Genomic DNA, 72,089 nt, shown 5'->3' with positions numbered 1-72,089 from the left:
TAATGTAAACAAAACACGTGTACGTAAGTCAACTCATCGAATCGTCATTGTGGTCACGGCTTCAATGTTTCAACAAAAGCATTTGGTAACATTTATAAATAAATGAGAATGCATACCACGGATTTATACTCTTGTACAATCAATCTGATCTGATAACCCACAAGTTGTGTGATATATCACGTTAACCGTGCTCCCTTGTATCACCGTGTTTCACTTCGAGAATGGTGTGAAGGGGCAAAGGCTTTGGGACAAAACGTCACTTCGTTATGTATAAACGTTTCTGGAGTACCACTATTCAACTTATATTGCCATCAGCATTTAAATATGAATCTATGATATATGGTCTCCCAACTGATGCCATTCTTTTTATTTCTTGGGACTATGGTAATTCCGGTGCTTATTGTAATGTACCTTCCGTACGGACGAGACCCGAGTACATTGACACTGATATTCAAATTCGATTTTATCATTGAAGATCGCATTTTATTTCCTACATGTTATACATTACCTTTTAGCAATATAATTGAAGTTTCTGCAAATGTTATTTATTTTTTGGAGAGTTAGATTAAATTTAAATTAGAATGGCGAAACAAAATTTACAGCCAAAACAAAGTCTGTAGCAACTATGCATGATCCTCGTACAAAGTGAAATACCTCGTCGTCCATCTATTTAGATATCAGTACTTCACAGACGGCCGCATAGCATTTCCGTAACAGGTAAACGATACGTAATTTATTTAAATTATTTCTGCATTATAGTGATGCATCAGACAAATTGTGTGGTAGTTATAGAACAACGTGTGTCACAATGGGTATTGTTGATATATTTAGGATTTCTTATCAAAATATTCATTTACCAAAGAATAATCTGCTTCTAATTTTTATCAAATTGATAATCCTACCTCATATTTACAGTTTTGAAACAAATTTGAATTTTGTTTTCACAAAATAAATACAACTTGTTGTACACATTACACAGTACGCACACTAATGCGCATGTCAATGACATACTTTTTCCTAGTTTAGCGTTAATGTGTTGTCAGTAAATGCGCTGAGCCAAGATTTCTCGGTATTTAAACTATGATGCCAAAGTTGTCACTAATGTATATAAACGAGACACAAGTTCCCAGTACTGGTTATTGTTACACGGCTAATGCTACGGATTGACTATATTGCGCATGTCTTTGACGCATGATTTCCACGTAACTAACTGATATTCCGAGTACGACGGACTCGCCTATTGTGTTGACACCACTCAACGACTGTCACTCAAACAACCGCACCGACACCCTAAACACAACCTACAGATATTTATATTGATACTAAGGTAAGACAAGTTATTGAATATTCTTTGATTTTATAAAATCGTATATATGACTATAGACTATTTTACTTGTAAGGTTTGGACTTCCGGGTTCAAATATTGCACAGCGTATCTATGAAAAAACACTTTGTTACATGCGAGTTAGAATTGTTCAGTCAGCAGTGAGTGCATTTTGCAGCACTCGGTGTGATTCATGTCGAAAAGATTGTGAAATCAGAAGTTAGGTGACAGTTGCGTTCGATATCACTCATACAGCGGGATAGCCAGACCGACGCTGAGAACTAACACTTGTTAGCGATATTCGTCACGCCTTCAATTCGTAGACTAGTTATGCTGTGAAATGTGGGGTGCACGTGGATTTAAAATGAACACAATTGTTACGAACACTGTAATAATTGTAACTTGTACTAATATTCGAAGTGACGTGTCATCAACATAAAGAGAAATCGAGTTACAGGTTAGGGGTTGACCATTTTTTTGGAACACTAGCGGAGGGGTAGCAGAAACAAGAAAAAAATGCACAGGAAAATTTTAACTATTTACCATGCCTACAACGTTCTTGCCATTTCAGAACCATGAAAGTTCATTTTGCTGTTTTCATGTAAATTGCAATTGCTATGTTGTTACAATTCTCATGGAAGTTAACCCATGGATCCTATATACCAAGTACTAAAGCAATTGACCACGCCTAAATTTAGGGCAAAAATATTTCTCTCAGTGTGAAAAAAAATGAATTATTAAAAATAGCAGAAAAACGAAATTTAAAAAAAATTGCATGGTTATTCTACTATTTTCTCAGAGATTTTAATAAACTTGATTAAATTGAGTATTAAATTATAATTATTTTTAATTATTATGATAGACTATGGACGCTAAAATTGGTACGTGTTGGCGCTGTGGTAATGCGGAAAGAGTCACGTGCACTCGTTGTCACATGGCGAAGTATTGCAGTAAGGCCTGTTTGTATGATGATAAGTTTAGACACAAGGTGAGTATGACTTCCAGCAATCCGTTAAACCATAGTTTAAATCAAAAATGAAATGTAATAATTGCAGAATTCGAGTACTGACACTATAGGAGATGCGAAATCATAGGGGACGGTCATTGACAGTGCCATGATTACAGTGTGTCTAAACGACGTTGGGAACAGCACGTCAAATTAGTGATATAACATACATAATAATAAACCACTAGAGAAGTCAATGCACAATTCACTACGTTCAATTACCCACCATAGACTCCGGTCAGTCAAAATGACTATTTTGAACTGTAGGCATTAATCAGCGATTCTGCCGGTGACGGAGAGATAGAATCCAGGTCAGGGGAAGCCCCATGACCTCAAGATTCTTTTACCCTTACGTCACGAACCCACGTGACCGAGGCCACCAGGCAGCGCCACAGGTAGCCGTCCATCACTCTTATTTTCTCTCCGCCTCGAGTGGAGATGAAATTTAGCGAGCTCTGCTGGATCGCCTGCCTTTTTCCTGTCCGGATTTATGGCTTGGGTTGTTGCCGCTGCTCGGCATCCGACATTGTCGCTGGTAGGATAAGTTTTCCTTGTCATTTTTACCCTCGTGTCGTTTTCCCCTTTGTGTGTAGTATTTTTCACAGCAAAAAAATCAAAATCCGGCGCCACTACGTAACCAGTTGGTTTTCATGGCGGCACCTTTTACAACTGTAATTCGTTTCCCTCATGCATGTGGTCTTTTATTTTCAATGTATTTAGCAATATATAGATGTAATGACAACACCAGGGCTCGCTGCCGTTTTCTTTCCGGTCTCCTCGTGTTTCGAGTCGACCGTGCAGTGGTTATATTCAGAATTTACCAGCATAGAACCCGCATCCGAGATACTTTGTCGTAGCTACGTGCGGGTTTCGGGGTTTTTGCGTAAAAGCATTTTTTTTTTCACTGGGGTTCTGAGGCCTGAGATTTTCTTTCAGAGCGTCCAGTAAACAGATCGGTTAATGTGAGTTGCGAGTTTGGCATGAGTGGAAAGTCCTTACGCTCGGCTACCGGTACTTCATGTACCGGGACGTCGAGTAAAAGGCCCGACGGCGGAGGTATCGATATTTTCCTCGGTCTCCCCCGCTGATCGGAGAGCATCCTCACAGTCTGTTTTTTCAGGCAGTGTTTTACCCGATTTTACCGGCTGCAGTGAGGCTGTGCCCCTGGAGACTTTCCTCCTATGGGGCCCGCTGCGGGTCTCTTTGTGGACTCTTCCTCGCACAGCGCCGGGTTTGCCTCAGAGTTGAGGGCTTTGGTCGAAGGACTGTCGGGGCAATTGCGTCCCTGGCAGGCCAGGTAGATCAGACGCAATCGGAGCGAGCTGTGTCCCCTTGGTGGGCAAGCAGGAAGAGACACGAAAGCATGTTTGCATTCAAACATGTCTCTTCCGAGGAACCCCCGTTCCCAGGCTCAGCTCTCCCACTATTTTGGAGGGTGGCCGAGGCTCAGGCTAGTTGCACCGGTCCTTCTCTGGATCCTCGGGGACTGAAGGCCAACAGGGTGCTGGCAGCCAAGTCTCCGATCTCGGGGCAGGGCTTTCAGGGCAGGGCACACGTTGACCCCCCCTACTTTCAGCCAGCTAGGGTTCGTCACGCGGTAACGGTACAACGGTAATGATTTTTTCCTTGTGGCCGGTCCCTGCTGTGGGTTTTGACTCCTTTCTTCCGACCCACGGGCGTCCCCAGAGGGAACCGACCCTGTCATGAGATGCACAGTCGAACACGCTCCCTCTCACATATTTAAAGTGAAAGGAGATGCAGTTCGCTCGCGTCGGATACAGCCGGTACTCCGGGCGGTTCCTCAGAGTCTTCCATCTATATGACTCGGTGAGCCACGCTTTTGGGGTGAGGCGGAGTATCATCGATCCCAGTGATACGATGTATATACCCCCACCCTTTATCCTAGAGCGACCACCTAAGGTTGCTTCAACGCTTATTGGATCACAGGCGTCGGGATCCAAAGCTACCTCGTCGGCAAGTCTCTCCCTGTTGGCCTGAGTGCGGAGTGGGGCGCAGAGCATGCAAACAGTGTTGATGGGCGGCATTGGTCAGCCGCGGAGGATGTAATGCTTAAGGCCCCCGGGTGGGGATAACATTAGGCATCACTTCCCACTGGACCAAACGCTACTTGGTCGGTGTGGTTTCGGGATCAGACCCCATAGCGTGGGATGAGACCAAAACACCCCCAACCGGATTCCAAGGCTCCTTCCCCAGACCCCGGTACCACGAACTTGGCAAACCTGGCAAAGGGGGATAGCCGCGTTCCATGGGTGTCTTTGCCAATTGAAGACGACCCATCCAGCCCTGAGGGCAGAGTTGCTTGAGCACATTATTATGCATGACCAGCACTCTGGAGACCTTGGAGGCAGAACGCACCAGCCTGGCTCTCTTGGCCAGGGCCACTACCGTGCTACGGGACGCGGCCTTAGACGCACATGTTTTTGCCGACAAGCTGAGCCGGGGTACGTCCCCCACCTCAGTGACGTAGACTGGACATCCTCCACCCTCTTTGTTCAGAGAATGGTGGGTACAGTCTCGGAGCTTCGGAGTGCAATGAACCAGAGGGTTCAGATCGAATCCGCTAGCCAGTTGGTCCTGCCATGGGCAAACGGAGGGCACCTCAAGCACAGAAAACACAACGCCCTAGGGCGTTGTCCGCTAGCCAGAGTCAGCCAGGAGGCAAGCGCTTATACCCTTCCATGGGAGGGGGTAGTGGCGCACCCCCAGGGAGGTAAGAGCCAGGTGGTGGCTCCTCACCCTCCCTGGGCGGACGTCTACCTGGCAGCAGGGGAGGAATGTTTGACATTCACCTGCAATGGGGAGGGCAGGCACGTGTTCGGTGAATGTCCAGGTCACAACTTAGTGACTACTTCAGGCCTTGGGGAACTCACCTCATGGGGGAAGGGAGCACCTCCCCCCCTCGCAACTGCCGAACACATGGCCACATATCCCTGTCGTACACAGATTGCGCCGGTGTAGTCCGGTTTGGAGACGGTGGATGACCGATCTCTGGACATTTCCAGGTGGTGACATCCGTTTACGAGATACCGCTGAAATCTCCATTTCCCCCTATCAGTGTCCCCCTATTGGGCACTGCCAGGGTACTCCCGCAAGGTGGAAGCAATCAGACAGGAAGTAGCAGTTTGTTGGGGAAAGACGCCATACACAGGGTACATCAGCCGGAACTAAGGCCAGGCTTCTACCCAAATGTGTTCATAGTACCAAATCTACAAGTGGCAGGCGTCCAGTTTTGGACCTCGGCAGACTGAATCAGTACGTGCTCCTCGATCGGTTTCACATGGAGACACCATTCAGGGTTCTTCTCTCCATCCATCGTTTTGACGGGCTAGCTCCGCTGGACTTAAGCGGGGCCTACCTGCACGTACTGTTGCACCCAGTGAGTTGCCATCTCCTTTGAATCGCCCAGCTGGGCCAAGTATTCGAATTTCGGGAGCCCCCCCCCCCCCATTCGGATTAGGCACAGCGCCCTACATGTTCACCAGAGTGATGAAACGGGTAGTGCTGCTGCTTCACCAGATGTCGGTATACCTCAATCTGTACCTAGACTTCCGGTTACCAACAACCCGGGCAAGGGGTAATAGCCAAACGCGTCAGGCTAACATGGGATTTACTCCACCAGTTGGGCTCATTAGTAAATCGACAAGTCCCACCTCGACCCAACGTACAGTTGGTGTCCCTGGGCATGGAGTTTTGACACAGAGGTAAGCTTGGCTGAGCTATTTCAAGCGTATTGCTTAGCGCTAAGCAGACTAGCCACATGTCTAGTCAGCGTTCCCTCGGTGTCCCTCCGTGAACTAATACGGATCATCGAAATGATGACCTCTGTTCGAAGGGTCATTCCCCAGGCCGCACTACGCAGCTGCCCGGTATAACGCTTGTTATAATGCCGAGCTCTCCTATGGGAATGGGTTTCGATCTCAGACCAAGTGAAGGAAGCCCTGCCCTGGTGGTCGTCACTGGCCAACTTCGGACAGGGGAGCCCCTTGGGCCCACTCGCCGCAGGTATGACTGGTAACAGATACCTCCCCCTAGGGTTGGGGAGCGCATCTATTGGGCCAACAAGCCCAAGGATATGGCCCCCGCATTAGTTTCGGGACTACCATATCAACCGGCTCGAACCGAGAGCAGTGTACTTAGCACTACCACGCTTTCTACCCGTAGTTCGAGACCACAGAGTTCTGCTGCGCACAGGCAACGCAGCGGTGGTCTCCTTCAAGAAGGAGGGGGATGCATTCCCCATCGTTGTCAGTCCTAGCGGAGCAAAATCTTCCTTTGGTGCCTGGAATACAATGTGGAGCTAGCCGCACACCACCTTCCAGGGGTGAGGAACAGTCTGGCAACGCCCTTTCAGGGCGGCTCCGTCTCCAGAACACGGAGTAGCTGATACTCCAGTGGGTAGCCTCTAGGCTGTTTCGGCCGTGGGACTTCCAAGGTTGGACCGTTTTGCCGCACCCCGGAACGCAAAGCTCCAAAGCGTCAGCAGTGCTTCCAAACTTACCGGACCTGCCATCCCAACCAGACGGCGCACTACCAACGAGCCCAGCAGGTATCACTTACACGCGTAGAGGCTCTCAGTAGACCCGCACATACGAAAGCCTGAGCGGGCTGCCAACGTCCTGGCCAGGGCGAACAGGGATTCCACCTACGCGACCTACATTTCTAGCATACAGCATACACTGATTGGCGTAGGGGAAGGGAGATTGATCCATACCATCCCTATATTGCCCAGGTAACAGGCTCCTTCATCCACCTGTTTGATGAAGTGGGTTTGTCCTACGCAGCGAGCGTTGGCTACAGGTCAGTCTTGTCCCCCACCACTCAGAACGTACGGGAACAAGACTAGCCGATTGTCCTATTATTAGGAGACTATTTACTGCTTTCCAGACGCCAAGACCCCATACAACGGAGCCGCCCAACTGGGACTCGTCGGCTGTGTTGTCTGCTCTAAGCAGACCGCCCTTGGAGGCTCTCCAATCAGCACCACTCAAATTTTTGATGTGGAAAATACTCCTCCTACTGGCCCTTGCCTCAGGTAGGCGCCGGTCAGAACTAGGCGCGCACTGTCCTTCGTGGACGGTTGTGCCACTTTTATGGACAATCAAGTTGTACTAAAGACACGAATCGGGTTTCTCGCCAAGAACCAAATCCCTGGACACGATCCTCAACCGATCGTCATCCCCCGGCTGGCAAATATTGTCAGTCCAGAGGATCAGGAGGAATTGCTTCTCTGCCCGGTCCGAGCGCTGAGTTGCCACGAGAACCGTACCAGGTTTTCTAGACGGGGAACCAAACACATGTTTTTGTGTTACGGCCCTGGCAAACAGGATAAGCCTCTATTGAGCAGGGTCTCTTCAGGTTAGGCCCCGTCGTAGCAGGTCAGGCCTTGTTTGCTGACCCAGCCCAAACGACCACAGGGGCCTCTGCCCATAGGCGATAAGTCAGTCTCGGCATTTTTGCGGGAAGATTGTCTGTTCCACTAGTACTTCCTGGAAGCTCCCAGGTTTCGCTTCGGTCGACCTACGCCCTCATGCGAACTGTTTCGGTCCTACTTCAAGCTTGTCACCCCCGAATTCGGCTGGGGTCTAGGTTTCTCGGGCACACCAAACCCTGTCACCACAGCAGCATTGGCTTCTTGCTTCTGGGACAGCACAGGCAAGGTAAGACACCACCCTTCTTGGGTCTTAACTTAGGTTTTTGGGTGTGTTTTCATCCCGGACTGGGGAAAAACTTTCATCTTTCTCCTTTTTTTTCTGTTTGTTCGGAAAAACCCGCCACCTACAGTTCAAAATAGTAATTTTGACTGACCAGAGTCTATGGTGGGTAATTGAACGTAGTGAATTTAGGCGAGGGTTCTCCGAACCCGCCTTCTCACATAGTTCATACCCACCATAGACTCCGGGTCCCCCCAACCTCCCCACTCTTTCCGTTGCGTTGGTCTAAGTCCTCGAGGCGGAGAGAAAGGAACCAGACTGATGGACGGCTACCTGTGGCGCTGCAAGGTGGCCTCGGTCACGTGGGTTTGTGACGTAAAGGGTAAAAGAATCTTGAGGTCATGGGGCTTCCCCTGACCTGGATTCTATCTCTCCGTCACCAGCAGAATCGCTGATTAATGCCTACAGTTCAAAATAGTCATTTTGACTGACCGGAGTCTATGGTGGGTATGAACTACGTGAATAGGCGGGTTCGGAGAAACCTCGCCTAAGTATGCGACTACAAGAAGTTTGACCTTGACCTTACAATCTTGCCATGATATATAATGAAAAATTTGTCCCTTCCAAATACATGACTAAAATAAACAAACCTTGTTTAATTATTGACCATATATAATCTGATCTTGAATTGACCTTCAAACAATTTTGACATTTTGGAGCCTATGTTGGCACATCTGAATATATTAGCTGAATATTTTGCAATGTAAAGCACAATCTGTGTTTAACCTTGAAGTTAGTGATAGTTTGTGAGTATCTGAGGTTTGATCATGACCTTATCTTTTAATTGTGTGATAATAAATGCGTTAATAAAGTTGGATTGAACATTCCCCTAAAAGATAAATTCATATGGTTTGGAAAATACAGTCAATTAAATATTTGAATAAATTTTCATAAATTATGCACATTTGGAGCCAATTAGTATTGCTTACCCACAATTCCAGTTATCATATTATCGTCCTACTGTAATTTATATATGTCACTTAATGCCTTAATAAATTTGTCTGGTCGGCCTATTGATAATTGTTTTCACTTATTTTGCCTCTGTTGACGAAGTTCTGTAATCTGCAAAATTTGTGTGCACAAATATTTTAAGCAAGGAAAATCGTCTCACCACTCCTTTTTCAGGGGTTTCAAATTTACCAGAAATGTTTTTGCGAGGTCCATTAGATATATTGAATAATGCAATGCCATTGACATTATCCAAAAAACATATGCATGAACACTAAAATCACAGACCTTATTCTTTAGCCAATCGAATATTGGACAATTCCTCTCTGTTTGGGCATTGTCGGTTATTGTCGGTAATATACCATACAATAATACATAAATGTATTTAATGACTTGTGTGGACTGAATTTACTTATAACTTTATATCACAGGTCGAATGTGATGGTGCATTGAAAATTCGGAAATGCGACTCTTGTCAGAAGTCCTCCTCTGAAGTTAAGCAATGCTCTTCATGTCTACAAAAATGGTACTGTGGAAGTGAATGCCAAAAAATGGCATGGCCGTCACATCGAGATGAATGTCGCATTGCACAGAATGATATTATCAACATAGCAGAAATGCTGAAACGGGCACATTGGCGAAGAAATGTCTCAGATGGACCACCATCCCCTGTGGGGTTGTTCTATTGGGGAAACACACCAGCTGTGGATTTGTTGAATCTGAAGCACAACGAATGGAGAGGCGATGACCGACAAGACCGGTTTAACCTTCTACTCTGTGCTGTTGGGGACCTTAGATATGTATTGAAGACGTCAGTCTCTCTTCCTGATGAATTTAGTGGCCAGGTAGACTTTTACCTGAGCGATATCAATCCACATATACAAGCCCGGAATGTATTAATTCTCTATCTGTTGTTCACCTGTGACAACGTCATTAGCATGGCAGACATGATAGTCCAAATATGGTACTCAGTGTGTCTTACACAATCATGCTGGAAGATGCTGGAATCACGCTTAGAAGAGTTGGTTAACAGTGATGCAGAAAGGATATCCAGAATAACTGATGGGAAGCTAGTCTTTTCTAATGCAAATATGGACGCCTTGAAGGAAGTCTGGCAAGCATGGTTGACCGTCAGTAGAACTGGGGGGCCGAAATTACACATTGCAAAGCAGAGGGAGATGTTGCTACTGAAAGAACAGGGTGGGTGGATGAATTACATCAATGGAGTGCCAATGCACCATCGTCTCTCTCTAGATGAATGGTGGAAAAGTGGAATTCTACTGTCATGCACAAATCCACAACTAGTGAAGGCCAAGATACAAAATGTTACATTTCTGCGATACAACAAACATGGACACATGAATGCATCAAAACCTGCTAGACTCAGTGCTGGCTCTGCTGACTTACCTTCTCATTGGCCAGCTGCCTTAAGGCGTGAACCAATGGTATATGCAATACGGACAGATGGATTTCCATTTCTCAGCTGGGATTACGTTGATGCCAGGTCCTACTGTGATGTTCCTTCACTAATTACTATGTATAACAACTACATATCACACGTTATCGAAGAGTTTGGTATCAAACTGAAGAAGGGGTTGTTGTCTTTCCACGTCTTCCTAGGCGATTGTTTTGAACTCAATAATGAGATTCAACCTAACATCAAATTTGATCGCATATCTACATCTAACATAGCTGACTACTATGGACTCCCTGTAGTTCTCGACTTCACTAAAGGCTTACTCAACACGAACAATCCAAATTCTCTAATTATTACAGAATTGATGAACTGGACTATAATCAATAACTCCTCTACTAACAATGCAGATATTTCAGGTATTATCCAGGACACAGGCGTGCCCGAACAGGACAGAGGTTTTTATCTAGCACAGAGAACTTTCGACTGTTATGAAGACAATAATGATATATTTATAAAGTACTTAAGAGCTGATTTCATGATTCACAAAGTCAACAAGTCAAATGACCAAGTTGCAAAGCGCAAAGCAATCTCCAAGTATCATTCAGATGTTATGAAATATGGTGAGTTGAAGCTTCACGATTTCCTTCTCAACTTGAACAGAGTAATTCCTCACCGCTGGGACCTCACTAGGCGCCGGGTTACTCAGTTGTCAGGAAATGAGAGGAATCTTGAATGGACCCTACATACCAATACTCCAGAATGAAAAATATATGTTTCACTAGTGAAAAATTTAAACTGGAGGTTTTTTTCAATAATAAATAGTTCAACATGAGAATATCATTTTAGAGATTTTAAAATATATCGAACCTTCACAGTTCATTAGTAGCAGTAATCGAATTCATTTTATTACAATGTTTTCGGCAACAAAATTCTTCATTTCAAAAACTGCAGCTTTAAAATTAATACAAATAAGTACAAATATCTAATTACTTGTGTAATCCGCTCAGTCGATGGTTAGTAAGTTTTAATTTGATCAACCTTTTTTGTTGTTTTAAAGTAAAGTTGCGTTATTCATTCAAACAATTCATTTCACTTTTGATATCATCTGGACAAAACTTGAACATTATTTTTTATAAGACACAAGCTTTTCAGGATATAATTTTTGAAAAACGGATGATATGATAAAGACAATTATATAATTATGCTTAATTATATTTTGAATTGGAGAGCATCCTTTATTCTATATATCCGGTAGTGGTAGAATGTATTATATGTAATGTATTTGATTGTTCCTATGGGTGGCATTAATTGTAGGAAATTATGCAGATTGCTGCTTGCATCTTATTTTGTACCTCCCAGTAGTGAAACGTATTATCAATCTTTATTCTATTTGATATTAGGGACAAAGAGTGGAAAGAATTGTATACTCCTATTCACAGTTACAATATAATCAAAGCTTCAGGAATCCCAATGGAAACTAAATCATATTATTTTGTATACAGATTATATGCTTTTCCGTGTGAGACCTCCCCAAGTCTATGAACGTGTTGTAACAATGCCGACGAAACAGTGTTATACATTTGTGTGCAATGTGATTATATAAAATCGCTGTAGAATATTATATTTAGAAAATTGGGAACTTCCTTAATATTCCCGAAAATATTTCAGTAAAACAGGTAATTTTAGGTACTATATTACCTTTTCTAAATTGCTAAACCATATCATACTATGAGGTTATTACGAGAATACCTCAATGTATGCATGAAGACAGTACAGCGTAGCGGAGGTCAATGCACGGCATACTGTCTGAGTGCATACTTTGAGGTATTCTCGTAATAACCTTGTTATTATACATCTTTTCCTTCCAAGGATACATCATGGGAATGGGAAAAAAATAGAATCAGCGAACTTCATTGTGTGGAGTCTGGTCAAACCCCGTTGGCAGCCATGTTTGTTTTTATTATTTGAGGACGCTTACGCGTAATCATTTCATATTTGGAATTTGCATTTCCTTATATAATAGGATGAAAATACCCCATAAAATGACGCAAAATTACGGCACGCAGTAACTGATGGCGTTACGGTGACAGATGTATAATAATAATTATTATTATTATTAAACAAACGATATATGAGAGCAAGTTAAAGTGTAACCTGCCTACATTTAATATGATGAAGGCAAATGTTTTTGGCACAAACAAAATATTAATTGAAAAATTAATACTAAACAAGAATCCTGAGAATGCATCCTATGCAAAAAAGTGGGAGATTTTTCATTGTTAACATTGTACCTGTAATTTTAATTGAATACACATAATATAATGTGATCTTATTTTATTTGAAGTAAACCACGTCTTTGAATAAATGTATTTGATTGTATGTAGAGAAACCAACATAATTAATGTGCCGTATTATTAACTCAAGTTTACTTTGTTAGCGTTGAACACATGTACATTTAATTTAACACATACACATACGTAATGTAACATGATCTTCCACATAATTATGAGTTCATATTTCGGTTTAGGGTGATTATTCGATTCATAAATTGTTACCAGAAGTCGCATCACAGAGATGGGTCTTTTCATAGTTTTAACACCATACAAATGGAAATAGTTGGAGAACTCTGACATTCTCGTAAATACATAGTAATAACATATTGGCGTTTTGGTTTTTTTTTTGTTACTTGGATTTATATGATACTTAGGTCATACGTATATTTGTATAAGAAGAACAATCGAAAAAAAGTAATATGCGTCCTTAAGTACGACACTTTCTGAAACAATATAGTAAGAACTTGTCGGTGCCTACTGACCATGCCTAGTACAATACAACGTACTAGTAATTGTTGCTTAAAGGCGTTTATATGAATGAGGATGAATACCGGATAGAAACCTTTCTGAATTTCGGAAGAATGCAAAATGACATTACATACAAAACCGAGACGAATTGTTGATTTCGGGTGACCATTCTTGCAAACTAACTCTGGGAGTGAAAATTTCGAAATGCATGTGCGGATTCCCTACTCGCTGTTCCAGTCATAAAAAAAACACATCTCTTATTTAAAGCGGGAGGGTCGTCACCTGCACAAGCGCGGGAATTGAGTCCCAAGCGACGATAACAACACATGCTAAAAACGCAAAGGTTCATGGGTAGACGCTTGTTGGTAAACAATGACACGCTATGGCCATCTGACGCATGCGCATGTGACGACTCCCCCGCTTTAAACACATATAACTAACCACTGGCAACACAAGTGTTCCTACCAATACAATTCACTTTACGTGTTTTCATAACATTATTGTGATTACGTTTTAGCCAATAACAAATACGGCACTTATAGTATAAACGGCACAAAGTCACTTGAATTCACCAAGCACAGCCTCCCTATTAATTACATTGCTGCTAACACCTAGTGGAAATAAAAAAACGAACTCTCGATTCCTTCACAGTGTCGGTAACCCTATATGCTGATTGCAATGTCGTAAAAACTGCCTGGAATGTACTAGTAGTTAAAATTACTTGGAAAGTTGAAAATGTATAAGTTGGTTAGAAAGACGTCATTGTTGACTGAACATAGATTATGTAAGAGATTTTCATATGAATAACCCATACAACGTGGAAACTTTAATCACATGACAAGTCGCACGCCACCAACGTCCTGATTTGTGAAATCAAAATAAATGTAGTACATATTTTTTTATTTTTAAGTAAGTCTCCAGTGATAGTTGGCTAGAAAGTCGTAAAGTGTGCCTGCAATGTCACAAATGTTAGTTAGAAAAGTTGGTTGGAATGAATCGAATGTTTCTCTGTTAAATCATCAAAGGTTAAGCAGTAAATTGTTAAAGTTGATTGAAAAAGTTCATCAAAGCGTACAAAACCCGGTTGGAAAATTGAAAAATATAGTGGTAATGTCCAAAAATAGCCGTGAAAATAAAATAAATAGGTTGGAGGAAAATGAACGACAAAAGTTCAACCTCGGAGCTTTCACAGGTGTAGACCTGACAGACACGCACATACACGTCTTACCATCGTTGTAACAACACACATGGGATTAACTTTTAATATAGTTCAACTAACTTTTAATATAGTTGTGTTATGATTGGTTTAAAACGTGACTCTATGTGGGTTGCGTTTTAATTGGAGGTTAATCAAACCCAATTACAATGAAATTCAACATAGAATTGCATTTTAATTCAAGTTCAATTAACATGAACATGTTTGCGAAGCTTAGGATCAGTAAAATAGTGATGGTCGTCACTTGGTAGGCGTAAAGTTAAATGAAAATCGTCAAAACGTTGACACCACAAACGCGCTGGAATTCAATGTCGGTCATTTCCATCAAGACTGTTTTTATTATTTATTCTATGATTTGTTCATGTCAGATCATGAATATTCATAAGGTGGTCGTTATACAGATTTTGCGTATACAGCCCACCTGCCTCAATTTCAGTATACAAAATTGTATAAAAAAAAATTAATCCAATTTCCGAAAAGCCAACGTTGACTTTTGATAGCTCCCGGCAACTAAATAATATGAGGTTATTACGAGGATAACTCAAAGTATGCACAAAGACAGTACAGCTGGAGTATGTGATGCGATGGTGTACTGTCCTTATTATTATACATCTTTTCCTTCCAAGGATACATCTAGTGAATTGTCATGAATTTGTTTTTGCGTATCTGTTAACCGACTTAATTAGTTGATTACGAGCGAATTGCTGTGTTATGTCTGTCATCGTTCAGGCCTATTTGAAGTTTTGGACGGAACTTGGCTCAGTGATTTGGAACTAATTACCAGATAACCGCCGCTTTTTAGACTACTCATTCTGACAGTTTATATTCATAGTTATTAATGTAGTGAACGATTAATCAAAAGATATGACGTATTCAGTACTTAGTGTGATAGGCTTTATGATTGAAGGTTACGCCCTAGTGTCTTTTTACTCTTTTGTAATTGGTTAGAGTTTTGAAAATGAATAAAGAGAGTTTGAGTTGGTTTTGGGGAGCACAGCACGATAGACGCAGTAGAGAGAGTGCAGTCTGAGAGTCGAGAGTCCAGTCCAGGGGCGAGCCTTGAGGCAGTCCAGTCTTGGGCGAGTCTTGGTTCAGCCTTCAAGTTGTGAGAGTCTTGGGGACTTTTCCCCAGGGCGCTGTGTCTTATAGAGTGCTCGATTGACCGACTAAGACGAGAGCTGAAACGTATTTCGTTGTGTGTGCCTTATTTGACTGTAAAGTATAAGTGACATTCCCGATCCCGTACCTCAAGGGGACGCGATAGAGAGACGAGACGAGATTCCCCCCTGACACGTGTGGAGACCCCGAGAGAAGAGATTTTCCCCCTGATAGAATGCCGAAATCCAAAACGTTTAGAACAGAATCAGCAAACTTCTTTGTGTGGAAACCGGCCAAACCCTGGTGGCAGCCATGTTTGTTTTTATTATTAGAGGACGCTTTCGCGCGTAATCATTCCATATTTGGAATTCGCATTTCCTAATATGGTAGGATGAAAATACCCCGTAAAATACTGCAAAATTACGGCACGCTGTAACTTACGGTGAAAGATGTATAATAATAAATTATTAGTTTGTTATCATTGCTAATTAATGTATATTCTACGTTGTATTCATTTCTATGTTGATTATTGATAGCTCCGGACAATTGAATAACTCATGCTATTGTATTATTATGATTCATGTATTGACTATTTTCTGCTTCAACAAACTAAATAATACGTTCTCATGTCGATACTCATTCATACATACTAAATGCAAATATTTTAGCACCCATTGCTGTATTAAGTGTAATAACTCCCACCAAACCATTGATAATAACAAACACCCTAAATGTTAACGCGTTCTTCATCTAAAATAGTCACACCGGGTAATGGTTTTATTTTATTTAAACTCTGGATAGTTATGTTATTTAAGTGTACTTTACAATACAGCCTAATGCCGACGAATCATTGGAAATGAAGCAAACAACCTGACCGGATTGGAATGAAACATAGCTATTATACAGTGAACACGCCGCGCACCTAATCTCGCATCCTCTCGCACATATTATCAATTGTTCACTGAGCCAAGGCATTTTTCCAGACTCTCTCAAAACTGCTAAAATTACCCCAATTTATAAAAAAGGACCTACTACAGATACCAACAATTACAGACCCATATCTATTCTGCCTACATTTAGTAAAATTGTTGAATCAATTGTTAATAAACAGCTGATTAATTTCATAGAGAAAAAAAGTATACTTATCAAAACACAATTTGGTTTTCGTAAAAAACACAGCGCAACACTTGCCCTAGCCGACCTGATCTCAGACATAGCCGAGAAACTGGGCAAAGGTTATATTACTTTTGGAATTTTTATCGACCTGAAAAAAGCCTTTGATACTATAGATCACAATATTCTGTTCCACAAATTACAATATTATGGGATCAGAGGGCTCCCGCTACTCTGGTTTAAAAACTACCTTTCTGTCCGTTATCAATCAGTGAAAATTAACAATATTACATCTACATATAAACCAATAAAGTGTGGTGTTCCACAAGGATCGATTCTTGGCCCACTTGTATTCCTAATTTACATAAATGATATCAATAACTCAACTAATGCTTTTGACTTTCGCCTATTTGCAGACGATACTAACCTCTTTCAGTATATTAAAAGTAACACAATCAAACTTGCACATACTAACAACGATTTTCAAAGAGTCTGTGAATGGTGCAGTGCCAACAAACTTACAGTCAATGTAGAAAAAACCAAATGCATGACTATTAAAACGCCTCATAAACACCTGGGCATTGAGGGCAGCTTGGATATAAATGGGCTTGGATATATCTCGGCGTGTCCATTGACCAGCACCTCAACTGGAAACCTCACATTGAAAAAGTAAAAAAAAAATAATTGCCCCCAAAGTTGGTATTATCTCCCAGATCAGACATTATGTGCCCAAATCAGTTTTACTTTTGTTATACAATTCCCTGATTCTCCCGCATATTAGTTATTGTTTAGAAGTATGGGGAAACGCCTATCATACACTATTAGAGCCTATCCTTCTTTTGCAAAAGAAAGTTGTACGGCTTATCTCATTTGCTGTTTACAATGCACATACTGCCCCTCTATTTAAAAAACTGGGCATACTTGATATTCACAGGTTGTGTAAATTTAAGATATGTCTGTTCATTTATGATCTGAAAAGCAACCGTTATGCCCATACTATCAATGACTATCTCTCCCCTCTACCTCATTTATATCCAACACGACTTGCGTCAGGTAATAACTACTATGTCCCCAGGATGAATCTTTCACTTTCCCAACATACTTTAAAATATACAGCCGTAAAACATTGGAATTCTCTACCTGAGCCAATCAAACAAATTACTAATAGAATAACTTTCAAAAGTTCCCTAAAACAACATATACTGAACACCGTACTTTAATATTTAAATACTAGCTTTATCATATGTATGATACAAATATTATTTGCAGCTAAACTTTATTTGTACTTGCCCACGATTGTTCCACTAATAATATGATGTGCAGAGTAGCGCATTAACAGCTCCATTTTTTTTTCTTTCTTTTTTTCTCTCATTTTTTTTTATTATTATTATTTTACTTATTTATTTCTGGAGATTTTGTTTTTTGTTTGTATATATATATATATATATATATATATATATATATATATGCGGAAAAATGATCGGCCTGTACAGAGATGATGGCTTAGCCGCTGTAGACAACACACCCAAAGAAACTGAAAGAATAAAAAAGCCATCTGTCGTATTTTCAAATTACACGGTCTGAAAGTCACAATCGAAGCTAATAAAAATATTGTCAACTTCCTGGACGTCACATTCAACCTCACTGACAGCTCTTACAATCCATATATTAAACCCAACAGCCACCCACCATACGTACATCACAAAGAATATACCGGCAGGAATCAACAAACGATTGTCATATCTTTCATCAGACGAAAAACACTTTGATCTAGCCGCGCCACCTTACCAGACAGCTCTAAATCAAAGTGGATATGATTATCACCTCAAATTCGAACCCCCCACGGACAGAAGAACAAACAGACCTCGTAACAACATCCTCTGGTTTAACCCTCCCTTCAGTAAAAATGTCACTAACAGCGTCGGGAGAAGATTCCTCACCCTGGTTGATAAGTGTTTCCAACAGGGAAACAAACTCAGGAAAATTTTCAGCCGTAACACCATCAAATTGAGCTACAGTTGTACGAATAACGTGAAGCAAATAATCTGCAATCAAAACAAACAACAGCTTACAGCGGCCAACACCAATACACCCAGTACCGAGATCAACAGATTATGTAACTGCCGTAAGAAATCTGAATGCCCCTTAGACGGAAATTGTTTACAATCGGCCTTGGTTTACCAAGCTAATATCAGACGGCAAGACAACAACAAGTGTGAAACATATGTGGGACTAACAGGAAATGAATTTAAAACCCGGTACAGAAACCACACAGCATCGCTACGCAACCAATCATTGAGAAACGCAACAGAGCTCAGTAAATACGCTTGGTCATTAAAAGACAATAACATCGATTACGACATCAAATGGAGAGTGTTATCGCGTGCTGCACCATACAATACTTCAAGCAAACGTTGCAACTTATGTATTAGAGAGAAATATATTATAATTTTCCAACCACATTACTGTAGTTTAAATAAAAGAAATGAGCTTTTTTCTTCCTGTAGACACATAGCCAAATCGTTGCTATGCAACAACTAGTTTTAATATCGTAAACACACTCCATTGTTATGCAAATGTGTAGCGCTTATAACGTAGTCTGTTTCGGTGGTTTATTTAATAAAGTCTTAACTCCTGATGAGTGAGATACTCCATGTACCTTACGAAACAGTACTGTAGAGTGAACTTTACTCATGTAGTCGTGTCTTAATTTCTCTGTCCACGTATGTAAATCTGCTCTACAAACTCATCGTTTAGTATCGAGCACTCTCACCTGGAATAATCGACTACCTTCCTATATATATATATATATATATAGCCTGCATAGAAATGTATATTGGTTAGAATTGGGCCACAGACTAGATTAGTTCGGATGAACTACCTCTGTGGTCCACACCAAGAAATTATTATTATTATTACTATTATAAGATTATTAGAATTGTTATTATTATTGGTGAAATAACAAAATAAATAAGAAAAAAATAAAAATAAATAACACCGGATTTTGATTTTGGTACACATTATGTATAATAAATATGTATATAATTGTTAACAGTCACAATTTAATCATAATTCGAATCTATATGTTTGTGACGTGCCTGTAATTGATATTGTAAATACATAAGAACACAATATATGGCTCACTCTAATCACATCCCTCGATTGGGTCGCATATTAAGACCGACTAACGAAATCTGAGCTTTTCGAATTTATTTATTTCATTCTGTCTAAATAAACACAGGAGCTTCGGGGTTGTCACATGATACAGTACCCGGACAAAATAAAAATATTTATTTGGAATTCACTGACGCATAGTAACTGACATAAGTCGGCTGAGGGGGGTCATTCTTTTAAAAAAAATGTACCATAGCCCATTCTTCGAGCAGGTGTGCGATCTTTCACTGTTAATGCCCACTGGTTATGGAGTGATGACGTCAGAAAGGGCTAGTGAAATGCAATCACATGTTAGCATTGTCGCATGTGGGAAAGAGTTTAGGCGTTATGTTTGAAAATTGACACTCAATTCCCAATCTGTGCCCATGCCGTAATAGACACATATTAGTAATCTCAAAAAAGCGGTGACAAAACATGCGTGATTTGAATGACCCATTCAGATAGTTACATTGCCTTAAACTATAACTGTAAACAGACAATAACACTTGAAGATTAAGGATCAATTGTTGTGAGATACAGTTCTAGTGTTGGATTTTAATCTGTTTTGCAGTTAACAAAAAAAAAAATAACCAAGTAGTCATACTTCTTCGAGCCGACGCCCAGTCAGCATCATGGTGTACAAGGCCCTTATTTTTGGAGTGTTTTTCAACGCTGTTCATATGACGTGGAGTGTATGTGGTAAGTAATTCTGGTTTCAAAATTGGCAGTTGTTTGTGATCAGTGTGTTAGTACAATATTACGCGCCTGTTGCCATTACGACTACGACTGGATATTTATATTTGGTAAATGAACCGCTAATATTATGGTCTGAACCATCGACACACGAAGATGATGGTGGCCATATTTTGAAACCCAATTACTATTATGACCTGAACCAAAAAAAAAACAAACAAATACGCTTAACATTTGGGTTTGTACATATTCGTCATAATGGTAATGTAATGTCCAATTATTATAGATATTAAAATCAATGTGAATTCTGTCGCTTTTTACCGAATCTAGACGACCACTGGACATTGGTTTTTAAGGGAGTGAGTGGAATCGGCGGCGATATGCACAGTCTATGGCTTGGCGAAAGTACCCTGAACGAGGATAACCCGGATGCGAAACTGTTGGACGATTCATATCCACAACATTTTAAGAGTAGTTTAGTTGAAAGATGGGGTGAGCTGAACATTCAGCAGGTATGTCAAACTGATTACCTGTCACGAATAGTAATGACCAAATCGAAAAAGTGTATATGACCATGATGATAACACGTCAAGTACTGTGAATTAATGTTGCAAAGAAGTCGCATCTATGTTCTGTGACAGAATCATAATTCTGATATATTTATAAAAAAAATGTATGCAGTTGATGCATCCCTTACATCGTTCGTACTCCGCATATACCCCACCCCAGCAAACATATTAGGGTATATTATTCAAATATACAATATAATTCCACAGATAAACTCATATTACATATATTCACTCCCTGCATGTATTTGTAGGTAAAGGTTTCATTGTACACAGCTGGTGAGGAGGTGACATATTTTATTTTCGATGGTACCGGAAGTGACAAACACAACTGGTTTTCTCAAGAACGATTAGTGGATAGTCCATACAGTGATCTGACAAGTACTACAGTTACTAACTACTTTTCCATTGAAGGGTAGGATATGTTTACTTTATATATTACTGTATTATATACATATAAATTGGTAAATCATTATGAGTATTGTATCCTGTGTATGTGGATATACTGCAACAATCGTTATAATATCATTGTTATTTTTCAGATGTAGTTATTAGGACTCGCCAAACTGTTCTGTTGAAACTGATTCTTTAAAATAGGACAGTGAGGTGATTCTGTTCGACTCGCAATATTTGGTGTAATTATTAGGCGTCGTTGTTACAGTGTATTCTTTCTTCATGCTGTTGTTGTTGTTGTTGTTAAATAAATCCTTCTCGCTGTGTTATATAAACCAGACTCGCGTTTTTTATTCATCGTCTTTACTGCCTAATCTAATATACCTTTACTTTATTCCAGTCACACTGAAGTCGGCCGCACGTTTTTCATAAACGGGCAGTATGGGGGATGCCACCTCGACTATGGTTGGTTAGTTGTACGTACAGCAGAAGAGGCTTGTGATTGGGATGAGACCGGGCAACCAGAGTCGGGGTTTCCAACTTTTCTGTACTCTGAGCTAAAACCATTCGGAAATACGTGGAACGATGGTGAGTTATTAGTGAATTATTTTTGTGTGGCATACCTGGCGGGGTTTAACATGTTGAGAGTTTCTTTTTGAAAAAAAATGATGGAAAATTGTATGAATGGAACTAAATTAAGCAATCATGCACTGCCGTTTTATAACAAGTATCAGACATATTGGTTTTAGTAAAACTACCAACTGTGGGAACTTTGAATTGTGTTTGTGTGGGAATTGATGCCCATGTTGCCTAGTAACGGCAAGTTACTTTGAACTGCATTTACAAAACGCTTGGAGCGGGCTCACGCTATTGTGGTTACGCATACACGATAATGTCAAAACAACACTCATGTTTAGCACTTGAGGGACGGTTGAATAAATTCACACCAAGACATGTGTACGTGGATTTGGAACCTATTTCAACCTTATTTTCCACGAGATAATGAATTCGAGTCATGCATATCTGATCAAAATGAGCGTTGGAAAGTTAAGACAGTATAACCATACGACTTTATCATTTGTACTGTCCGCCACTTTTAACTGATGAAATTCCACCCTTTTCTTTATGTTGCGTAGTTTGAGAAAGTGGTTGAATATTATCGAACAATACATTGTTTATAGCCGCTGGAGGGTTACTCCAAAGTGTACAAAGGGGAATATATTCCACTTTACGATTCATTTGTATATCCCGGAGAGTCTAGAAACTGATGCATACGCACGTGTACATAGTTACCGTGTATATACATACGAGTCTTTGAATATATAAATTTGGAAGGGTGGAAGGAAGTGGTGTTAACACTGGCGTTGTGTTCGGGAAACTTTGCCTCGCTTGGCTGATAACACTTACACGCATGTAGAGATACCAGATTCGGCCCACATTAGTTCGTTACAGATAGTCCGGCTTCATTCATGCAAACCGTCAGCTGAGGTCACACATTGCTGCTCACTTCTCTACTCCGTGTTTTATAAAGTCTTACAAAGCTCTCTCATAAGACTCTAAGGCGTGACACAGGAAACATGCGATCTACCAATCGCTGCAGTCGTTGGCACGATCACGTGATTACCAGGGATGTGTTTCACGGTTAAAGTTTTGCGAAGTTGCCACTACTAAAAAAACAATTAGTACACAAACTTTATACAATTCCGGTAATAAAAATTATAATGTCTACCCTTAACATGCAAGTTGTTGATTCTAAACATTACTGCAACGAGGTGTGTACCTGATGTAATCGATAACAGAAGGATGGAAGGAATAAATGCATGAGATCGCTAAATATTAATGAAATGAATTTTTGTAGTACAGTTATCATCTGCATACTAATGACGTGTTTCCTTATATTGTCTCCAAGATTCTCCTGGTCTTGCGGATATATTCGCGATATTTATAAAGTCGCCAGGTAAGTAAATTACATTTGGAAGTTTATTTGTTTGGAAATTGGTATCTGCAGTTCAACTAGAGTTGACAATTCCTCATGGAATGTATCCTTACAATAGTTGGAGGTTGCGTTATCTACTGATACCGTTGAGTTCACAATGCCTTACACAATATATGTCAGCCTCTCAGTGTAGTATGTGTATTATTCTGTAGATATAGAGCACCCATGTGATCCAGCCACATACACGGAAATTGACAACCCATTTCGCAGTGTATCTTTCCTATCCAGTCATTTTGAATCTGAGGATGAGTATGTATGCGATGCTGAGTTGAATAAAGGGTGGTATAAATTTAGTAGTGTGGCCGGCAATGATATACCAACTTCGTGTGTGCCAACTGGACACTGTGGGACGCAGTTTCCAGCATGGATCAATGATGTCATACCTGATGTTAATGACTGTAAAGATGTGACACTGTGCATAAATGAAGGTGGGTATATTATAATAGTAATTCTTAGCTAATTCACACTTATATTCTATCTACAGTTATACAACGACGAACGTTATTGCGTGCCCATCGCGCATCCGGAAATACTTGTAACGTTACCTTTGACTTTATTTGTGTTTGATATTTGCCGCAATGTCATCTACGGGCTACAAGTCTCACGTGCTTCGTAGGCAACGAACAATGCAACATCTATGACGCGCTTGCCTATCAAACGCGACTCCCCCTAGTCATTATGTACAAGAAATCGCCACGCTATGTTGTCCTCTGTAATTATAAGTTGTGGTGATTATCTGACGACTTGTATTATTCCCATTGTAGATAGAATGACTTTTAAGATTGATCCACAGATGACAAACCACTGTGTATAATTCATTTGTGGCAATCACATGAAAGTAATAGTGTTTTTTGTGGTTATTTAATTTAAAAACACTAGAGAATGGGGATGGGTAACTGAGGTCTGTACATTACTAGGCTTATAGCTGCGTATGTTAACACAGCCGTATAATACTATAGTATCACTGTACTGTTGTGTGTACTTGATTTTTGCTTTGAAAATGAACGAATACATTGAGATACAATTATCGTTCACTTCACCCAAAGAAATTGCTCTATCACCGCTTAGCTTTCTTAACATTTTGCATAGATAAGAACGTCGTATGCCTTCGGTGTTTAGAACAATTTAATAATTGTTTCCATAGTGATGGCAAAATGACGTCCGCCAAAATATTACAATAACATTTTCAACTTGCATTGCGATCAGCAAAAAATATTATTTAGTTTACACTGTGATTAAAAGCGATGTTATAAAGTTTGCGGTTAAGCAAAGATGTAATACTTGGTTCTTATTCTAGGCGCAGACAACTGTTGTGATCGCGCAATAAGTATTGACGTGATGAACTGTGGTGATTTCAACGTCTACTATCTCGAACCGTTAGATGGTTGTCCAGCGGCATATTGTGCAGGTACAAGTCCAAGTTGTAAAACACTATGGTCACAATTTTAATATGAAACATATGACCGTCACGCCGACGTGCTTCTATATCATGATAGTACCAGTTTACTAGGAATACTATCTAGATTTTCCGTCAAAAATCACAATAAAATGCGTGAGCCTCACTTGGCAATGTCAGTCTACTATTATAAGAGTTTCCCACCCCGGTTCACAATGGATAGTTACTATGAGGCAATGTGTGAAGCAGAGAATATACCATGGTTATTTTTTTCGAAAACAGCATTATTGTTTGTTTATTTTCAACGAAAAAAGTAGTTACAGGTCAACATTCTGCATCAATGCAGTATTGTCATGAAATGAACATGCTATTAATCTTACAACAGCTTCAAGTACCCGCCGATGATTCTCCCTCACTAAATGCATTATTTTTGTTACGCCACATATTATAGGAGATCTGGAGCCATGCCCACCGGGTCAACGGTCATCGAATGGACTCCAGCCTGGCTGCTCGAGTAAGTGACTACTTTGATTTGCCACATAAATTATGTAAGCCAGTATTGCTAGTTCGTTGATGGTAACGTAGTAATACAGAGGCGGCGGCACCAAATTTTGCATGAGGGGCGAGATCTGCTCACCAGCCTTGCGCCGAATGCGCGACCTTACTAGGGGGTCCGGGGGCATGCTGCTGCTTAAAAATTTTGAAATCTAAACTCTCTGAAACGCTATTTCCTGCATCTTGAGGGGCAAATTTTGCTGACACAAAGGGTTTCAGCTTGATTTTGGTGAGGCGACCCCCAACATTCTTTACGAGGGCGATCGCCCCCTCTCCCCTCCGTGCCGCCGAAACTGCAATAATCGCAGTCGTTGAACGCAGCTTGCCACGAATGCCAATAATACGAACTCGTTTGATGTCTTTTCCGTTATGTTCAATAGACAACTACCCGAGAATGGAAGGAGATCCGACAATCGAAGCATTTTATGATGAGATCAATAACTACGCGTATTTAGTATGCTCTATAAATTACGAGAGAGATTCATCGATACTATACACTGTACAGTGGCTTGTAAACAATGAAGTCGTCAAGGAAACCATATTGTCAGATGGTCATACAGATGATATCATTGATGAAAATTCATATACACTTGGTTCTCATGTGAGTAATGATTAACAGAAATGATAAGTTCTTAAGATGAGGGGGGAGGGGAATATTTTGATGGTGCAAGTCATCGTGATGATTGTTGTAATAAGTAGTAAGGACGGTGATTATCATGAACTTGTGTTTTTGGTTCCAGGTCAAATGTCGTGTCAGCTGCAAGTACAGAGGTTCTGACATTGATAGCCCCACAAAAGAAAGTCACGAACAAACCATTGAAATAGCGGTAAGCTTTCGCTGGTGACTGCGTATACGAACCTTGAATGAACTACTATTATCTCATTCGGTGTTGGAAAAAAAATGCAAATGTTGCGTTGTTTATGGGATTGCATTTTCTATCGCATTTTTCGTCGTTGTTAAATATTGTCCTTTAAAATTGAATTTAGAAAACCATAGCAGCAAAGAATGGATAAATTATAAACTATAACACATGACTTCATCATACAAACGTGAATTTTCTGGTGGCGGGAATTTCAGTTTTCATAAGACTTCGCGGTCATCGTCATAGCAAACATCTCGTAGTCGGCCCGAGAGAGCTGAGTATTCAGAAATGACCGAGGAAAATACTGCCAACCTCCATGACCATCGTCTTTATGACCTTATTTCTCTTCAATGGTTACAACATTTACAGTTTGAGTTATGGAATTCCCCTCGAGCGAACAGAATCGGAGAGGAGTCCAAAGTGCACGTCACAAAAACCCAGTTCGCTAAAGCAAATAACAAGAATTGAATTTCTGGTATTTTGTCATAAACCTTATACTATCCGCCATATTCACAGTCCTTACAACCTAATGTCACCTATATGCCACCATGGTTTACCGGGCTCTTTGTAAATTGACGTTTTCCTTCATTCAAAAAGTGTTTTACGCTCTGTCTTTCCCCAACAGGTTGTTCCGCGAAGTATCACTGTCAGTGAAGCCCAACAACTCCCAAGCCACGTGTTCGTGCGAGCATCAGTGCCGATGTCGTGTACAATAAGAGTGAAGGCACAAAGAGGTTGGCGACTTGTTTAACGTACACTATAACTACGAACAGTCTGGTCCGTATTTGATTCAATTTACGGTCAATTTAGTTCTAATTTTTTGTACAAAATATTGCCCCGTTCTAATTTTGTCTCGCCTATCGTATTATGATTTTGTCATTTCAGTAATTCAAGGTCGATCTGAAGTGGTTTTCAGTTCATGTCTGCTACACATCGAATACGACACTTTTGACCGTTTATTAAACGTCAAAATAGACGCAGTGCGTGATTTCCAACAAGACGGCGACCAGTATTTAACGGTGTATTTTGAGCCCACTGGTGACTGTTCCGTGAATGTTGAACCCGGATATAGAGAAACCACCTCAGTAAACATTGTCTTGTTAATTTGTATTTGCATACACGTGTTTGTTATTTGGAAGGGGATAATGCGCTATTACATGGAAATGTTGTAAATAGTATATATTACGGCACTTCAAGCCAAATTCAAATTTGTCAATACTGTGCCTGTTACTGCGCATGCACATATATGCGATGCATACGTAATGAAAAACTATTATCACTCTGGAAACTCCATTTTTTAATGTCATTTTTTGGTAATGTTTTCACAATATTGGGATTCATAACAATAATATTGTTGTTGGTGTGCTGATGGCATGAACTCATATTAACGAAAGTGTGACAAACAGTATCGTGGTTGTCGCGTTTTTTATCAGTGATAATCTCTATATATTTATGTTTAGGTCGAAGTACATGATAAAGACACCGCTCGTTGTACAAGTAATGGTGATCCACATTTCGTGACGTATGATGGAACGTAAGTAGTAATTCGTGTTTCGTGACTATTATGCAAATGTTCGAATGTCTTATCTATGAATGACGCCATTTTTCTTTACTGGAATCTGAAATATTTCGTGCTTTCCTGCCCAATCAATAGTGTGTTTGTATGTGAGGTCATGGTCAAAATGAATAATTGACTAGTCACGCTTAGAATAGTTGTGTTTTCTTCATGAATTTCTGTTAAAAAACGTAAATCGTGGAAACAGATCACAAGCCGGTCTGAGTATAATTCTCTCCTCCACAATATTGATTGACACTCAAATTCAGCGAGACTTATTCAGAATTCAATTATACTTACTATACAGAAAATATGACTGTTATATGGCTGGAGATTTTGTATTGCATAGAAGTACTAGCCGGAATTTTGAGGTGAGTGGATTTTTATTGGAGAGTACGCAATTATGTCATAGTTTGCATTCTCCTAATGTGCAGCAGGAATGTATGTCGTGTAAGCGCATCAAAAAAAACTGCACATTGTTTGTTCTGCAAGAATGGTTGACGGGTGCAACCGAGAGATGATGAGCTGCTATGTAGATATTCATATAGTCAGATAACCGTATTTACAATTCAAAAACGCGTGCATAAATACAGACAAATAGAAAAAAAGTTAAAATACTTATTATGCATACAATCACCCCGTCGCCAACCGAATCATTGCGCCACTTCAACACTCCACATATCGAAAAAGGAGGTACCTCCTGATTATCCCCAGTAGAATTATAGCTTCTCCACATTTATCAACCACATCTTATGATGTGTTGCATATTAAAACATATCTGTGTATGCGTTACATTTTAGGTTCATACACGGACCTGGCAATGCTGGGCCGTTTACTGCAACTGTGGAGTTGCTATACGGGAAGACAATGAAGTCGTAAGGATTTCTATGTGTGACGGAGTTTGGGGTGAAACGGCTCCTCAATTGGAGAGAATTATAGGTGACTCCCCAAGAATGCAAATATTACGAGACGAGAGTGGTAAACGTTTTACAGTAAGTGATGAAGTGACAACTCATTCATGGAGACTCTCATTTTATCTTCGTATGTCGGGACCTTATTTTTGAATGCGTGTAAATGTCGGCGGAGTAACTGGATATGACCGTCAGCGCACGACATGACTTGTCGACATCACATTAAAGTAATGTGTATGATGAAGGTAAAACTGACCAACGTACATATGTGGTAGTATCTTTCAAGGATGGGAAAAGCTGCCAGTACAGTATTGTAAATTGACCGCATTCATTTCTGACGAATTTGCGAAGTATATCGAATATTTTCTCTCCATGGCGAAACACAATTGGAAGGACATTAATATTCATGATTAATATTCTGTCCTCTGCTGCTTGTCACATGTGAATCACAGTTATCATAATTTTATTGGCATATTCATAAATGAAAAATAATGAATGAATTATGTTAATGGCGTAAGTGAAACAATAACACTAATAAACGATTAGTGTTCAGAAAAAAAAATCAGCGTGTATATTTGGTAATGGTTTCGTGACTTGCAACTACTAGCTTCAACTGTGTATGGAAACTCTCCTCGGCCGCAAGATCACAACTTCAATACATACATATCCAAATACTTTGCTAAACAGTATTCGACGATGTTTGTGTTTTCGCTAAACTCAGAGTACTGAAACATCGTGTCACTTGACCTCGACCATGATCTTCTCTAGTAAAGTGTGAATCAACCAACAGTTTACGGTGCCTCAATGCAATATGCATTAATGAATATTTATTAGCCTTGGATTTCAGTCAGAATAAACCTGTTGGATTTCGTATTGATTGTCATTTTAAGTGTTATTGATATTTATAGCATAATTAAATCAGCCCAACTAAATTCTAAATATTTGCTAACTTGGTGTTAATGTTTGACGTTATGTAGGTACAGACGCCGTCTGGTAGTACGGTCACCATCGACGTCGAATCATGGGGTATGAATGTGCAGATTGTTGTTCCAAGTGACGATATAGAAAATACGCTAGGACTGTGCGGAATATTTGATGTTGACCGGAGCAATGATTATACAATGGTTAATGGCGAACGCCTCGACTATACCGTTGTTGGAAGACGACCCGATGAATTTTGTTCCAGTTGGAAGTGAGCTCCTTTGTGTGAATATTATTTACTACTTTTAAAGCGGGAGAGTCGTCACCTGCGCATGCGTAAGATGGCCATTGCGTGTCATTGTCTACCCATGAGCCTTTGTGTTTTTAGCGTGTGTTGTTATCGTCGCTTGGGACTTAATTCCCGCGCGTGCTCAGGTGACGACCCCCCCCCCCCGCTTTAACGTTTGATTTCACTGACAGCCAGAGTGCAATATAACAAGAAAACAACTGACGATGTGAAGCTGACAATTCATTTCGCACAAGATCAAATCAGCCGTTTCAAAGCCGATCATATGATCGCTGCTGGTAAAAAAGTGCAAGATTACAGCGAGAAATTGATACTTTCTAGAACTTTTTGGTGAAAATTGTTTATTACATCTCTTTATTTGAGAGGAAAACATATCTCGCCTTTTTTTGACAAGAATACAAATTCCCGCAAATGTGAAGTTGTGAAAATTCTCGCGAGAAAGAATCAGTTATTACTTTAACTTAGTACATTTTTCCAATAGTGTATGGATATGTCCCTTTATATATCCTGTTGGTATATCACGGGCATTTGTTATTATTTGTTACCAACTATATAGCAGAATTAAAGAAAACTTAGAAAGAACTCCCGTGTGCTGAAGGTTTTGGGGGCATGAAATACAAATACTATAATATTAAAAACACATTTTCAATACACATAAAGCAAATATTTGGTTTATTGCATGCAAAATCATTGAAATATGTCTTATTTTCACCATAGACCTGTGACAGTCCTTGTCATGTATATTTACAGTAACCACATGTGCCTTATAATAGAGCAAATACAGTATTGAACAATAAAACTGCAACCGATAATTAGGATTGGCTCCAAGTAACTATGGTTTAACAATTATAAATATTTAATGAAATAATGACTATATATGATAGTCATATATCTTCTCAGACAACACAATTATAGCACCGGCTGCATGTCCCAATTTGCAACAGTACTTGTTACATTACAGTTATACATATTAAGAAACACATATGAAACTAATAATAGGTAATTAGTTGATGCATGGATTTCAACCCTGGGGTAATCAGATTTGTGGATTATTTAGAAGCTCCTATGTACCTAGTTTCATTAAAATTTGATCAGTGGTACTCAAGATATCTGTGGAGCATCTATAAATTGGTTAATTTATGCAAATTAGGTAATTAGTAAGTACAAAATTTACCCCTAAACTGAGCATGTATATGGCTTATCCCTAAGTATCTACATGTGTATATACCAAGTTTTATTGAAATCTGATTAATGGTTCTTGACAAAAAGTGAAAATGCTTAATATTTAATTAATATGCTCAGATTTCAACCGAAACCCAATAAGGTCTGCACATTGTCCCAGAGCAACTATGTACCAAGTTTCATTGAAATCTTTCAATAGTACTTGAGATATAAGTGTTAATTATGCAAATTAGATAATTAATATAAATGGAATTCAACCAAAAACTAGTCAGGTCTGAACATTATCCCAGAGCATCTATGTAAAAAGTAAATTAATATATGTTGATTAGTACATGAAAAACAATTGAAAATGCCATACGTCGGTTAATTAATATGCAAATTAGTTAATTAATATGCATGGATTACATCCAACAACTTGTCCGGTCTGAACATTATCCCAGAGCAAGTTTCATTAATATCTGCTCAATAGTACATGAGAAACAAGTAAAAATGCTTGAAAATCAGTTAATTAATATGCAATTAGTAATTAATATGCAAAGACTTCAACCAAAAACTAATCAGGTCTGAGTATTAACCCAGAGCATCTAAGTACCAAGTTTCAATAAAATCTGATAATTGGTTCTTGAGATATCAGTGGAACAGTCACACACAGATGCACTTACCACAAAGACTCCCATTGTGTGCTTTGGGAGTCAAAAATGTAATGGGTCAAAAGAATGATGTAATCATGACGTCACCTCAAATATGTTTTATTTATAAGTATGTTTATAAATCTACTAGATTGAACCAAGGGGAGAGTTTATTCGAAAGCCTGCCAGATATTGTTGAATCAGACGATAGCCAGGAATCTATTAATGACGATGATGGTGATACTATGTGTGAATGTTTTGATGACGTGGTGTTGGAAGAATGTGGCGAAGGGACAGGTGTTCAACCACCGCCGGACGTATTCTCTCGTATGGATGTAACTACTGTCAACGTAGGTAGGCGATCGGCTATTACCGCTGAAAATCATGAAAACCAGCCAGTGAGGTAATTTCCATAATTTGAATATGACTCTTGAGCAACATTGTTCTGGTGTGATGTGGCTTTTTCGAACAAAGAGGATGAAAAAAAAAACATAGACCATGCCACGTGTGATATTATCTGGGCTGATTATTTATACTTGGTCACGTCGCTGTCTTGGGGTACATTTTATCATAAACTTCCTTATCTCTGTTTGAAAGGAGGAAAAAACGAGAGGTCATTACACCCGAAGCAACAATACAAGTATCAGTCAGCTGGCCAACTCGCAGTGGTATAACTCGCGATGAGGCCGAGAGTCGGTGTCGATCCGCAGTGTTGAGCTCTCCGGTGGCTGAATATTGTACGTCGGTACATAACGTGGACTTGTTTATCGGTGTGGATGGATGTGTTGAAGACATATCGGTAATTGATAAATTTATTGTCACACTCTAAACACTGATGGCGCTCTTACTTCCCTTTCAGTGAAACGGAAACGAGAACGTTGGATTTCCATTCACACCTCTTTTACTTCACAGCGACACGGTGTTCTATATACGAAGTATGTATTTTTCTGAATGAACAACATAACTTTATGTATAACAACAAGTTTTGAGGGTAGCTTCTGGCAAAGCAATGTGGAAAAGTCGATACTGCACACATTGTTAATACGTAATACACATGTTTTTTTCTCGCCAGTTGATTGATGGTTTTGACCTTGTATATATTGCGGTACGGGAGATGGAATATCACTGTGAATTTGAAGTTCTAAAGAACGTAACCTTGTATGAGAATGGTACGGTAGACTTATTACGTAACATTCAATAACGGCAGATAACGACACACGCCTTCAAGTTTGATTGACGCGATTGGGGCTATGTGCGCTAAATGCTGTGGTGAAGGCGTTAACATTTGCTGATCGCACAAAGACCGGCGATAATCTTTATCTTCTTTTTTTTTGCCAGGGTTTATGCATTCTGCATTCTAATGCTCTTCATCTAGTGTAGATAGCACGCGACATTTAACTGTCGTAGTAGCCACCTACACAGATTTCCATAATTCGCGACTTTAACGCAATGCCATTTACAAATTGTCAAAAACGAAAGACTGCAGATCAAAAAAAATGGCAAGCCAAGCATAGCATTCCCTTTACCCATTTACCTCACAGAGATACTTCGCCGCTGGAGGGCGCGATTTACATGAGTGGAGTATTCACTATGATGTGCACAGTGTTAGCAGTTACACGTCATTTTCGGTGTTTACGATTATTTCATTTCAGTGAATGGAACTTATGTGCCGCCATCTGTTTTGTATAATTCACTTTGCTATACACGATGTAGTGAACAGGGCAGATGCGAGAATGGATCATGCCATTGTATTGAAGGTAAGTTGCGTTTTATTTTCACAACTACGGCACCAGCGCTCGTAATTCTGTACACCGGCGAGTGAACACCTCATATAAGCCGGGGAAACTCGTCGTCGAAAGAGGTTGTGTTTTACAGGGACGTCTGCTGAAGTTTTACATTCTTTCGCCGTTTATACGAGAAAATAGTTGTCGCACCGCGTCCTGTTCGATATGGGACTCATAGCGACGTATACAACGCATGTAAAATACATTGTTTATTTACATGAAATTCGAACACGCGCTGCGCTACGACCACCGCGTTTTAACCAACTTGATGATTTCAAATGCTTTATGTAATTAGTTTCATCTTATCGCTATTCACGCACCTACTTACAGGATATGGCGGCGCTGACTGCTCTGTTGATCTGTCTCAACCTCCAAATGTGTTATTGGTAGAAGGCGACCGATATCATGGGCTGTGTGACGCACGCACCGAAGACTGTCAATTTCCTTCCCTAGTTGGGAATAATTTACTTGATTCCAATGATTCGTCATGCCATTACGCAATTACAGAGGTAAATGTGTAAGCAATTGGTTGGTTTATCATCACGGTATTCCTGAATTGTCGCGTTTTCATATCAGACAAATTTTATCAGTGATTCTGCCATGTGATTCCGAACCGTTTCTCAGTTATTCACTTCTGACGTCATTTTACCACATTTTAATTATAATTACCGCTAGACGCTACGCAATCTTCGTGTTTCTGGATGTACCATGCAAAATTTTAGCAATATTTTATGTTTAAATTAGTATTCATTTGACTGTTAGTCAACAGTGAACACCATTTTTGAAAAAGGATCCAAATATTAAGTCGGACTTTAAAACTAAAAGAAGATAACAGAAATACGTTAGTTATGATATATATTATTACGTGATGGCCTTACGCAATGTGTTACAGACATTCAGACATGCTTCTGTATAGCGACCATTAGTTTCTGAACTGTGTACAGCAGTCGGCTAAAACATTGTTGATCGCATTGCAGCATATCGATGGCGATTGGTCGGAAACTGCAGTTGGTAACTTACATGAAACCGAGACATTTTTTATGAGTTTCCGCGAAGTATATTGTCAATTTCCAGAATCTATTATAACCACTGCACACTCGGAAGAAAAGGGTACAACGTTCGCTACTGTGATTGTATACGTGAGCAACGACAGGGGAGCTACATTGAGTAATGGAATGGTATTGACAATGTATGATTCGATATGTATCGAATGTAATGACAATAGAATGTGTCGCCTTAAGGTAAGTTATATCATAATGGGGTCAAAGGTTAAATTATCACGGAGCTCTATTTATCCTCGCTCATTAATCATATGTCATTTTGGGATATTCATTTTAGCACGTGTATAACGTTTAGTCAAACCACATACTTTACCAAGATTGCTTCCAAGCATAACTGTGTGATTTTGACCCCTTCTCTTGTTCGACCAATGACAAGGTGGTTCTACCTCGTGCTGGCGCCTCGGTGATGTCACACACATGTGGTCAGTACACGACAACATGGCTTAATATAAGCAGTGTTTGGTTTACAAATCTCGTGGCTCTCTCGCGCTCTACGATATCTCTGCGGCCATGTGCGCCTATTGGATCATGTCGTCATTAGAAATCTAAGTACATGCCATCCTTTTTTTGTCAGAACAATGCGTGTGAAATTAATGGACATTGTTATTCATCTGGTGAGTACCATCCAAGTGACTCTACGATGCAGTGCATTCCTGACATATCTCAGGACACCTGGACTGATACGGATAGTAAGTAGATTATCAGAAACATATCCACAATATATGGCCATTTACACCTACATACACGTGTATGGCGTAATTTATGACAACAGATTCTATGATGTCATACTTTACCCATAGTCCTTTGCTTGAGAATCAAGATGGCTGACCACATAATACTGATGAAAAAGTTGAATATCTACAGAATGAAAAGTGATATAAAAAACTGTAAATCGCATTCTCCTACATTTGTGGGGCTTTTTCTTGCGGGGTCATGTTGTTGTTGGCTTGATGTTTCCTTTAAACTGGTGTAAATTCTTGTATATATTTTGTTTAGCTACTTTCAAATGTACACTACTATTACTTACGTTATGTTGCAAGTATTAAATGCTACAGCAGACAATGTCACGTGTTGTCAACAACATTTTTCTGATTTTTGTTTTGTTTTATCCAAAAGATACTTCGCTTGCCATTGGTTTGTCTATAGGCGGCTTCGTTATGGTGGTGGGAGCCACGGTTATTGCTGTATGGCGTTATAAGAAATCTAAGAATATGGTAATATAACGTATCTCCTGTGCTATTTCCTGTTCACTGTTTTAGGCGAGGTGGTTCGCTTGAAAAACAAAACAAAATCATATTAGTTACATACATACTCAAGACACTGCTACAAGATGTGCGTGTCCTTGTGTGAATTAAACAAGTTCAGAAAAGATGATAAACCAAATACGAGATGTTTGTTCTCTTCTTATTTGTTTTGTGTTGACAGACGCATTTCCAGAATACACTTCAGAAATACACATACCCATGAAGGAAGATGTATTGAATCTTATACGAACTCATCTACATACTTGGTAACTATTTTTTACTTCTTACTTGCAGGTTCAAGATACAGAATGAAATGAACTTCTTGCCCGCTGCCTCACAGTAGAAAAATCAATCAAACCATTAATTAGCATTACCTTAAAAAAAACTGTAATATAATTGTATATTTAGTTAGGACAAATTTGATCTGTCTGTTTATTATAACTGTGTCTTTCAAATATCTGACAATTTCAAAGATGAAGATCAAACGCAATTCTGTCATCTTCCGAACGCTCTCATAGTTTAGCATTGTTGCTCACTGATGTTTGAAAGTACCTTACATATCTTATATGATAATTTCCCAACTCATGCACTCATGCAATCGTATTCCACAGTTCTTAATAATATCAGTTAATAGTTGGAAATTAAAAATCTGACACATGCATAAATTACCGCAAGCTAACGTGAAATACCTGTCGCTGATTGTTCTTAAACTTGCAAGGTATTATATATGACGTAATCCTGTTCGGTATGGTCATGGTATATTTCTTGAATCACTTTCTAAAGATACACATATTTAGATACTAGTAATATTAACCTTGTTATTACACGAGATGTAGTTCACATATGCTCAGCATTCACAGATGATAATTACTCTCCGAGATTTAAAACATTTGTAGGCTAACACATTTCACATATCTGCTTCGCATCATGTAAACGCAAAAACTATGGCCGTTCTATAAACACCGTTTTCGAATCCCGATTATTCTTACGTACATGCGATGCGGAGAAATTTTTGAAATAATAGCTGCCAATCTCGAAATACGCCATTATCTCAATATATTTAGTGTATAACCTTATTATTTTACGCCTTCTATGGACTAAAACGGTGGAAAATCAGTCTGAATTTGTGTCTGTACAGTCTTGGGTTCTTGCGCCTGACAACACCGACACTCTGCTGTTGAACATTTTCACTGATTAATGTACGATTATATATCGTCAGTGATTCTCAACGAGTTTCGTCAAAGTGGCAGCATCATTTGTTCGTTACTACATGTTGTAATACTTTCTGAAGATATTCGTAACGTGACTTCACGAATACATTTGCTAGACAGTTTTTATAGTGAATGCATAAAAGAGCGGTTACGTATACGGTCTTATGGTTCGATCGTAAAAAATTGATAGCTCAGAATTTGTGTCAGTGGAGTTCACGCATGTCGTGTGTTCGATTATGAAAATTTAGAATATACTGACAGCGCCTAATGGCAAACGTTTTCTGAATGCAAAAACAGTATTACAGCCGACCTTTTGTTTTCAGTTTTCTTAAAAGTTAATGTACAATAATAAGACTATTAACAAAATACCGGAGTTTAGGTTCTCGTAAATCGTACGCTTCGGCATATATGCTTCGCAGCTATTTGCCTTATATTTTCATTGATCAGGTGGAGAGGCCAAGGGTCAAATAGAGTGCAATACTAGTAACTCGAATACAATTAAAAAAAATATTGTAGCGCTCATGGCTATAGGTTACAGAGGCGTATAACAATGGTGGTTATGCAGATATCAGATGAAATGTATAACATTACAGAACTCGTGCCATGAAAGCCCCTGTCTTTATTTAAAGAACAAACGCACGCCTTCACAGTATTTTCATTTCGGTTCCTAATTTTGTCAGTTGTTTTGCGTCATTCTGATTCTAAATGCGAGATCGTCAGAGTTTAACAACCGCCTGGGGTCACGTGACTACGTGACTGCCTTCTTCAACAGAAACGATCTTATTTAATGCAATTTCTATATCAAATTGTTCTCGTTGTAAATGCTATACATACAGTTCAAACTAAAAAGGCTAAACAACACCATCTTTACAAATTCACTGCCGTGCGCTGAGCTACATACAGTGACGTGAACTTGTGAAAGCAATGTCAAAAGAAACTACGTTGTAATTTGTAGTTACTGCGTTTTACATAAAAAAAATAGTTGCGAAACAGATATGTGCATATATAAACAGATATGTGGATATATAAACAGATATGTGAATATATAAACAGATATGTGAATATCAAATTGGTGACTCTGCAATATGAAATGTATTACACACACTAGTTTAATACAATTGATATTATTGAGTTACTTATCAAATACTGGTACAACGTAGACTAGTTGGTAAAAGTCATATTTCTTACTTAGTGATAGTAGATTAAGATTGATTTTTATTTTTTGTTATATTAACCGCCGTTAGATACTAGTAATAAAATTCAAAGGGCGGTGGTCGTCGCGCTGCGCATGTGCGACATTTGTGTTGGTAAACATTGATTTTCCCATAATCCAATGCGCTCTTCTAATGGAAATCACAAGTATGAGGTTTTACCTGGGCGCGACTTGCACTAATTACCGCCGGTGACTCCTTCGACACCTTCCAATCACCTAAAAAATACCTAACTAAAGCTTGGTAACGTCTCAGTCTGTGTTTGTTGATCTGCGCAACAGCCAAAGTCCGAGTCGCCATTTTCTTTATATGAGGCCCATATATCTCGCGCATGCGTGGCGCAACGACCGTGACTACCACCCTTTAACGATGCCCGTTTCGTGGTGAATAACTGACCTTTTTTAGGCATATATTTGCATTAGGGTTCATGTTGCATTGTGGGTATCAGTATTCATATATATTATCTATATACTATATTATAATTAACAAGAGTTTCCTGGAAAAAATAAAATGTGTTCTTGTTATGTAATAAGTGTTATTATCTAGTGTGTTTTAGTAAAAGTGTAAAGCATATTATGCAGTTCGTGTCTTATTTATACAGTTACTTGTATGATTATCATGGTGAGTTTCAATAACTTCGAAATATTGGACTAGACATCGTCTATGATCGTGAGACTGAAGTGCTGTGGACATGTTCCCAGGTAATGTCTTGACGTCATGGAAACAGCCAATCTGTGTTGACACAGAAGTCTGTACTGTGGTGCTGCGTAGTTATATAGCGATTCACCAGGCAAATCTTAAGTGTACTCTGAATGACTAAATTCCTGGCTACAATAATGGTGGCACGTATTCGTTATGAGCGACAATACAGCAATCACATATATCGGATTGTTGATTTTAACTGATATATCGCCAAAAAAAACAGAAACTATAATATGCCGCTACATAAACCATTATTATCATATCATATATTCCTATACCAATACTGAGTGTTTTTTTGCCCAGCTATATGGCCAGAAGTTCACAATTACATAAGATGGCGTCACGCATGATGACGCAGATTGATGGATGGTATTGTCTCTTAAATTCGGAGGGTTGTCATGTGTATATGTCCTCCAAACCGGTTATAAGTCCCAATCTGTAGATGTACTTTTTTGTGGTTCATTTCTACAGTTCGAATTTTGTTTACATGTGAGTTACTAGTATTCACATGGCCCTCCCTAATCTACGTTATAAAATGAATTATTTATACAATTTGAAATAGTTTAGGTGTATTCAGCAGCAAACCATTGTCGTCGTATGTGTTTACTGATTTTACGTAGCAATATTCGGTGATTATTGTGTATCAAATTTTGTCTTTTCTGATAAAGAAAAATCAATCTCGCAATGTGTTCACACGGCGCGGGGCGATAACACAATTGTAGAGCATTGCAATGAAATAAAATCCTCCAAAGTTTGTAACAGATTTATTCGAGATTGGAACTCGCAGGTATCCACATTGTCAAGCCCAATACGAAATGAACGACTGTTCATAATTTTTATTTATATTCACAGAGTGCAACGATGATTGGGATAGACATATAAATAATAGTCAATATTGAGCAACAATAAATCACCCATCGCTCGTGGCGCCCTACTAAACTCGTATGTGATCTACAATCCACGGCATATGTCGGTTGTTCTGTTATGATTAAAATTGTGTACTTATGCGATATTATAATGTTCGGTGATAACTTGATAGGCTCAACATCATGGTAGTGAGTCACCATGCTTTAGTACCATTAACAACTGGTTTTAGGGGCGTCGTCAAAAGATCGATGTCGGATAAAAAACTTAATTCCTTTAGTTTTTTTTCAAATCCCCCTACCCCCCACTGAAACTTAATTGATACATATGGTCATGGCGTCAGACTACATTCACCACTAAATACAAATTGATAATCGGACAGTGGTATTGCATAACAGTTGGTTGTCGGGTGGGTGTAAAAAGATTTTACATTTGACGCACAGATTTACACTCGAACCAAACCATTTTTCTGTTGTTTTTTTTCTTTTTCGGTTATTTCTGTCCATGATTGGATAGAAAAAAACGAACTACAAATACTTCAAGATTTTTTTGACTTCATTAAAAAATAAAATCGTTTTTGTAGGATGGAAACTTTTTGAGGTCAAAACCCCCCACCCCAAAACTAAAGGAAATAAATTTTTTATCCGACATCGATCTTTTGACGTCGTCCCTTACTGAATTGGACTATGGAGATAAAAGTAAGTATTTGAATTCCCAACTTGACATTTTAAGAATAAATATGCGTTTGTGAGCGATGCGGAATGCGGTCGATTGAGGGAATTCTCTCGTGTAGTAGTGTTTCTGGTTGTTGGTATATATATATTACGTATTTGCTGCACTCATCACTTTCATCCCATTATTTCTTTCTTTTATGCCCTGGATTTCACTTATGAAAACAGAATTTAATGACGTTTTATGGCATGGGTGGAAATTTTGGATGTTTTAGTCCTCCCGACGTTCGGTTTGATCCCGATGTTAAATACACCCCCCTACTCTGTTTGAATAAGTGATATCCCAATATTCATATGTGATAACCTTAATTATACTAAGTTTACAAATAAACGAAGACTATACTGAACTCGTAACCTTTATTTTCGAGAAAAACTAGAAAATATCTGTATACCAATTTCTGGGAATATACCCCCTTATATGTGATTTCGCTGACTGAAACAAAACTATGAAGCGGGGTGTACCAATTTGCTGCGATCAAGGTCGCTGTAGACATACCGCGGCAGATGAACTTATTTTGTGATATAATTGCATGAATAACTTTAATATATAATGAGAACGTAGTAAGAAGCATTTGCAACAGCAGTGTTTATGTATATGTATTAGTGACCAAATAAGGGTTGACGCATGCGGCGGGTACGTTCAAAAGATGGCAGGTTTCAAGCTGTGTCCTGTTCGATATGGGACACAACGCGTGTGAAATACATTGTTTGTTCACATGAAATTCGAACAAGCCTGTGCACTGAACAAGATGTGCCCTGGCAGTGTTCAGTACAGTGTGCCATCTACGGCGAAGATTGAGATCAACAACGCCTTTGTTTACATTTGTCACAGCGTACTAGTATTTTTTAAGTTTCTAAAAATAACGCAGGCTTGTAGGTGGATTATTCTATTTGGCTTGAAAAAAGAAGGTCTTAAAAAAGTTACTGGTGTCTTGCAGAAACGTAAAATGTAGTACATCATACCACCGAACAATTGAAAATGATGTATCTGAAGCGTCCCGGGCGCATGCACATGGCTGTAACCTGCACTTGCTTAAATAAGCACCCGAGAGAAGGTCTGAGAGAGTGACGTGTATCACCCGAGACTACACATTAATACATATCTGAACAAAACTATGTACTGGTATGTGTATGTTTTGGTGTGCTCCGTTTCACGTGTGTTCTTGTCGGCACTTGCAGACCATAAAACATACATATGCTAATGAAACCCTGAAAACATTATCATGATGTGGTACTGCCGAAATATTTATCTACGTTATTTGTTTGGATACAAAGATTTCTGCCTGTAGTGTGTACACATAAAAAGCCTCAAAGATCCCGGGAAATGCGGCAGATGAGGTATTATCCTAAACTAATATGGATACACTTGAGAATATGTAAATAATAAAAACTCCATCAGAATAGTATGAGGTACTGGCTTACGTAGAACATGACCAAAGAAAAGGAATGCCAAATCAACATCAGACAAGCTCAACCAATTTCAATTTTACGGTCAACCCCCCTGTGCGTGACATCTTATGTTAACGGACATGACGTGTGTTATACTACACACAGACACACTGACACACAGACAATGCAACCATGCAGAACGACAGAAAAAAAACTTGGAAATCGAGAAAACAACAAGTACAGACACATTATGGATGGATTTTGCATCATTTTTAAATTATGAATTATTTTTAGTGTCAATTCAATATTCACCCCGCCCTCTATATTCTGTCAGGCAACAACTATCACGGTCTAGTAGAATGTATAATGGTTCGATATCGTGTTCGCAAAACACACAGTTAATTATTCTATTTATTGTGTCTGAACAGTAGGGTGTGTATATAGAACTGACTAGATTCAATTGTACTATTTCTATAGCTGCCAATCTTCCATTGTCGCCCATTCATAATGAACTATTATTCCACTATTTCAGTAATTGCCTTGAAGTAATAAAGCAACCTATTCTACTCACGACGCAGGCCACATAGCTGGTTCTTTTCGGCGTGAAACGTTTGGTTTTGCACATTTCTATGGACAATCACAGTCTGCGATACTTCGATATAATTACACATAAGCTGTTTAATATGCCTTAGTGACTGGAATGCGTGCATGTGATATTATTATTACGTAAAACTTCACAGTCAATCAGGAGCGCATGGTGGGGCTCGGGGAAAGGGTGGCTCGTTTAGAAAACATGTTTTATAGCTGTTTGGGTTATTATTGTTATGCATTATGCATGCCGGGACATAAAAAGAACATTATCAGGTTAATGTAGAATATTTGCAACCCCTTGCGATATCGAGAACACAGTTCAATTTGCTAGTTTTTACAATGGCCAAAGACTATTTTCGACAAACGCAGGAGGGCAATATTACAACTTACGCAAATTAAATCTCCCGAACCAAACTGTTCAGAATACTCCGGCAGTATATCGTTAAGTTGTCAAAGATTAAGCTAAGAAAATGTTCCTCATAGCTATCATCATGATGTTATGAGACCTTGAACTTTTGGAGTCTCTTGTTTGAAATCCGTGACGGTGACCCCTAATATTTTTAAGGTGCACTAGTATTTCAAAGGTTCACTCTATCCTAGCTACCAACTCATAAAAACAACAAAATATTTAAAAAGTCATAACCGTGCTTCAGTCTATATGTATTTCAACAAACAAACAACACCCACAATTGATAAACAGTCTCAAACCTAAGTAGTTCACTTGTATGGGCAGCCAATCACACAATATATTCATTGAAATAAACCCCTTGTTGTTGGAGTAAAATGAATAAATTACCCCTACCCTAAACTAAATAATATAGTGTATTTATCACACTATATTGTTTATTCTAAGCGAACACAGTTTAACACTTTGTTGACGTGCACCGTGACTTATGTTGTACATGATGCGAATACCTTCTCATTTCGCTTAGAGACATCGGTCAATATTAAGTGTGAAACATGCCATAAGAACACAATATCGATAAAATCGACACAATGAGCAACAAAACTCAATATGTATCAACTATGATGATAGTTATCATATCACAATGATTAACAACAATTATATAAACGAATATTGAACGGAGGCGAATTGATTTGTGAGATATTCAGTGTTTTTCATACTATTCATCAGGGATGAGTGAACTTTATATAGCTCTGTGTCTGTTTTTATCTGTTATGAATACTTCTATTATGGATGCACTATGCGGTGAAGACACACCCTAAGGTGCACTCATGCTTTTTTCAATAATGTCCCTTACCATTGAAATGCACTATTATATCGGTGATTGTTTTGCGGACAACTCCCTGGCATAGCTTTCTCATCGTTGACCCGTGCATATTATGTTTGCTGCATATCTCAACGCTCCCGATGGTAGCAGACATCTTGTACCAAATGCGTCCCGTCTAAATGTGGGATTACTGATGCAACATGAAGGGAACCGCATGGTTACTGATCTACTGCGTTGTTGACGTTGGCTTGGGTGTGTATGGACAGAGTTTGACCACTAAGACACCGACAGTGCTTGTTACACAAGGTATGCTCATGTACAATATTAAAATGGAAATCAAATATTCTTATTTGTCAACAGTTGTTACTTAGACCTTATACGCTATATTCAATATAAATTAATAGCAAACCGCAGATGATTGACGAAGTTTTACAACCCTATTTACATAATTATAAAAAATATGAATGCAAAGTGCTGTACCAAAATATTATTTCATACTCTATTTCGTTCCTTTTTTATGTCTTCGTATTTAAATTATTCATGCCAAAACAAAATCGAGATATTGTCACCAACTATACGATATGGCGACATTTGCCACTATGATGCCCGTACTTCGTTACTAAGGGCGTTTTACACTACATCAATTATCTTGGTTTGTTGATGGGTGGGCCGGTCTTAGTCATAATTGTCAGTGAATTTCAAAAATCGTTGTATATAGACAGTCGCGACAATTACATTTAATATGAAAGCAGTAGTTTTTAGTTGTTCCACTGCACTCCAGACAAAGTTTCCCACACAGCGCAATCCCATTGCGGCGCATCGTCGTCACGGTGATATGGTATCTATTCCTGTGCTATGATGTTTACATGCTTTTTAATATTCGGCGAGGAAACTATAAATAAATAACTCCATAATTCAATACTTTATATATTGTTTATACTACAACATTGTAATTACCAACCGACAAATGGAAATAACTATCAATTATTCAATCATCTCGCCCTCTAGTGTTGATATTTTGGTTTACATTCAAACGACAGTTTTTTTGTATTTTCGCCACTGGAGGCCACTAACCCAGATCAACAACGTGGTTGAACTCACCTAGATGATAGTTCCGTAATATATATTTTGGTTTAAACATTTCCCATCTGTGATTGTAAATCACAATTACGTAGTGCTGTATTTGATTTTTAATTGGCAAGCAGTTATTTCTTTTAAATCCAACACATTTAATTCGCATACATATACGTTGCTATGCTTAGGATAGGGCCATATATATATATATATATATATATATATATATATATATATATATATATATATATATATATATATATATATATAGGACACACACGGTTGCAAATATCATCGCATTTAAAAATAGTAAAATAGTAGCAACTCATCAGATGAGAAAAGGGTCCAGGGATTAGAAATATATTATTATATATTTGGTCATTGAGGTAAATAGGTGATTGGAGTGTTGATTGTGACGTGAAAATATTATTTACAAATAAATACGTAGAAACTAATAATAGCGGCCTTCTCGTAAATGTTAACTTAATTGAGCTTAGAGTAAATTGCTGCTTCATTCTGTTTTAGATTAATACAAGCAGATCATGGTATAGGTTATGATCGTTTATAGCCATAGCGTGTCATTGTTTACAAACAAGCATTCATGAGCCTTTGCATTTTTAGCATATGTTGATATCGTCTTGGGACTCAATTCCCGCGCGTGCACAGGTGACGACCCTCCCGCTTTAAATAAGAAAGGGCAGTGGTCGTTGCGTCGCGTAGTGCTCGAAATCGGCCCCATGCAACGTATAGGCTGTTTACGTTTTGCGCGCCTGCGCAGTGACTGGTTGGCGGTGTTGTTCTCTGCTCTTGTTTTAAATATACGTGTAGTTGACCCTGTTAATAAAATAACTTACGGACAACGTTGTCACATCAGATCGCGCGCTAATGTTAATCGATGAGCGACATTTGTTATTAGACATTTGCATGTTGGTTGGCAAAAATGTAAATAAATGACGTCACAGTGCTTATACAACGCGTATATAATACGTTGGCTATTAACTCAAAAATCGAACGCGCGCAGCATTTCAAATTGAAAATATATGATTAAGAAGTGATTTTATTCTCAAACTGAATAAATAAACTATCTAACTCCTATATCTTACTGTATATTTACAGGGAGAACAGCCCTTGCAGGTCTGGCAAATAGAACTGGTTTGAGTGAAGGATTCTGGGTGAGCGTCATCGCTACATCCATACTGTGTTTCGTTGCTGTTTGTGTGTCCTGTTGCATTTGTTGTTGGCCTGTGGATAAAGAAGTTAAGATACAAAAAATATTCAAAAAGAACGTGCATAGGATAACCCGACGAAACAAGAACAGCAACGCCAATGATACTAGAAATGCTAGACAGTCTGCAAAAAGAGCAGTTGCACTAACGCCTCAACCTCATGAAGAAAGCATGCAATATAATTATTATAACCCTGTAATAGCTAATGCATACCCAGGAGATGGGCATGAAAGTAACAGTCAATTCGTTCAAAGTGAGCAGTCTGGGCTTGAAAACCCGGGTTTTACCTTTGTTGCTTTACCGCCATCACCGGAGCTTCAGCGACGTGTGAATCCCCAGGCTAGCGAATTTCCAGTGGAACCCGATGAGTTAAGAGATGATGAAATCGACTATACAATATTTCGCAAGCCGTTTTACTTAAGGGAGCACGGAGTTCCAGACACAATGGAGCCTCCTGAAGCGGATTATGAAGACGAATCCGAGCCTGAGCCTGAACGTGACCCAGAACCTCCCCTTATTGAATATCAACCTCCTTTCCCGCCTCCATTTAAAGAGACTCCAGTGCCCCAAGTACCAGTTCAACCTGTGGCCGTTGTAGAAGAAATCGTTGAAACATTGGAAACACGAACCATAGGCATCAACACAGATCCGACAGAAAGGATTGTGGAGCGAATCATTGTTACACGCAGACCAGATACACCACCGTTAACACCAATGCAGATGGTTGTTACGAGCAGACCAGATTCACCCCCAGCTGGTCCACTGCAGACGATAATACATGAAGAACCCGAAGAGACAGAATGGGTATTATGCCGCGATGTGAGTACCAGTACTGAAAAAAATCCTCTTGAAAACACTGTAAAAATCGCATATGCTTTAAATCGTGCAGTCGGTGTAGATACGGACGATGAAATTGACTGGAGGCGGGAGTGGACCATATTCCGAGAGCTGCCTAACACGTCTCGGACGACAACTGACTTGTCCAATGCTGTCCGCGAGAAGCATGTAGTACATAATCAATCATACAGCCCAGATACATATCTACGCGAACGCTATGTCAATCGACGGCCAAGAGAACAAGCATCAACAATAACTACACAAACCGAGGGCAGTCGCATTGAAGAAAGATATATCGAATCACGAGTACCGGAAAGAACAGTAAACATACAACATGATACAAGAGGAACCATGCTAGAAGAACATGGTATCAGGCGCGTGCCATTAATAAAAACAACTATACCAACTCAAACTGATAATAAAGATCATGTTATACATAAGCGATACATCTCTGAAAAAGCGCAACCTATGGCAATAACTCATCAAGACAGCCATGAAACTCACGTTCTACCATCCGCTATGTCTCCAAAGGAAACAGGTATCGCCGATACACAATATCACCATAAATATATAAGACGCAAGGTGAATAGAAATGTACAAGGAGCAGGTATTAATACAGATGAAGACAACGAAGTACTCATGCGTGTTGTTCGGAAAGATGCACGGAGGCCCGAGATTAACCAAGAAGATACTTACACCATTACAACCACACATGGAACCTCTGATGTTGTGGAACCATCCGATGGTTCACCACTCTTCAAAAGCGGAAATACAACTACTTCATACATGAATGGAATGGGAGCTGAAAGAAAGATAGTTCGAAAAGTGGCAGCTTCTACCAACACCAACACTGAAGTTGGAGTATGGACAGCATTTAGTAAAGCGTCTATGATAAGCCCTGGGACATTTGTCCAGCCACAGACACAGTTCTCAGAACAAGGAACACAACCCGAGGAAGTATACATGAAGAAATATAGTCCGCCTGTGACAACTGCAGCAACTGGCATTGACAAGCGAGGTGAAGATGTAATTGTTAAAACTGTAAATAAAGCCAATCGTGGGGTAGACACTAACAAATCCAAAAATGGGTGGGAAATTTATCGCACAAGCACAACAGATGCAGACCTACAGAAGAAAAGATGGTCAGAATTGAAATCTTTCTCTGGAGATGACAAGATTATGACCACAAATGTTCAGAGGCAGGACAACGGCAACCAAGATGCAATAGTCAAAACACATGTTGAAAGAGAGGAAGACGAAGATGGATACACGATTACCAAAACAACAACTACAACCAGGACAACACGCACAGTACTCCCCGAAGACTCAGTGCATTCTGAAGAAATAGTCAGCGTGTCTGATGACCGTGCGATTGAGGCAGGACCATCAACGCGATTCACTTCTCCTCAGACTGTATTTTATTCCAAACAAAAAACGGGCACCGACACGGATTCAGATTACAGAATATAAAACTTAAATGTGATAACTAACATTAGAGTGGGCGTAACATCTGGCCAGTATGAAGTGTTATTTGGGCAATATTTGTCAAATATTGATATGGTTTTCGTGGAAATAAAAAAAAACAGTCAAGGTACCATGATTCTATAAAACTTTCGAACAAATATTAATCGGTCTAAGCATCGTTTATTTATTTACTACAAAATATAAATACAAACTTTTAAGTCATGTGTAAATAAGAAGTTAATACAAAAATGAGCAAATTTAGACCCAATTTAAATTTTACAATATACAGTGTTTGTTAATGTAAATAAAACATGTTAATTATACGTCATTCTCTAGGCATTTACGGCCATGATAAATATAATAATAACGTGTATATACGTAATTGTAATTATACACTTTGAAATTACAGTGTATATCTGCTATATACCATAAAATTCAGCAATTGACTTAGCAAATGTAACACATTTATTGAACTGATACATCATCTGCGAAATTGTATATGCATACGGGGACAAATGAAATCATTTGTGATTTGTATTATTATCAATGTCATAGTCTGTTTTCATACGAGACAGAATAGTACACTCACGAATAAAAGAGGCCACAACATAGATCGGCTTTTCTCATGGTACAACATGGGTAGAACAATTGTATATTATAAAAAATATTATGTTATTTTTTTGTCATTACTTTCACACAAAATAAAGATGTTTATCTCAGTGTATACCCACTGCATATATATATATATATATATATATATATATATATATGCATATGAATATAGTATTACAAGTTTAGCGTTATATGTAAAAGACAATTATGATTATTTCGAATTGAAAGATAAATTAATAAACGTCCATGGCATAATTATATACTGTATTAATGAGCTTTAGACATAATGATGTAATATTGTTTTGTATATGTAATTTATATGAATAACATCAATGGCGAGTGTTATATACAGTCAATTAGTGCGCATACCATTCACGCAATTAGTTATTTTTATTTTTAGGACGTATAGTTGCAAATTTTATACTATTATCCCAAAAAATCGTTTCACGTGATGATGTAAATAATCACCTTAGGTGGCTATATTATATCGTGTGTATCAATCACTAGTGTCACCGAAAGTACAGTCACGTTCTTTCATGTAACGTCTGGGGGTGTTACTGGAGAAATTAATTTTTCCATATTTTACATAATTTGCTATATATATAGATATATATATATATATATATATATATATATATATATATATATATATATATATATATATATATATATATATATATATATATATATATATATATAATCAGTTGTGTATTACTCTTTTTATTTTATTCACGATCTGCAAAATAATTGATTCTAATGATAATAAAAATGCAACATGGCATTTCAGAGAACTCTGCTTTATGTAACAATTGATTCTGATTGTATTTTATGGTTGGAATAATGTTGTGGAATGAACACTTTCATGTTGTAATATACAGTATTCATAATGTTATTCGCATTAAGCCTGGTTGCGTAACTGTTCCAGATTTAAAGACGTTATTATTCAAAGCTTATGTAAATTATGCTTGAACTGTAGATCTATGCTTTGCTATTATACTGTGTATCGTAACCTGGATATTTATACGCGATTTCTGGATATTTATTTAAGAATTCTACAATAATATAGTTACAGTTGAAATACTATAGTTAAAGCGACCTTGTGCTTGCGTGTAGAAACTATTGTATGTTCACATTGAATTATAACGCTTTGCGAGAGAATCGCACAGCACCGCCAACGGTCATGTCATGATTTGCCGCAAATTCAAAATGCGAACGGCTACTGGGATTTTTTCTGCGTGGACTCACCCAACAACTTACATGGCCTGATCTCGTATTAGTATCTCGTACAAGATTATCAAAACTAATTAAAGTAATTAATATGATTTTTACTTTTCAAGGATGTCACAGTATGTAATTTTTTGTGTAGCTGTTCTATGTTTCTGGTCAATGGGGATCAGTCTACAATAACGTCGTTGGCATGTTCGGTGGTCACTTTTGTAAACTGGTTATTATAGAAAATATCCATTTACATTAACAACTCCACGTAACATGTTCTTGTTCCGTAACAAACATGTGGACGGTTTCATGGTTACTAAGAGCCAATCAATTATCTCAAACCCAGACCTTGTGGCGAGTTATTGCTATAGTGCTCTGAACAATTACTGATAAAAATAAAAAAATTAATGCACGATGGTTTGATTTTTTATAGAATTTATTATTTACATATATCGTAATGTAATATAATTTAAAGCGGGGGAGTCGTCACCTGCGCATGTGTCAGATGGCCATAGCGTGTCATTGTTTACAAACAATCGTCTTCCCTTGCGTTTTAGCGTGTTGTTATCGTCGCTTGAGACTCAATTCCCGCGCGTGCGCAGGTGACGACCCTCCCGCTTTAAAGTTAATGTAACAAAGCAAATACACACTAAACGCTTAATTTACAAAGCAATATACAGAATATTAATACCCCGTAAATGGTAGAATAATCATCGGTTCCGCAAGTGCGAGAGAACGACTTATTTTTGTGTTTCATTATTTCCTTTCATCACATTCACTTCTCCAAATATCATGGGTACATAGATCCACGAAAAAGTGAACGCAATGAAACGAGACAATGTAACATTGTTCGAGGTGATTCAATAAAATAAAAATGTAGATATATAGAATAAATGACATTCTAATTTGTATTATATTATTATTCATGTCGTGAATCCCTATTGCCTTATGTAATTCCATTTCATAAGGGACAGAATAGTGCATTAACGGATGAAAGGGGATGTTTAAATATGTTAACAAGATTTACAAGTCATACATACTGTCGCGTTATAATTGTAAGTCCTGGTAATATTTCACCGTTATTACAATCAAATCGTTAATAATGTAGTAAGAAAACAGTTCACAACAATTAACACGTCATTATATATAATATATAGCATGCTATCTTATATCACTAGCTATGTAGTTGTAATCCCTAAATTAAAATACAATTCAGAATGCTCGGATTATGTTTTATCATATGTACATTATGCAGAAATAAACAATAGAATAAAGGCAAAGAAAAGTTAATAACAAAGTTGTATAATATCTTATAAGTCTAAAATAATAATTGTTGAATATATATATACATATTGTATATTACGTGCAAACAATTGTTTGTTATCGTTTTCTTATAATATATATCATTTAGGTAGACAACACATTTTGTAACAATGCCATAATTAAAATACAATAATAGACACCAATATCGAAATAAAGGAATAAAATGATAGATCCATTAATTATATGCTAAACTCATATTCTGGTTACAAGGCTTACTGGCGACATTATTAAACGTACGAGAGAATATCCCAAAACTAACAGATATTTTTGAATAATTACTGCCATTTGAATCGCTATTCACTGTAAACGCGTATAAAGACTGTTATTCAGCAATAATGTTACCACAATACCAGCTAAATATGTCAATCGATTTTCTTCGTTTATCTTCATAACGACAATGGTTCACTCTTGAAGTAAGAACTAATAAAGTATAAATTTGCCGTGAAACAAAATGTAAACAAACAAGCACAAACACAGTCAATGTAATGAGTTATAGGCAAACTTAGTTACATAAAATAATATTGCTGACTCAATACTTGAAAATAATTTTGCTCAGAAACGAACATTAAGTAGTTATACCTATAAAGTGCTAATACTTTTTTCATTTATGAAGATTCACACCAAAAATATTACACTAGTACATTTTTGCAAAATTCTATGTGAATTTGTCATTTTATGTGTATCTCTGAATATCTTGAAATTTGTTACGCGTATGAGCCCTAATAATATCTGTATACACATTAAAAAAACAGTATACATTTAATTTAGACAGTTTTCAATTTGATAACATTTAATTATACTTACATAATGCTCAGTAGCAACCAACTTGACAACCAATATCAACCACCTTGAAAGATTTGTGTACATCAATTAGAGCATACGTGAATATAAGCAGTTAAGCATGCAAGGAGGTATCAAATACAAAAATAGTGTATAATACAACTCAACATTTCATCGGTAGACATGGATTCAACAAGACAAAAAATAGGTTGTGCTATTAGTAATTGATTAGGTTTCCAAAAATATTACGACCTGGTATTTTCAACATATTGCCGGGAGTAGATTATGCAGAAAAAAATGATGCTATGTGCAATGGATGAAATCTCATCGTTATTAGGAGAACATGTGTCGAGACATCTGAGAAAGAAAGTATTGCATTACACTTTGTACAAAGTAACTGTATATGACTGTCATTTATCTATTCGTCCCAAACTATGTAGTGGACGTCACCCGAACAAAATACATATACATATACAATAATTTCAGTGAGATCTATACAAGTTCAATACTGGTCAACAAATTAGTGATTAAACAAAAAACTGTATAAATACAAATAACGTATGTAATAAACTACTTAGAATGCCTTGATTTAAGTTCATATATTCAACCCACAGTTCAATGTAACCCAAAGCTCAATTCTCATAATAATCTACTCTGTTGTTCAAAAGGTACAATGTCGTTTTCAGATTCTGGTATTTCTGTCTCAAATGCAAAATTAGATCTTAAATAAAGTTGTATTTTTGTTTTCCAGTCTTTGAACAATATGTTATGGTAAATGAACCAAATGAACTTAATATTCATATCACCCAGTGATTACAATTTCGGTTTAGATTTCCAAATGCTTCATTTCAATACTTATCTTTAAAAAAAAAAAAAACCAGTTTAATTTCATAGTTGTATTTACATGACTTCTTCTTGGTGAACACGCACACTTCAAACAGTTGCTCTCCTGGTCGGTTAATGGTTGAATGCAGAATGCAGCCATCACTTTCCTGGAAACGAAACGAAAGGACACTGATTATGATTATGGTAATATATTTGAATGTGCAATAAAACATACCAGGCTGCTAAGGCAGTTTTAAAAGTTGAAGAAGATATGTGTCTATATTACTATCACATACCCGTGCTTGTTATTCATCAAACTCATAATTTTCCATATTTGCTTGATCAGACCATGCAGCATATGATGCACCATCCATTTCTCTGGCAAGTCTATTATCTGATCGCAGTGTATGATGTCTCCCTCCTATATCTGCATCGCACTCTGGACATTTTGCCTCTACTGTCGCCCCACCACAATCCCCAATAGCATATATATGACCATTTGGACATTTAAACCAATGACCAGGAGTAAATCCCATTGCTTTAACGATCATAATACGTTCTTCTTCTGATATATTTGCCATTGATTCTGGGTGTAGCTTCTGGACACACTTTAAAAGTTCTTTGACTTCATCATCTCGTGGATCTGTTAAGGGCATAGAACTGCAAAGTATTCTCTCGGCTTTTTCCAAGTATCTTGTAGCTGTATCTGACAGTTTAACTTTATTTTTCTTTATATTACATTTCATTGTGATGAGATTACAGAAAACACTTTGTCTGTGTATTTCTGTGCTGATATCCTCAAGTTCCTGCTCACTGAGACGTAAACGTGGTTTCATTATCCAATTTTCAAGCTTTGATAACTCATCTTCAATTGGAAAAAACTCATTATCACCACCATTATAACCATAAAAGAGATGTCTTCTGATGCCAAGAGCAGATAATCTTGAACGTAGCGATGTGAGTTGACGGCTACTATTTGCTCGGTTCCTAATCTTCGATATTTCTTTTAAGAATAGGATTTTATTTTCTGTCATAACCAGCTGCTCCTCAGTGAGATCAAGCTGAAGCATACTCTTTAGTTCTCTCCAAATTGAGTGCTTCAAACGATTTTCTCCCTGTTCAGCATCAAGGAGTTCACGATTCAGATGTCTCTTTATTTTTTGTCTATTGTTATCATCACCAATTACCTTCTGCTTTACTCTCTGGATATCTTCCAAACATTGCTTGATGACGTTACCATAACGATTACTTTTTCGTATGGGGGTTTTACATTTGGGACATCCTTTAAATTGTATGTCGTGGTTTGAGTCTCCACTCTCAGCCATGTCCATCCACTGATCCAAACCTTGTACTTCAAGAAAATGTGGACAGTCCAACAACTGAATAAAACGAGCATCATCTTCATCCTCAGTCCCAAAAAATATTTCTGTGACATCATTTTTGTGACATATCCTGCATTTTCGTGGACATGGTTCACCACACAGTCCAATGCAGGGATGTTTACAGCGAAGTATTTTTTCACATGGCATGTCACACCGTGTTCTGACACACAAATCACCACATTTTGCAGTACATTTTTGATGAATACATTGCCAGTAACATGGCTCCTTACATGGCTTGCACAAGTCACCACACTTCTTAGGACACTTACTGTGCTTGCATCGATTCTCACATTTTTTTTTGCATGGTGGACAATTGCGAGTACATGGCTCAGTACAGCTATGACCACACACCAATGTTCGGCCACATTTCATTGTGCATTGTATATGTAGTCGACCACTTCGGCATTTTCCACAACTTCCTGTACATGTGTGTTCACACTTTAGTGTTGTATTACAAGGTGCAGGACATACATCAGGTTTATCTGAGCATTTAACTTTTACTTTGTGTCCACAAGGCCAGTCTGTACGCTGAACAACTTCTTTACACTCATCACTTTGTGTACACAACTCTCCACACAATTTAAGACAAGAGTGACCGCAAGGAAGCTTCTTTGCACAGCGAGATTTGCATTCAGCATATATTGGATCTTTATGGCATGGCATGACTTGGGAATGGCCACACTTAGGCAATAATTTCTTCACGGCAACACTGCAGCTACTTTCACAGGGCTGGTAACAATATTTAGCACACTTATGACCAAACTCACAGATTACTTTCTCACAAGGTTTTCTACACTTATATTCCTTGTGGTCTTGGTCACGTGGGTGACATACCATCTCACATTTATGGCCACAATCAAGGCGATATTCGCATGGCCTGGTACAACCTCCCTCCGGGGCTGCACTGAAATCGGAATATTTTGAAACAGGAATGACATTCTGGGGGTGGTTCTGGCATGTCAATTTCAAGTGCTTTCCAACACGTCCACTTTTCCTCATATCATGAATGATCTTGCTCCAGAGATCTCCCTCTTTGGCAAGCTGATCAAAGTTTCCAATACAGTAGAAACCCTGTTTTGCTCTTGAGAGTGCCACGCAGATACGATTTGATATCTTCAGGAAACCAATCTTGCCTTCCTCATTACTTCTCACCAAAGAAAGTAGAATAATATCATTTTCTTCACCTTGAAAGTTGTCTACAACACAAACTCGGACACCTTCAAAGAGTCGTTTAGGCATTTCGTTTCTAAGAGCAAACAGTTGACCTGTATAAGTTGTCAAAACTGTAATTTGGGATGGAGAGTAGCCCTGGAGGAGGAAATACTTGCATAATCCTGCTAGAAATTTCGCTTCATGAATGTTTGACTTGCTTTTAGTGTCTTTGACATTTTCTTCTTTGAAATCATGCTCTAAGAAAAATATATTTGAAGATACTCCTCTTATCTTGTCAAAATTCATGACTGATTCATGGTTGGAGAGGTTATCATAGAAATGTTTCATCATTTCAGCTATCTCTGGCCTCATTCTATGCTGTTGGCCTAATCTTTCACAACTCATCTTGTTATTTACCATTCTTTCAAAAAGGGATATGTCCAGGTGGAATTTGGTGGCTAACTTATAAACAGTTGGATTAGGTCTCAGCTGCTGATGGTCACCAATGAGAATGAGATGTTCACATCCTTTGGTCAGTGTAGTGATAATGTGAGCCTCCAATACCTCAGCTGCTTCTTCAACAATAACAATCTTGGGCTGAACCTGTTGAATCAATTTGCGATATTTGGCAGCACCTGTAGTTGTCATGCCAATGACAAGAGCCTCTCTCAATATTGTAAGGTTTTCTTGATCTTGGATTTCTGACAGTTGCTTACTTGCTGCTTCGTAGGATTGGTGATGATTTCCGAGTATGTTTTTTTGCTCATCACAATACTGTGCTACCCAATGTCGATACAATCTCCATCTATCATCTATCTTCAATGCCCATATATCAACAATTTTGGAAGCCTCCTGCTCAGACATCATGTCTTTACTGTTCAACTTACGTATAATATCACGCTTCAATTGGTGTTTGTTTTTTCGTTGTACGGTCCAACCACCAACTACAGACGATCTTCTGTCAGATTGCTGGGCAATTGCATCTAGGTCCATAGCAATATTTGTATTTGCTAGGTTGGCAACACCTCCCCTTTTTTTGTTATTAATCTGTGACAGAAAAAGATTATCATCATCTTCATCATCTAAAAACCGCTCGGACTGAAGAATGTCAGCTTCCTCCTCAAAATCGATTAAGTTTTCTTCATCATCATCATCATCAGCAGCAGCAGCAGCAGCAGCAAGCATCTTATCTTCTTTGACAATATGATCCACATCTTTGTGCATAATCACTGATTTGTTTTTGCTATTCTGAACCATAAATACCTCACCAGTAAGACCAAGCCAGAGTGGTATGGAAGTTCCAACTTGACGGATACCAATGTACTCTCGAGAAATTGATGAAGTCACATCACTGAGACGGTTCCAGTGGGTATCAGAAATGAATGGCAAAAGACAATCATCATTCAATATCCCCTTTCTGGTAGTTTCAATTAACTCAGCAGCTCGCTCCATTGGTTCCTTCAAATACTGCATATCATCTCTGGCAGAGCACAATCCAGCAAATATATGTTTTGGAATATTGCGTCTTGTACGAATCTGTGATTTTAGGTAATTCAAGTTATATTGTTTTAATGTTTCACTTGAACTACGACCTCCAATTCTTACTAGATTAGTCTTTTGAAACTTCTGAATACCTTCAAGAAACTGGTCCAGAGCGTGATTGGTATAGCACACAATTAGGATAGGTCGTGGATCTTTCTCGCCTGTTAAGTTGTTCACACCCCAGATGTGTTTGTTAAAAAGCAGTGCTCTCACAATCTTAAGACCAATATATGTTTTCCCAGTTCCTGGTGGACCTTGAATGATTGCAAATTCTTTGGTCAATGCTGTCTGTACAGCAGCTAACTGTGTCTCATCAAAGTTCAAGCTTGCTGCATTTGGCCATCGATTCAATTGTAGCAAGGGCACATTTTTTAATTGATTGAGGCGGGGTTCAGAGCTGTATTTGTATTCATATTCATCTTCAGAATCAGAATCATAATCGCCATCAGAGTCATCCAAATTCAAATGCCTATTACGACTAACTTTCCTCGGTTCTTCCACTAATGGTCGTAAGTCATATGCTGCATATCCCCTTCGCAAATACATAGGTGAATCAACGGATGTAGCAGCTTTGACAATGTACTTTTTGAATGCCATGTTTTCTTCAGTTGTTTCTTGTAAACCATGCAGGACATGCCTGTAGGCTTCAAAATATGCTGATGTCTCGGCTAAAATAAACTCATCCTTTGGTAAGATTGTTGAAACTTGTGTTGAGTCTTCAAATCTAACCTCCAGATATCCTTGTTCAAGGTCTTTAGCATCACGATTAGCTACGGTGGCAAATATAAGAGTATTAAAATCATCCTTGGACAGGCAAAGCAGAGATCCATATATCAATCTTTTACTTGACTGCCATCTCACATGTTTCAGTCGTGTCTGATCAAACTTTATTTTATGAACAATTCCATGCAAGGTGCACAAAGGGTATTCAATGTGCACGCCATAATAGAGCCGTATGTCTTGTAGATTCGAGCCCTTTGCTTGAGGGTTTCTCTGCATGGTCAGGTAAGCTGATATACCATCACGTAGAGGAGCCATGAAGTCTTCACGAAGCAATCTGAACTGAACATCGAGATAGTGTTCCACTCCTTTGTATCCCCCAGAGACAATGTTTGGTCTAATGAATGGTTCGACATCCATATGAATATCTTTAACATCAGGGAAAATAGGAATATCTCGGAAGTTGTTAGGAGGCTCTTCCTCAGATAGATCAACCAACATGTCTTTATGTTTATCATTTTTGCGGGTTTGCATAAGATCCCCTGTTATCTGTTTCAGGTCTTCGAGCATCAGCGTAATTTCAGTATCTATTACATCACTGGAAATCCGCAGTTGATTAATGGCACCTTCAAGAGTACTGGTTGGTGGAATTATATCCACGAAATGGTCAGGCATACGATCTAGAATTGTCTTCATTACTTTCACAGCATCTTTTATCTGTTGTGGGAATTCCTGGATTTTGCAGTGGCTGTATTCGGCAGGCAGCTGTGCAAAAAACAGGGTGAGATGTCGAATTAAAAAGTCAGTAGAAACTAAAGTGCCAAGTAGGCCGTTTAATAATTGTGGAGAAGTATCACAATCACAGGCTTTGGACAAGGCACTCAGTAGTAGAACAAATAGGTCTTTCCGAATAAGAGGCTCAGCCAGCAATTCCTTCAAGCCACTTCGCCCTGTGTTCAGAGTCAGCACAATTTCTGTGGCATCTTTAGTTTTAATTTCTTGTAATCGTTTGTAACCAATTGAATGTATTTCCTGTTTCACCCTTTTCTCTGGTGGCCTTGCAGTTGTATCTGAATAGTTGTCTCTATTGTTTCTATATCTGTAATATTAAGACATATTTAAACTTATACATACCATGATTGCTACGGGTTACAGGGACGTCCATTGAATAAACTTTTGATGTAGTTGGACTACGTTTAAATGTTGTCGGTTATGTTGGATTTAAACGCAAAAGCAGTTCAAACAAATAAAATGTAACAAAGTAGAAACAACATCATACAAATTGTAACCTAATATAGAAATGTTTGCGACGCTTAAGGTTAGTGAGAAGAGCGGTAGGGTATAGTTATTAATATTAATATAAACTATACCATACCCAGCGGAATCTTAAGCTACGCAAACTATAGTTTAAGTTGAATTGATTATTAATATTATTATGTTTTTTTCTGGAGACTATAAAAATCATTCTCGAACGCTGTGTGTATCCCCTCGAAGAAAACTATATATGTCTCTTTTTACGTCCTCGAAACCAATAGTACAATAGTAACGTAAGTACAATAAAACTAATGAAACACAACCAATACTGCAGTTTCGCCATCTCGTTTTATATTATTATTTCTCAACAAGAAACAACACATACACCATTGCTATACATAGTAGTAAGTGACATTCTGCCATGTTATAAACCAATTGATTGAGGTCATTTTGGCGTCATGGTGTTGTCTATGTAATTAGTGAACTTGCTAAATGCATGGACGAAACGAAACGAAAAGAATAATATGATTGGTCAGACGCTGTACTTTTGTTCGTTTCGACTCCCTTTCGTTCACATTCTTTGAGTTGATTGGCTGAACGAAAGCGACACAAGATTTGCATATTCATTTTTTTCTGGTTGGCTGCATGGTCTGTGCATTCGATTGTCATCCCTTAAAAGTGTGGCGCCTCGTTCGTTTTCGCTTTTTTTCACGGGAGGTCGGGCTAAGGTCGTTTTGTGCGATATTAAAATACATGTGAACATTTGAGTAAATTAGTCAGGAATATTATCGAGCTTCCCAGTAAGTCAAGAAGATCATATGAGTACATGTACTAGACTTGAACAACCCACAGCTCACCCATACACAACCATTACAAAACATTGGAACAATATCGAAACCATTAGTTGCAATCTATAATAAATTACTTGTAGTTTATACAATCTACGTGTGTGGAGGAAATGTTTGCGAGACTTTACCGCGCGATCTGGCTTTTATTTGATAATATTCGAAGACGTAGTCCAGTAAAAATAAAAGAAACCGCAACACGACAATAAAAATAGAACTGTTCTCAGCCAATCAGGGAACTGAATTCGCAAATCGTTCTTCGGTCTCGTTCAGCCAATCAAAACAAGTCATTGTCAATGACACATCCCCGTTCCGTTCACATTTGAGTGACATATACATTCAAAGCAGATCATGACCGAAATGCACCTGCATATGTACAACACATTGTGCTAAATCTGAACAAAATCCATCCATGCATGACTGAGATCCGGTTCTGGAATTGTGAAAATACGTGATTTTGATGCATTTTCGGCCTTAAAATGGCCATCATTCCGCTATTGTTAAGCAGATCATGAAACAAAGGCACATATCTATTTGTGACATGATGTACCATGTGTGTGTGAAGTTTGAACTTGATCAATCCAGACATGTCTTGCATACGGATCCAGAACTGAATTCTTTAACAAAATGGCCGCCAGTCAGCCATTTCGAACTTGATCCGAAAAAAAAGACGTGCATCAAGGTCCTATTATGTTTAATGTATGTACCAAATTTGAACAAAATTCATCCATGCATAACTGAGATACGGGTCCGGAATGGTGAAAATGTGCGATTTCAATGCATTTTCGGCCTTAAAGCGGCCGCCATTTGGCTATCGTTAATGAGATCATGAAACAAATGCACATACATATTTGTGACATGATGTACCTTGTGTGTGTGAAGTTTGAACTCGATCAATCCAAGCATGTCTCGGATACGGATCCAGAACTGAATTCTTTAAAACAAAATGGCCGCCAGTCGGCTATTTCGAACTTGATCCGAAAAAAAAATGACGTGCATCAAGGTCCTATTATGTTTAATGTATGTACCAAATTTGAATGAAATCCGTCCATGCATAACTGAGATCCGGGTCCGGAATGGTGAAAATGTGCGATTTCAATGCATTTTCGGCCTTAAAGCGGCCGCCATTTGGCTATCGTTAATGAGATCATGAAACAAATGCACATATATATTTGTGACATGATGTACCTTGTGTGTGTGAAGTTTGAACTTGATCAATCCAGACATGTCTCGGATACGGATCCAGAACTGAATTCTTTAAAACAAAATGGCCGCCAGTCGGCTATTTCGAACTTGATCCGAAAAAAAAATGACGTGCATCAAGGTCCTATTATGTTTAATGTATGTACCAAATTTGAATGAAATCCGTCCATGCATAACTGAGATCCGAGTCCGGAATGGTGAAAATGTGCGATTTCAATGCATTTTCGGCCTTAAAGCGGCCGCCATTTGGCTATCGTTAATGAGATCATGAAACAAATGCACATACATATTTGTGACATGATGTACCTTGTGTGTGTGAAGTTTGAACTCGATCAATCCAAGCATGTCTCAGATACGGATCCAGAACTGAATTCTTTAAAACAAAATGGCCGCCAGTCGGCCATTTCGAACCCGATCCAAAAAAAAAAAAAATGACGTGCATCAAGGTCCTATTATGTTTAATGTATGTACCAAATTTGAACAAAATCCGTCCATGCATAACTGAGATCCGGGTCCGGAATGGTGAAAATGTGCGATTTTGATGCATTTTCGGCCTTAAAATGGCCGCTATTCGGCTATCGTTAATCGGATCATGAAAAAAATGCATGTGCATATGTCCCATATAATGTGTGATGTATGAGTGAAGTTTGCATGTTCGAGATACAGGTGATCACGGACGGACGGACGCACACAGGGCAAAACATAAGTCCCCGTTTTCGGACTGCGTCCGAACGGGGACTAACAAAGAATGTCAAAGAACTGGGGTCGAAATTACGTGTATTATTCCCTCGTTTCGTTTTGTCCATGCATTTAGCAAGCTCGTTATTAAAACTCAATTAAAACATATATTACCAAATGCCAAATGTTGTATATTTTAACAATCCGTGTATGAGTACGCGTAACGATAACTTACGTCTTCAGTGAAACTAGTACAATTTCCAACGAGTAGTTTCAGAAAAAACAAAACAAAACTACTTCACAGAAATGTTGCTGTTTATTATTAGATTTTTGTTCTTTGAAACTAATTAGCTCAGTGTTTAATTAAGTGAGTTCTCCTCATGCAGGACATGATACACTCGTTAGTACAAATCTTTGCGATCATCACTGTTACTTTCGATAAAAAAAAATAGTTCACTCAGCTTCAGTGACAATATTCAATAATTATTAATTATTAATAGTTCAGTGAATAAATCAATAGTATTAGTAAGCAACCTACCGTGGTCTAGCATCTGATTGATAACCACGTGCTTGGCCACGATAACCTCCTCTTCCGCCCCAGTCTCCATGTCCACGTCCGCCACCTTGGTTCTGGCCACGGCCTCCTCTGCCCCATCCTCTTCCTCTACCACGGCCGTTTCCCCGAATATTGCGTCCGTAGTTATCCATAACTCCACAAACAACTTTAGCAGCGTATGGTCCGTCTCATAGACAGACAACACATTGCCTACAACAGCAATATTATTGAAACAAAATTAGTATTTATTGAAGTGTATGTCAATTCTTTGTTCTTCGTTTGTTTGTGTGTTTGTTTTTTATGTAAACAAATTGTGAGGTGATTTATAGATTAAATATGTTCCTTTCAATTTTTTTCCAAGACATAGTTATAGAAATTATCGTGACAAACAGCTCATCGGAAAAAATAGTATAGATATAAATATTTAACGCTGCAGTACTCGCACCGCGTCCTGTAGCGCAATGGGACCGATATCGACGTATACAACGCGTGTAATGTACACTGTTTGCTTGCATGGATTTCTAACACGCGCTGCGCGACGACTTTGCCGCTTTAATATTTATGAGGGAAACATCTTGGATTTTCTACATCTAATATAAGTAAGCATGGTATACAGCCGGAACGCAACCCACTGTCACAGAGGGCGTTTATTAGACATAGGTCACGTGACAATTTTTAAATGTCGGCTGTAGAATTACGTATTTCCGATAGGCCAGCAAAACTGTTATTTTGAACACCGTAGTCTTTGAAAATTTGAAATTTTCTGCCATATATAATGAAATCTAGTTCTTATGTACTAAGTAGTGCGCTTGATTCGTGCTAGCGGTATTTTTAGAATCGCCACACATCATTTTTCCTCGAAGGAAAAATGGGTCATCGGAGCGATTTTCTATTATTCATAGTACTATATCGTCGCATGTAGAACGTGTGGCACGATAAGTACGAAAACGATAATAAAATTTATTTATTTTAGTTGTATTTGAACGAAAATAGCTTATCATACACGAACATGAATACATGAATTCGAACATATTTTTTGTCCTAGTCAAAACAGAAAATGAAAAAGTGTTTTTTATAAAAAAAAATGCGACACTTACAAATACGCCAAACTTAATGTTTTGATTTTGAAAGGTGAATACGAAGGTCATTGCAAATTGCATAATATTTTACACAGTCAGCTGGCGCACATCTGATATAATAAAATAAATGCGATATTTACTATATGGGGGCGCCATCTTGAATGACGCATAAAACTAAATAAAAGACAAGTTGTGAAACGCGTTTTTCAGATTCATACAAATCAGGACAAAAATACCAATCTTTCACAAAAATACGGTCCGTTGGGGTTATATTAAGCCAACCGATAACAAAATTCGGCCGAATTCGTCGTTTTTGTGTGGAAAAATCCCTTGCATACGAACACCTAATTACGCGAAGAACCAAGAACACTAAACCCCAACGTGAAAGATTGTTTTTTTTGTCCTGATTTGTAGGAATCTGAAAAACGCGTTTCACAACTTGTCTCTTATTTAGTTGTATGCGTCATTCAAGATGGCGGCCCCCATGTAGTAAATATCGTATTTATTTTATTATCACGTGTGCGCCAGCTGACTGTGATATTTTAATACATTCGTTGATTTTTGATCAAAAACCTATAGGACAACTTTGCATTTGAGACCTGCATATTAGTTCATCATTTTAAATTATGATTTTTGCCCAAAATTCTAGAATAACACAAAAAGAAAATACCGTGAGAAATTACAACATCACTCCCGCATTTATATAAAGACAGGTTTTCGTGCCGTTGGTGGCGATACTCAAATCTAATAATCGCGCCCATTAACGGTCAAAACGCTTGGCTGCGTACCGGCTGATAGACTTCATCCATTCACGGTAATCAATTATTAGGTCAATTGAAAAAAAATATATATTGTTTTACATCACATAAGAATACTTGTATGAAATTTACTTGTACGTCCTACATACTCATTTTCCACTTTTCGACTGTTTAAAAATGATGACACAAAGACCCTTTATATACCCCGGTAAATTGTTTTTAGAGTTGCTAGATTTATTGTGAACATTCCATCGAACGCAATAAACTTAAAAGTGAAATATTACTTTATAGGCTAAACATTAAAAAGTGCAATACATGTATGCGCGTGATTATATTTTTTTCAACATTTCCTAGATGTTGAATAGGCTGGCAAACTGAATATATCTCCTGTGGTGTGAAGCACCTGTTGCATATGGAAATGTATAATAACATTAGTTATTAGGTATTGACAAAAAAATAACAATTTGTTTCAGTACCGGGTATAACTGATATGCAAATGACTAACCACTTAACATTGAAGGAAATTACTCGTTGTATGTTAGACGGACATCCCACATTGACTTGATTCCAGTTCTTCACCCCACCCCCACCCCCCGGGACGACAATACAGTAGTGGGAAGCTTACACAAACTTGAATACTGAACAGCTAATGGAGATGAGACGAGGGCTGGAAACTCGAATCTGATCAAACAAATTCGATTATAATTTCCAAACATCTTTGTAATTACAAAACTGACCATTTATTCCATGAGGAGATATTATAGATATTTGAAATTAACGATGAAATATTATATCCAATAAGGTCATCATGATCAAACTAGAATAATTGTTTTCCGCCGGAGCCGGAGCCGCTGGCTTAGCGCCCTCTATGTCTATTACTGGCTGCGTAGATGAGAGACGTTCTATTAGATCGAGTTGAGTAATGGATGCATGCTTTGATGGACCCTCTGTGGAATTTAGCTCCCATCCCCTTCCCGGGGAAGACAAAATTCACTATAATTATAATTTGTAAATTATTAATCGTTACAATCATGATTCGCCTCTCTTTGTGGGCTTCAAAATAACATTCAGACTATTGCATATTCAATTAGACAATAACTGGTCTGACGTGATATCAATCATAATAATATCGTTCGAAAACTTGTTGTTCTAACAAAACAAAAAAACATCACTCGCAGACAAATAGCAGTGATTAATTGAAAATCGTAAACTTTCTTTTTATTTACACTGTTAGACATATATATGTGTGTATCATGTGCGTCACGTCTCAGAAATTAAAGCGGGAGGTTCGTCACATGCACGCGTGCGGGAATTGAGTCCCAAGCGATAATAACACACCCTAAAACGCAAAGGCTCATAGGTAGACGCTTGTTTGTAAACAAAGACACGCTATGGCCATCTGACGCATGCGCAGGTGACGACTCTTCCCGCTTTAAAGCAGAATGTTTCGTCGTATGTTGTTCGTATACTACATGGCAAATACTAGTGTTGATTGGTTCTATTAAAATGTTGAAAGTAGCACTTCTGATACATTATTGATTGCGGATCAATAATGTTAACATTGTCACGTGATATATGTAAAAATTCTAAAGATGAAAAAAAAAATACTTGACTTGATTCTAGTTGTGACTGTGCTAAAAAATATCAAATGCATTCAAAAACCCCAGATTTCTGAACATATACAAGAATGAAGATTGACTACATATCAAATCGATATACCAAAGTGTAATGCGACGCGTACAAATTAAATTTCATGAAATGTTAAACGCGACGATCACACGCCCCGATTTAATAATATCGCTCTAGTTGTTTACAGTTTCGTAGTTTTCTTCAGTATTTTACTTCCTCACAGAAACGTCAACATCTGAGTTGTGGGCGTACTATTCCTATAAATATATGACGGGTCAGACATGTTAATACTCATTGTGTGTGCAGGTCAAAGTTCAAACTGACGTAATGTCTGCCGTTCCGGGTTCGTTAACAGGGGTTTAATAATAGAATTCCCGCAATCTGCGTAGTGGCACACTAGCCCAGGGTAGGGGTCGACCCTATTCAATGTTAATTCCTACTGATCATGAGTCAGATCCTACAACCCCTGTGCCCGGGCCCCCTATGCTACCGATGAACGGTTAACAACAGTGGTTTAATAATGGAATTCCCATACTTCTTTCTGTTTTAGAAGTTAGATTTATTACAAATTTCAATACATTGACAAACACGATTTTACACAGTTGAAACAAAAGGAAAATGTCCTATATATATTTCTATATGTGTATGCGTATGTGCGTCACGTCTCTGAAAAGTAGAATGTCGCTGTGACATGACATAGTGTTTGTTAGCGTGAATCGTGAAATAGAGTCACTGATGTCGATGTATGATAACACTCACCTTCATAGGCAAAAACTGTAGGTTCAAAATCGCCAAATCTGTTCCACTAAATATGGACGATGTATGTAATCTTGTTTCAAACTACCGACCTAAATATAGCGTGAGGGCTTCGTGGAAATGTTGATATTACAATTCGACGAAATCATGACTCGTGCGTTTCCTGGAAAACCCATACAAGTGCGCCCTCTAAGTTTGAGTCGGTTCTTCTTTTGTGTGATATAATACTATCCGAGTTAGGGCTTGCTCATAGTGTCCCGGCATAGTGTCTCGGGTGATTTTCAAAGAAAGCAAAAATTTTACAGAATAACTACAGATAGGAAAATCTCGTATACACATGTATTCATAAGCTTCCATAAGAATTAAAACCAACATGTTTTTATCGTCCGCACATGTTAGTTTGTCTTGTGCGCAGCTTGAAAGAGAAACATGTCACAGCGAGGGCATCGTGAAACAAATTATGCACAAAGTAGTTCCAGCCACTCCCACCCCCAACACACACAGATTGTTTATAGTCAGCCTCTTTTATATCTATATTTATATCAGGTTAGCAAATAGTAAATTCATATCTGTTTTTTGTTTTTGTTTTTTTTGTTTTGTTTTTTTTTTGGATAGGTTTGTAATTTCAGTTTACATGGCGCATGTTTTCCCGTTAATGTCTTGCAAGTAACAACATCAACTCAATAATCTATTGTTTATGATTCTTGCCGAGTATATATATGTAATGATCGTCCCCAATTTAAATAGGGAAAACACTGCGAATTTACCTTACGACGCTCCTACTCGATCTACAACTTCGTTTCAATGTTCAAAGCGGGAGGGTCGTCACCTGCGCCCGCGCGGGAATTGAGTTGTTGATAACAACACACGCTAAAAACGCAAAGGCTCATGGGTAGACGCTTGTTTGTAAACAATGACACGCTATAGCCATCAGAAAAGCGTAACGTGATCTATGTAAAAAGATGAAAAAAAGCCAAATACTCGACTTGATTCTAGTTGTGACTGTACTAAACAAATATCAAAATATTAGATTTCTGGATGTATACAAGATTGAAGATTGACTACATATGAAATCGATATACCGAAGTGAATGACCATCTGACGCATGCGCAGGTGATGACTCCCCCGCTTTAAAGGTACCCTGGACCCACACAGTCGTCGTAACTTCAGACTAGTAATATTACTAGTCTAAGTCATACCCGACGACGTTATGGATTATACAGTATGACTTCCGTGTGTGACATGCCCCCCCTCCTCCCGTCCCCCACAGAGATAAATACTAATATTAATTGTTCCTATCGATCCTTGTCATACGTTACTGGTGGAACTGTACATTACAGCAAATCAAACTAACAAATTCTACAACGACTTCGTGACATATGTAACTTTTGACGATATTGCTTATACACAAGTTATTCAACCACAGCTCTACATACGACTTGATTCAGTTGACCACATCAGTCGTCCAATTTATGTGTTGTGTGCACGACTATTAAATAAATATTCGACCGGAGTGTAAAGTTACCGATGTTGAGGCCCTCAGTGGTGCACGACAGGTAAGAAGAAATGCTGGACATATGAGACCAGTGTTAAAGTGACTTTACTTTGGCAGTATCACTCTTTAAGTTTTAAAGTAGGTTTCATAATTCTCGGTTAACAAAAAATTCAGTTTTGCATTCATCATCCTTTTGTGAAAATAGGAATCATCGATGAAGCAAACCTGACAAACAGTGCGTTGATTGGCGATGCTCAGTCCACAGAAATAAATTACATACAAACACGTGAAATAAAATTTATGTGAACTTTTGTGGAAACACGTGATCAACTTTAATTTGAAAGCGTCATTACAGTGGGTCAGCATTTTTCATGTGACGTCACAATGAATATATTAGAAACGCGTAATGTAATGTAGAGTAATTAGGTCACAGGAGTAACAATGTCACGTGGTATCGCGCGTGTATCAAATGGTTGATAAAAGAGGGCCCAGAAAGTAGACCGATTTTCACTCGCTTGGTAATTTGACACATAATATGGTGTTGACAAATAGAAATAATATTTATCAATTTCTCGCCAGTCTTCCTGGAAGGAAAGGGGTCAAATTGATCCTATCTGATGAGTTTCATCTCAAATCCTGCCGATGTACGCACATTTGCTGCAAAATTTTGACTAATATTTCCGTCACATTTAGCATCGCCTTGTCTCGAATCTCCGGGTTCGTCTCTGTGCGCCCTCAACGTGTACATATGGACTTTTCAGTTCCAACTTTAGCAGTAAATGAGAATTTAATGATGGATAATGTCCACTCTGTGAGCCGTCGTTTAATGATAATGACGCTAATAACAAATACTCGAAACTCGTTATAAACGTGACGACTTTAAACTTCTAAAAACGAAAAAAACTTTGTATATGAGCACATGAATTTAAAGCGGGGGAATCGTCACCTGCGCATGCGTCAGGCGGCCATAGCGTGTCATTGTTTACAAACGAGCGTCCACCCATAAACCTTTGCGTTTTAGCGTGTGTTGTTATCGTGGTTTAGGACTCAATTCCCGTGCGTGCGCAGGTGACGACTCTCCCGTCTTAAAGTTGGCTGCAAGGGAGACGGGATTTTTGTTTATATTGAGACATGATTTGTGTTAGTTAGTGTCCATAATCTATTTTTTTTTGTGGAATATTATTTCACGAATATTCCGTCCTTTATTGAACTTATTATGAGGTTTATACATGATAGATCTTTATTCCATGAAAAAGTTAGTCATAACAACATAAAAATATAGAAAAAATATACAAATGGAATAGGGGTCGGAAAATATTATTTTTTCTATGTTGTGGCTCCTCGATCCGACAATCCCCATAGGATTGTTGCAATTTATGCTAATCTATTATAGATAATAGTTACTTATTTTATAATCACTATCCTACCCTGCAAGTGAAGCGATGATATGAAGTGATCGTCGTGTGGTAGAGTGATCAGCTTATTAGGGGTAGCCATCTTGAATCGTGAGGGGATACCAAGCTTTCTCAGCATGTCGGTAGCTATTTGGTCGTGTCGAGAAAACAAGAGCACATAAAGAAGTCACCATAGAAACCAATCTATGTTCGAAAACCACAGGATAGGATAAAACCATATTGTAAAATTCAAGAAAATCTGATCAGCTGTTTTAATAGTTGTACATTTCTATTCGATTGTCAAATGGTTGCGTTATTGCTGTGTTCGTGGTAGCCAATCGGTGATACGCCCCTCCTCATACGCATTAGTATGCGTAGTTCTCATATCATTGTCAATACCGTGGCTGGTACTGCGATCACCCCATCGCACAACCATATTATATTCGCGCCATATTGTTTGACTTTCGTTGTTTTATTTTGTTCTTGTCGTGTGATACCCACTCCATTGTCCCAATTTTCCCACAAGATATTTTTCATTGTACATTACCTACCTCACAACATTATTATGAAATCAAGTGTTGCCAAGATATTTATGGATTTTTTTTTTCATTTTTATTCTACCACAATCACAATTGATCACACTATTGTATGGGGTCATATTTTTGTTATCAAGGTCATGAAGTGCAAAGTCTGAAAAAATACATGTTAGTGAGCACTGGGTACATACGGCAGTAACTCATTTGATCTCTCGTTGACAAGACTGGGTTTAGGAGGTAAGAGTTCGTAATTTGTATATCGTTTTTCATTCACAAAAGAAAAACACTTATAATTAATTTCTAGGTAGTGACCCTGTATAAGATATCATTCCAAACATAAAGCATAAAATCATAATCGCGGGTCTTTAGAGAATTAAAAACAATTGGGATTACGCCACACACTTCGAGGTACAAATTGAACACTTTCATAGCTCGATGCACACTAATATTTGTTATTTTCAACTATTTTGCGGTATTAAAACGAAACAAGATACACATCTACTTGCCTGGTGCGAACAGGTACACAACAACATTTCAACGAAAACATGGTTCCAAGAACTCAAACATGATAACATGTCGCTTTCGATTCGCGACTTTTATATTGCTGACACTTGACTTTATTTTGTTGTTGTAATAGTTAATTTAGTAAGTGAACAGTAATTACAATTCACCAATGTAAGCCATAAATTATTACAGAAAGAAAGCATGGTCTGATAAATCATACGACAATTAGCGAATGCAATAATAAGCTGTACCCAACTTTTGTGGTATTTAGGGTTTCGTCTTGTTTTACCGACAGAGTTCATTGCCGTTGAACCCCGTTGCTTTCTTGCTTGATTCACTGACACATTGGAAATGTTTACAATATAAACATTGTTTTACAAACATTTGAACTTGTTCTACCAAATGTTATATCGTACGGGGGTTGCTGAAAAATATTTTATTTTCAGAAAAAAAAAACATTTGCCAACAATGATCACCATTTGTATGCGTCCCACTGAAAAGTATTTTAACTGTTGTAAAAACATTTAGTTTTAAACAGAAATGTTTCTTTGTCGGGTTCAGACGTTGACTTCACTGTGCTTCCATCTATTTCGATTTTTTGGAAACAAATTTCTCAATGTTATACTTATTCATAATGTTATATTATTTCGTAGTGTTTTGTTCCCATTATATCCTCTGTAATTCCCGTGCACTTTCTCTTTGTAACTTTCTTTCTAGAGCAATCTTTCAAATATAAAGATACCTTGTCTTTAGGTGTAGGTATCAGCGGAAATAGTGTAACAGCCACCCTAAAAGATTTTACTTTCATCATTGGTCTCCCGAGTGCCAAACTCGATATAGAACGTACAGTAAATAAAATGATTTACATGTGTAACAGTAGTGTTGTCTGTCATCTTCTATTCATCTGCCATCTAGGTGCTCCTATCGCTGAAAAATAATGAAGATGATTCTGAAGGTCCATCCTCAATGTCGTTTGTGCATGGTCTTGCCAGGTAATGTCAATAAAGGTGTATGTAAATGATCATACACAGCACCAACCCCATGAACACGTACCGTTGTTTCAGTGGACATGTGGTTTTTAGAGCTTGAAAATGTTTCTTCGTTCCCGTCTTGTAAATTTAGTCTGTGTATATGTGATTGTTCATATTCATCGTTATTGTAGGTATTGCATTACTACTGTACACTGTTGGCGGATGTGAAATCAAATCGTGTAGTCGGGATGACGACTCTTGTGAAAGAGTAATGAATACAAAAAGGTAAACACATCACTAATCTTTCCATTCACTCAGAAGTTCTTGACTATACACTGTCCCCTATTTCTACTCACTGAGATAGAAGTAACTGTCAGTTTGTTCTTCATAGTGCAAGTCATAACATATTTTGATTTTCATTACGTCATCCTTAAATAGATCACGTTTTCTTGTTTTCTTGAACTTTGCAGCATCTTGCTGATAA

The 72,089-nt window shown here is 38.3% G+C and overlaps 3 protein-coding genes across 6 annotated transcripts; 2 read left to right on the top strand and 1 right to left on the bottom strand.

The window, feature by feature from the left end:
- Positions 1-20,425: 20,425 nt before the first annotated feature.
- Positions 20,426-38,862, top strand: LOC102807374 (von Willebrand factor D and EGF domain-containing protein-like). The gene is made up of 25 exons (XM_085500624.1): positions 20,426-20,507; positions 20,832-21,013; positions 21,322-21,482; positions 21,861-22,048; positions 23,370-23,417; positions 23,609-23,884; positions 24,754-24,864; positions 25,304-25,366; positions 25,788-26,008; positions 26,148-26,234; positions 26,896-27,004; positions 27,156-27,355; positions 27,731-27,804; positions 28,133-28,196; positions 28,626-28,817; positions 29,714-29,928; positions 31,927-32,178; positions 32,373-32,574; positions 32,848-32,944; positions 33,428-33,532; positions 33,890-34,068; positions 34,537-34,800; positions 35,195-35,309; positions 35,737-35,834; positions 36,159-38,862. Exons 1-25 carry the CDS (start codon positions 20,441-20,443, stop codon positions 36,174-36,176), a joined length of 3,588 nt encoding a protein of 1,195 aa, XP_085356750.1. The 5' UTR covers positions 20,426-20,440; the 3' UTR covers positions 36,177-38,862.
- Positions 38,863-43,881: 5,019 nt separating this feature from the next.
- LOC144361802 (uncharacterized) lies at positions 43,882-48,724 on the top strand. The gene is made up of 2 exons (XM_078013610.2): positions 43,882-44,101; positions 45,986-48,724. The coding sequence occupies exons 1-2, from the start codon at positions 43,996-43,998 to the stop codon at positions 48,400-48,402; spliced, it is 2,523 nt and encodes an 840-aa protein (XP_077869736.2). The 5' UTR covers positions 43,882-43,995; the 3' UTR covers positions 48,403-48,724.
- Positions 48,725-50,641: 1,917 nt separating this feature from the next.
- LOC100373100 (NFX1-type zinc finger-containing protein 1-like) lies at positions 50,642-66,858 on the bottom strand. Of its 4 annotated transcripts, XR_014929693.1 has the most exons (6): positions 66,709-66,858; positions 62,466-62,693; positions 53,448-59,046; positions 53,231-53,318; positions 52,351-52,393; positions 50,642-51,966 (listed from the first exon to the last, which is right to left on the bottom strand). XR_014929693.1 is itself a non-coding variant. In XM_085500182.1 (4 exons), the coding sequence occupies exons 2-3, from the start codon at positions 62,633-62,635 to the stop codon at positions 53,457-53,459; spliced, it is 5,760 nt and encodes a 1,919-aa protein (XP_085356308.1). In that variant the 5' UTR covers positions 62,636-62,693; positions 66,709-66,858; the 3' UTR covers positions 50,642-53,318; positions 53,448-53,456. The 4 variants fall into 4 exon arrangements, 1 of the variants encoding a protein (XP_085356308.1); XR_014929691.1 differs by having other exon boundaries at positions 52,351-53,318; XR_014929692.1 differs by having other exon boundaries at positions 50,642-52,393.
- Between the last annotated feature and the right edge of the window lie 5,231 nt (positions 66,859-72,089).

The sequence above is a fragment of the Saccoglossus kowalevskii genome, chromosome 6, assembly GCF_978046115.1.
Source record: "Saccoglossus kowalevskii chromosome 6, keSacKowa6.1, whole genome shotgun sequence".
Lineage (NCBI taxonomy): Eukaryota > Metazoa > Hemichordata > Enteropneusta > Harrimaniidae > Saccoglossus > Saccoglossus kowalevskii.
This window is presented reverse-complemented; position numbering and strand designations above follow the sequence as displayed.

What these genes read in the sequence shown, in the direction of transcription:
- LOC144361802 (XM_078013610.2), top strand. Translation starts at nt 43,996, where the DNA reads ATGAAGGGAACCGCATGGTTACTGATCTACTGCGTTGTTGACGTTGGC. An exon ending in GACAGTGCTTGTTACACAAG is followed by an intron (nt 44,102 to 45,985) that starts GTATGCTCATGT and finishes GTATATTTACAG; the next exon opens with GGAGAACAGCCCTTGCAGGT.
- LOC100373100 (XM_085500182.1), bottom strand. Translation starts at nt 62,635, where the DNA reads ATGGATAACTACGGACGCAATATTCGGGGAAACGGCCGTGGTAGAGGA. An exon ending in CAATCAGATGCTAGACCACG is followed by an intron (nt 59,047 to 62,465) that starts GTAGGTTGCTTA and finishes TTAATATTACAG; the next exon opens with ATATAGAAACAATAGAGACA.
- LOC102807374 (XM_085500624.1), top strand. Translation starts at nt 20,441, where the DNA reads ATGGTGTACAAGGCCCTTATTTTTGGAGTGTTTTTCAACGCTGTTCAT. An exon ending in GTGAGCTGAACATTCAGCAG is followed by an intron (nt 21,014 to 21,321) that starts GTATGTCAAACT and finishes ATGTATTTGTAG; the next exon opens with GTAAAGGTTTCATTGTACAC. An exon ending in AACTACTTTTCCATTGAAGG is followed by an intron (nt 21,483 to 21,860) that starts GTAGGATATGTT and finishes ACTTTATTCCAG; the next exon opens with TCACACTGAAGTCGGCCGCA.